A 72,089-nucleotide genomic window follows, 5' to 3' on the forward strand; every position below is an offset into this window, starting at 1 on the left:
TTGACACCTGACATTATCATTTTTTATTTGTTACCAGGTTGGGAATGGTTGCATTGGGATGATAAGGTACCTCTAGATAGATGCTTCAAACCACTTCAGATGTTTATCCAGAATGGTAACAATCCGTTCAAAACTAAACCGCATTAGATAACAATAACAATGAATTATGGGAAGCTTCATTTGGTGTTAGTGAATTCTATAAAACACACACAGAGCCTACTATTATTTGGAGGAATACAGGGGCTCCGCTTCATACAAACTGTGATAAACTAATCAAGATTTATACTAGTATTTTTTTTTTTATAACATTGTTTTAAAACTATTTTCCATAAATCTATACTTTTCATACTGTTTACTGTTATTGTTTGAGGAAATTATTTCTACAACAAAGGACTGTCAAATTTATCACACACATACTGAGGAAACACCTTTGAAATGCAAGTAACCGATAACTATAACACACCATCTGAGGAAACACCTTCTTTGTTTACCATGCAGAGAAATTGATTTTGAGGGTAGAAAGATAGTGTCTTCCTGATACTTAATGCAATAACTTTAAATCTAGCTAGTTTTTGTGATAACAGCCACAACCTGCTAAAATTGGAAAAAAAGGATATTTTTAAAGGGCATATTACTCAAAGACTGGAAGTTTGATTTTCTCCAATTTTCATGGTAGATACAACTAATTAAAAGTGTTGATCAGTTTTGAATTTTACACTTTTCACTTTGCTTCTATATTAATCATAACAGCCAAAAACTCTAAAAATAATAAAAACTTAAATTTCATGGGCAATAACTCCATATGACACCTTCAGATTTGCCAGGTAGATTGCACTTGCCATGCTGATAAATTGTGCAATCCATACCTTTATTTAAACCTAACACATTTTGTTTTTCATTCAAAAACCAAAATAATTAATAATCAACATGTCAGATGTAGGGTTGAAAAAAATTTCTAACATTTTCATGGTAGGTAATGCTTGTTTTGCTGGGCATTATTAACCTCAATTGTTTTTTCTCTAATTACTTTAGGTTTCAAGATGATGATATTAACCAAAAACTAGTTTGACTGACCCCTTTGTTGTAATTTACTACCGAGGCAATGTTGGTTTATTAACCAGGACAAAAATCATAAACTTCATAGCAGAAATTCTTTATATGAGGCAGACAAAATTAAAAAAAAAATAGTTTACAAAATACAGAAGTAAAGTGTTAGCAAAAGCTGACATGGGCTTTTGGCCAGGTGAGCTACGAATTTTACTAACTAAGAAAACACCTTTTACCACAATTATCTGATTACGTGTCCAAATTGTAGTAACTCGAGCAATGTTGCTTGATGGATAAAAGTATTTTGTACAAGGAACACTAGGAAGTTATAACAGCTCATATTGTCACTTTTAAAAATTAACTTGCAATACTATGACTAAATCAAAATAATATGCATTATTTAGTAGATTTTATTTTCATATCATCAAGATGTAAAAAATTAAATAACAAAATAACATGATATCACACCCACATGCAATAACAAACAGATAAATGGGAACATAACCACCTTCTAATGTTTTGAGTATTCACAGTCACTGAAGTCAATGTTATCTGAAAGAGCTTGGGATATTTCTTCTGTAACAGCTGGTGTAATGATCCTCCATTGTGAGAATAAATCCAAGTACCATTTGTAAAATCATATCTTTTTGGACCACTGTAAGTTAAGAATGAAATGTAAATCAGCAGCACTTTTCACAAAAAATCTTAATTTAAAAATTAATCTTACGATAAAAATATTTAGTTGAATTGTTAAGGAATATTTAAGACTTACGATAAAATTTACACTTGAGATTTTTTGTGAAAATGGCAACTGAATATTAGACTTTGATATTGACATTAAAATACCTGGAGTCAATTTCACAAAAAAACTTAAGACTAAAATTGGTCTTAAGTCATGAACAAATCAGTATACTTAAGATAAATCAGTATACTTAAGATAAATCTTAGTCGTAAGTATTTTTCTGAAATCGACTACTGGTCTCCCTGTCATAAAACTTTTGAGCATGATTGTTTTACTCAGACTCAGGAATCAAGCAAATAAAATACTGGAAAATGTGTTTGGAGCACAAAATATGTACATAACTGAGAAAAGTTTTATGACCGAGATCCCAGATCACCTACTGCTGATGATAATGTATGCTAGTTTGAAAATGACTGACAAAGTACAAATTATTGAGTTGACATGGTTTTTAACCTTTGACTTGAAAATCAATAAAAGTCTTCCTTTCCTAAGCTCAAAGCAATTACAAGTAGCAGGTGGACTGATAGTCCCTGAGGGTTATATTCACTCAGTGTAAAGTGCAACTGTACTAGAATCTCTACTTACATGTACTTTTTCATATCTTCAAGAACAGAAACAGTTTTACTGAAACTTATTTCTATGCTTTAAATGGCAATTTTGCATCATTTTCTCACCCCCATCATAAATAATTATCTAAAAAAAATACATTTTTGCGCCTGTCCCAAATCATGAGCCTCTGGCCTTTGTTAGTCTTGTATTATTTTTTATTTTAGTTTCTTGTGTACAATTTGGAGTTTAGTATGGCGTTCTTTATCACTGAACTAGCATATATATTTGTTCGAGGGCCAGCTGAAGGACGCCTCCAGGTGTGGGAATATCTCACTGCATTGAAGACCTGTTGGTGACCTTCTGCTCTTGTTTGTTCTATGGTCGGGTTGTTGTCTCTTTAACACATTCCCCATTTCCATTCTCAATTTTATAAGTATATTTTTGGAATCAGTTTGAATAACCCTATTATATGACAGTGGAAGTGACATTTTTTATACCACATTTAGCCAATTATCCCCCTTATTTCAGACAAAAGTAAAATAAAGATCCCATATATTGCTTGAGTCATTCAATATGAAAAAATCTTATGATTGGATGCAATAGAAACTTTGAGCTACCCAAACTTAAAGAACCTTCTAATCAATTATTTAGAAATTTTTTTTTTTTTTTACAGATTTATTCATTACCTAATAGGAGATGATAACCAGATCTGTTTATTAGGTGACTGTTTGTTGATCACATATGTTCCCCATTTATCACTGATCTTAACTGTTAACACACCATCCTGTATAAAAAAAAAACTGTCATATTGCAAGGAATTCTAATATTTCTCTAAACATACATCACAATATAATTCAAACCATGTGATGTTGTTTCCTAAAGGAGGAGGTTGTTAATAAGCAGATGAAAGACCTGTAATTTGATCATCTGAAAATTATCATTATACCAGAGACATATAAATACATGTATACATGTCTCTGATTATACATATAATAATAATACTTTTGCTGACAATAATTTTTATATGGTGTATTCAATATTTTATTTGTAATAATTGCCATAGGTGAAAAGATATCAGCACCCCCGTGACGGCCCCGTCACCCTAATATTTAAAAACAATCTTGGATTCCTTTGTATAGCTGCATCATATAAATAACATATAGCTAAGGGGATGACAGAGCAGACAGTTACCCCGAGAAAACATTGTCAACTGCGGCGAAGCCAAGGTTGACAATGCTTTTTGAGGAGTATCAAGCTGCTCTATCACCCTCTCAGCTATATGTTAATTAATTTATTATACTGAATGTCCTATCATTATTGTATTTTACAGATGAATTTTTTTAAAAGTATTTTCTATATTTTAAAATGCCCTTACCAAGTCAGGAATATAACAGTTGTTGCCCATTTGTATGACGTGTTTTATCATTTGATTCGGGACTTTCCATTTTTAGTTTTCCATAGGGGTCAGTATTTTTGTGATTTTACTTTTTTCTCTGATGTCAGGTACATAACAAGGTTACGGATATCAGAAAAAATCAACAGAAATGAAGCAAGATGTTTTATTTTATTTTATTTTGACAGTCGAATAATGGAATCTGCGCCAAAACGAAGAACTTAAGCATGTGGGGAATTTGCCCCAAAATTGGTCCTCAGGTACAAAAAGCGTCAATTTTGACCTTTTTTCGTTCTTTTTCTCGACCTGTAAGTCCGAGAGATGCTAATAGATGCATCCATCTGTAGTTTACATGTAGCGTGGACACCAGTGAACACTTTTATCACAACAGTTGTTAGGTCGGAGTGAAACTGATCTGGGTTCATCAGTGTAAAGAAGGTCATTTGCACCAAAATTCACCAAATTTCGGAATTTTTCCAATTTTGAACTTTAACTGGACTTGCAACCGGAAGTAGTCGTTTCCTCGGCGTATTTTGATAATAGACACGACCAGTCGTTATGTGCCTTTAGGTTAACGGTATTTGTCAAGGTTTCAATCCTCTGAACTCCGTGATTCAGACCTTGAAGGTAAGCCCACCCCTCCAAAAAAAACCAATTTTGTCCGATATCAAATTTTGAAGTTCGTATTTGAGCTCAAAATGAATATTTAAAGTGAGAAACATGACATGAATAGTTTCAGATTGAGGAAACGTTCATACACTACGAAATAAATGGTATTACGATGACCTCTAAATGTATGGAGCGCCATTGATGCCAAAATAACGGTATTCTGGGTACGGCCGTAATAATATTACGGCCGTACCCAGAATACCGTTATTTTGGCACGACAAGGGTTAACACTCTCATATTAGTCAATCAAATATTGCATTTTAGCATAAAGTATAATAATATAATTTGAATTACAGTCCACTATTTCTTCTTATATGTTAACATGCTGCTCACTCCGTCCTCCCTTGGTATACATATCAAAGTTCATGGTAATCAGTTATAGATGTAAGAAGATGTGGTATGAGTGCCAATGAAAAAAACCCTCCATTTCACTTGTCTAGAATAATTATAGTCCAGTCATACTAAGTTTGAACCTCAAACTAATTGCAACAGTAAATGTTTTAGTTTTAATCTATAGCATTAAGCCCCAAATATACACAGAAAAAAATCCCAAAAATCTAACCTGAGGAAAACTCAAAATCAGCATTTTTAATTTCTTATGTAAATTAACAAAAATTGTCTTTTTTGTCAGTTTTTGGTTGATTTTCATAAAATTCATGTAAAGTATGACACTTTGATGGGCTTACAAGTTTGTATTTGACTATATATTTTATAATCCTCTGCTCATGAAGTGTACTAAACCAAAGTGTTATGATAATTATTACAAAAAAATGCACATTTTTCATTAAAGAAATTGCAAATTTATGGTTTTGTAACAATTTTAAAAAGATAATAGTAAATATTTGGTATTGTTTATATCTGTTAGTTGTATTTGTTCAGCATCTTCCTCGTTTAAAGAAACTTTAAACCACAAAAAGAAGAATATATGCCTAATTAGTTTTATTAAATTGGAGATTCTTTACCTTCGCATGCTGAAAATTCTAATAAATGGTCAACTAATGAATTATGAAATCTAGGTTGTATAGCTTGATAAAACTTATGAAAGTACCTTTATTGTTTGTTGTACTTTATAAAAGAAGGCTAAAATATCAAGAATTAATACATTCTGGTGAATAGAAGCTGTAAAGTTATAATTTTGTATCAATTTTTATTGATGTTTCTGCCTTTTTTTGCAGAGTTATCTCCCATTTCAATGCAAATCTCCATAGGAATTTTAAAATCATGATTTTTTAGTTTTCCTCAGGTTGAATTTTGTTGGACTTTTTTCTGTGTATATTTGGAGTATAATACTAAATATTAAAACTTAAAAATCTTCTGTTGAAATAACTTCAAGGTTAGGGTCAAATTTATGCTGAAGGACGCCTCCGGGTGCGGGAATTTTCCGCTACATTGAAGACCTGTTGGTGACCTTCTGCTGTTGTTTTTTTCTATGGTCGGGTTGTTGTCTCTTTGGCACATTCCCCATTTCCATTCTCAATTTTACTACATGTGGTGTCTTGCACTTTGAAAATATTTCTTTTTTGAAATATTTTGTCTATATATATCTACATACTTTTTAACTAGATTTTCGACAAAGGCAAAATATTCCATAATACATTTGTAATACATGTAAGCTGATACAATAAAAATATCAAAGAGTCATCAAACAGCCTGGACTAAAAATGTTGGTACTTACTGCATATGCTACATCATATTCAGGATCACAGTCCTTAGTTTCTGCTAACAAGTCAAATTTGTCAGACAATGACTGTAATGTTTCTTCTGATATTTCTTCATACTTATTTACTGATAATTCAGAGTTGTTCACACTGAAAAGAAAATTATTTTTTTCTGTTATATTAATCTTTATTTGCAAAACAAACAAAACCAATTTTGGTTATGGCATAGTCAAAACTGGACAATAATATAATACATGTTGAAACAGTTATTGCTCTGTTTTCCTCAGTTCTAATGACTCTTTAATAAAAGAAACAACTGTTTTTATATCATTTGGTGTTGATGGATTTCAGTATAATCACAAGTTTATCAGTTAAGTAAAGTTTATTAAAATTGACATATAATAATTTAGAAAAAATTCTCTTTTATTTTTATTAAATTAAACAGATGCTGATTCTGATAAAGATACATTATCATTTGACACTAGCATTACCAGGCTTGTGGATAATTTTTAAACAAGAGTGCACACGCTGAAATGTCTCACATTCTTTACTAATCATTGATATTATGTTAATAGTGCTGAATATAAAGCTTTATTACAACTGTCACAAAAAATTAATATTAACCAAAAAATCTAAACATTGACCAATGACCCATGAAAATGAGGTCAAGGTCAGATGAACCATGCCAGGCAGATATGTACAGCTTACAATTTTTCCATACAACAAATATAGTTGACCTTTTGCCTATTGTACATTTTGTATTAGAAAAACAGACCAAAACTCAAAAACTTAACTTTGACCACTGAACCATGAAAATGACGTCAAGGTCAGATGACACCAGCCAGCTAGACATGTACACCTTACAATCATTCTATACACCAAACATAGTAGACCTACGTGTATTGCATACATTATAAGAAAAACAGACCAAAACACAAAAACTTAACTGTAACCACTGAACCATGAAAATGAGGTCAAGGTCAGATGACACCTGATAGTTGGAAGGTAACAATATTCTAGACCTATTGAATCATTGATTATAGTATCTGAGATATGGACTTGACATCCAAAAGTTAAACTTAACCTTGTTCATATCACTGATCCATGAAATAAGGTTGAGGTCAAGTGAAAACTGTCTGACAGGCATGAGAATCTTGCAAGGTAAGCACATACCAAATACATGCAGACTTCTAATACGTTCAGGTATTTCACATCCAATTTTTTATGGAAACATTCTTTATAAAGCACAAAGGTGTCAGTATTCACCTCAGAAACTTACAAAACCTTTGAATAGACTTATTAAGAAGGGATATAATTACGATACTGTCAAGTCATTAAAGATTGCATATTTTGGCGTTAATATTGAGTCACTGATAAGGTCTTTGCATCGGAACTAAACACATTTATTCTAAAAACAGTTGTTGGCATGACACGGGTTATGTTCTTTTCATATATGTTATGATGGTATGATACTAAACCCCTAACGGGAAGGATTGTGCCTGATGCTCATATGATGAAATCATAATCTTTCAGTCAGTTTAATTGAAGTCTGGAGCTGGCATGTCAGTTAACTGCTAGTAGTCTGTTGTTATTTATGTATTATTGTCATTTTGTTTATTTTCTTTGGTTACATCTTCTGACATCAGACTCGGACTTCTCTTGAACTGAATTTTAATATGCGTATTGTTATGCGTTTACTTTTCTACATTGGTTAGAGGTATAGGGGGAGGGTTGAGATCTCACAAACATGTTTAACCCCGCCTACATTGAAGACCTGTTGGTGACCGACCCTCTGCTGTTGTTTTTTATTTGGTCGGGTTGTTGTCTCTTTGACACATTCCACATTTCCATTCTCAATTTTATTATCCTATTACTTATATTATCTAATAAGAGAGAATTAAACATTACAAAAAATCTAACTTTTTTTCAAGTATTCACTGAACCACAAAAATGAGGTCAAAGATGTCTGAAACATGAGGCATCTATATACACAGTATGAAGCATACAGGTCTTCCGCATTCTAAAATATGAAGCTTTTAAGAGGTTAGCTAACGTCACCACCGCTGCCGGATATTTACCCCTATGTTGAGCTTTCTGCGACAAAGGTCGCAGGCTCGAGAAAAATTGTAACCATATTCTTCATATTGATATATGTCTTATATAATACTTTACACCAACTAATGTTTGTGAATTCTTTTTTTGGGGTTCAGCCTTTTTCCATTGTTTGTATAACAAATAATTGCCAAATTAAATCTAACCTGTTAGATGTTGTTGAACTATACAATTGAGTTTGTTTTCTGTATGTCTGCTGTTCTTTCTGTTGTCTTTTAATGTTTTGTACATATGAACCACATGAACAGACTGATGTGGCTGTGGAGGAAGTTCTGGCCTATTAAATAAAACAATAAAATTGAGAATGGAAATGGGGAATGTGTCAAAGAGACAACAACCCGACCAAAGTGCACAAGCCAGCCAAAGGCCACCATTGGGTTTTCAATACAGCGAGACAATCCCACTTATTTCTTATGTTTTATGCTTATTGTTGATATTTTAGTCCATACAAGGAATTCGTTCACCATTGATTCGTTTCAACAGGAAAGGTAAATTTCATCATGTTCATTGTGTTGTATATTTCTCCGCCATATGAAGCCTTTTTAAAGGGGGATTTCCCCCAAATTTCAAATTACATAAATGTTTTTTTTCCAGATTGCAGTATAAAAACCATATTAGTGAATAAAGACAATAATAGTGTATATTGATTTGACATATCAACGATATAAAAAAGATGATGTGGTGTGATTGCCAATGAGACAACTCTCAACAACAGACCAAATTGACAAAAAAATTAGCAACTATAGGTCACCGTACTGCCTTCAACAATGAGCAAAGCCTGTACCACATACATTTGTAGTCAGCTATACATGTAAAAGGCCCCAAAATGACAATGTAAACAATGTAAACAATTCAAACGAGAAAACTAACAGCCTTATTGATATAAGGATTCGGTCCAAAACAGGGAAAAAGACAGGTAGAGCCTGCCATTTCCCTGTTTCTTAGAAAAAGGCTTCATAAGGGAATTTATGAGGCATCACAATCAAATATTCACCCACTCAGAATCCAATAAAAGGGATTATATATCATAACTAGTCCACCATGTCATCTTTCTTTACTGCAGTTTCTCACTGTACATCTATTTTTATTGAATACGAATTTTAATTTCAAACTATAATTATGTGTTTATATGTAAAAAAATGTATGTGATGACAATTATGAATTAAGTTATTAAACTAGAGTGTGTATTGGGCTATTCCATAAATAATCCATACCCCCCCCCCCCCCCCCCTATAGAAGGTTAAGGATTTCCAGAAAAAAAATCTGTTAAAATCTCAGATTTTCCAGAAAATATTCTCTAAGTTGGCAATAATTTCCAGATAATTTCAAAAATTCTAAAAAATATTCCAGGAAAAAAATGAGAATAATACTAAAATTTCCAAGAAAATATCCTGTGGAAATAAATATTTCCAGACAAATTTAATTTCCAACAGAAAAATTCCAGATAAACAATTTTCATGAAACATACAAGTTTTAATATTGTTTTTTTTTGTGTCATACATGTAGATGATTAGATCAAACTGGCATTCATTCAGTGTATGCATATATGGCAGCTGTATGCCTACTTGTTTTTGTTTAAATGTCTTTGTGATCAAGTTCATACATTTCAATCATTCAATTGATACTTTATATTGGGTCTTTTTATATTGTTATCATATGATACATTACGGTCTCCAGTAAGGGTGAAGGTTCGCTCCTGTTATAATGTTTAAAATGCTGCATTTTTTTAATGCACCTTTCCTAAGTCAGATGCCATTGTTCAGTGGTTGCCATTTGTTGGTGTAGTAACTTGTTCATGTTTCTGGTTTCTTTTTTTTCATATAGATTCCACAGTTGGTTTTCTGTTATTTTTGGGGCCCATTATAACTTGTTGTTTGGTGTGAGCCAAGGCTCCATGTTTTTTACTTATAACTGTTAACTTTTTATGCACTGTTATTTCGGTTGAGAGATGTGTATCATTGGTATTCTTACCACATCTTCTTGTTTATACATGTATCAACAAATTTATGCAATGACTTTGTTTTAAAGATACTCAAGGGAAAAAAATGTAGGATGACTTAAAAGATCATTAGGGCTTATGTTTTTGTATGCTTACATGTTCATCATCTCAAACAGTTATTTATGATTAAATATAATCTATAACAGTCAATAAACCTTATTATAATATTGCTATTTTGGAATGCAACACTTGACCTGACAATTTGCAAAATTCAGTGACAAAATGCCCCCCCCCCCCCTTTTTGAGAAAAAATTTGGTTGCTTATATAGTGAATCACTAAAGCATGACTGGAGCAGGCCCCCTCTTGGTGTTATTGTACGCAGATGATACAGTGTTATTTTTCCGATAATGCATCTGATCTACAGTTGCAATTATATATATTGCAGTACCTGGAAATTAAAAGTTGACACAAGTAAAACTAAGATTCTGGTGGTAGATTACCCAAAAATATTAACTTTTTATATGATGGAAATGCATTAGAGATAGTCAACGAATTGACATACCTTGGGTTGAATTTTTCAAGAACAGGTAGCTTTATGAGTGCTAAGAAAATTTTAGTTAGAAAAGTTAATTAAACAATGTATGAAGTATTGAAAAAGGGGAGGTTGCACAACTAGTCTGAAATCACAATATGATCTATTTGATAAAATTGTGATGCCAATCCTCCTGTATGGGTGTGAGATTTGGGATTTCAGTAATACTGATATTATAGAGAAAGTTCACTTAAAATTTTGTAAACTATTATTAAACCTTAAATTTATGATTTATGGTGAACTTGGTATTTATCCCATGTCTTTATACCTGTACAGTTGTATATACAGCTGTGTATAGTTAATTTTTGGTCAAAAATGGTTAATGGGGATGATAACAGGATTGCTTAAATATTATACAAATACATGTTCTTGAAGAATTGTGACAACCAATTTAGGTCAGATTGGTTGAAATACATAAAGATACATAAGATAAATGTGGATATAGCAATATATGGTTGTCACAAGGAAATTTTGATTCTAAGTGGTTGGGTATTAGTTTAAAACGAAAGTTATTTGATCATTCTCAGTTACAGAAATGGAGAGCTGATATATTGACTGTTCATCAAAAAGTTTGGCCTACAAATTGTGAAAACAAAATTTTGAATTTGAGAAATATCTGAATATTTTAAGTGATAAAGATAGAATAGCATATTGTAGATTTCGAACGGGTAACCATAAGTTACCCATCGAAACTGGTAGATGGAATAAAATTGAGCAAACCTTAGATATTGTAACTTATGTCATTGTAATGAGATTGGTGATGAATTTCATTACACTTTGCAGTGTAGTTCTTTGGCAAACTTTCGAGCACAATATTTGGATACTTTTTTCTTGCACAGATGTAGCATACTAAAATTTCAAAAACTATTTCAGTTAAAAATAAAAAATACATGTAAGTTGAAAAAGCTGTGCAAATTTATCACGGTTATAACTTTTCAAGTGAGTCTTCCTGGTTAATCACCACTCTTCGCTACTATACTGTTTATTTTATTTTATTTCATATTTTCATCTCATCTTGAAGATGAGATGAAAATATGAAATAAAATAAAATGAAGATTAGATGAAAATATGAAATAAAATAAAATGAAGATGAGATGAAAATATGAAATAAAATAAAATGAAGATGAGATGAAAATATGAAATAAAATAAAATGAAGATGAGATGAAAATATGAAATAAAATAAAATTAACAGTATAGCTAGTAGGAATGTAGGACAGAAAGTCACAGGACAAAAAGTCACAGACAAAAAGTCACGGACAAAAAGTCACAGGACAAAAAGTCACAATTCATTTTTTCTGATTATTTTCTTTGAATAAATAACGCTTATTTCTACAAAAATATTTTTGTATTTTTCTTAAACTATTGTATATAAACCAACTTTTTAAACAAAATATATAAAAAAAATATCAAAGATTATCAAATAATTGTTAAAAAAACAAAATGTCAAAGTGACTTGGCACTTAAATGGCTTCATGGTGCCAAGAAAAACATCTTTTGCATGATTAAAATTAAATAAATCTTCATTTTTCAAGTATAATGACACATTTCCTAAACTTTAATATGAATATATGTATTTAAAAGTAAATATTTCAAGATATATTCTTATATATTAAAACAATTGTCAATAAATTATTTGTGACTTTTTGTCCTGTGACTTTTTGTCCTACCAAATTTGTGACTTTATGTCCTGTGACTTTTTGTCCTGTGACTTTCTGTCCGTTTACCAGCTAGTAGAGTGGTGTTTAACCAGGAAGACTCACTTGAAATTCTTGTCATGTGTGTTTGTTATGTTATATAACTTTTGACAAACTACTTTGTACCATTGTAACTTTATGGTGTTTGAGAAATAAAGAATCTTGAATCTAGGCAGTCAGTGGGCCCCCACTTATGAAAATTTCTGGATCTGCCACTGCTCAAATGAGATATTTGAAATGCAAATTCGTATAAACTTTACTTCATAAAAGAAAAAGAAAACTTTTCTAAGAATGAAACAAAGCCTTTTTAAAATTGAAAAGGTATTTACAACTCAAAACAGTTACATAATACTATGACCAAATGTTTTCCAGTGGCTTAAAATAAGGAAATATTTTTTTCTTCTTATAGTTTTATTGTGACTTCACTACCATTTATCAATAATGATTCAAATCATAATTGGTGCCTATTATAACATTATTTTCTGATATCTATTGTTTGAACAAAAACCCTATCAGCTCTGATTTTCAAGCTATATACATCAGTTAAACACCAGATTTTGAGTTTCTTCAGCAAAATAGCCAGAACATTAACCAATTAACCATGTTAACAGCTTATTGACAAATCATTAATTTCAAACACTTGTTTATTTGACATCACTGCAGGAAATCTTCTGATTACCATGACATCTTAGATGACTGACCAGAAATGACCACATGTGTACTATATATTGTAAAAGTATTGTTCCACATAAATAGATTGTTATATTGTTATCAAAATCAGCTAGTGGCAAAATAAAAAAAAATCTGAATTTTATAAGCTCCAGACATTCCCCCTTTTTTTTTGGCAAAACAAAATTTGTGTTTAGTATGTATGTTATCTATATATTTATATTATAAAATCTTCAATATAAATTTGCATGAATAAGAAATGACTGATTTTCTAAAAAAAAAATATTGTATACTGGAATGAAATTTGAAAAGTTATCAAATTTAATGTTCTCATACCACAGTCACATTTTGAAAATGTTTTCTCCAAATACAAATGGTGTCAAAAATTCAACATGTTTTAAAAAAATTATAAAGTAGTTCACAATTCATTACATAATAAATGTGTCTCTTATTTCATATAATTTCCTGTACATGCAGTTTTACAATTTGCTATTTTTCGCCTGCAACTAAAGTCGCCAAATCTAGACATCTAACAATCCTTCTTTGGGGAACGATTTATATAATTTCTTATTGTTTTCAAACCCCTGTATTTCTTTACATGTTATAATTTCCTAAAAGAAAATTACAAAACTTTTAAACAATTGTTAAACTCTAAATCTGTATAATATGAATGACATTTTCAATGTATACATGTTTAACATGTTTAAAGTTAAGATAAGTTATGGAACTGAAAGAATGATACATTATGTATATATTCAAAACATATTCATATAATAGATGTAATCATATTAATCCACTTAGACAAAAAGAGTCAATGTATTATAAGGATTGATAAATAAACGAAGAAAAAAAAAACAATTTAAATAATAAAAAAATAAACTTTTCTCTTTTTAAAACTGAGACTAAATATTTATTTTTGCAGAGCAAGGGATTGTGGATACATAGTTCCTAGTTTTTATCTCCTTTGTCTTATAACATGTGGTTCAAGTAATTACATGTAGTATATTATTATGTACATGTAATTAAAGTCCACAGAAATGGCCATGTGTTCACAGTGGGACTTCTTTAAAGCTTTAATTACTGATTGTTTGTCAACTGAATGGCTAGATAAAATAATCTTCAACCTCAACAACTATGAAAAGCAGTAGGTCCTGGTGTGTGGTTTCTCACAAATTTCAATACAAACATACTTGTAGAGAACATAAATAAAACCTTATAAATCCAGATAGTGAACTATGATTTTGTTTTTATTTTAAAACCAAGAAAAACACTGACTTGTGAATAGTTGTAAAAATCTTTTTTTTTTTTTTTTTTTTTATTCAACAATATTTTGCTTGCTGTTAACAATTTACTTCACTAGTCCAGCATTCTAGTGAAGGGTATTTTTATTTTAACAAGAAATCCAGGATTTCTCTCTGTTTAACAATAAAACATTACAATTTATCTAATCTATATTATAAATATTTCATTTTACACCTTAAATAAATAAGTTGTAAAAATCTTGATTTGTTATCAACATCCAGTATATTTACTATGTCATTTCTTTTGAATCTTCATTTCTTAGTATGGATGTTTTGCATTTTTTATCATAAACCTTATAGCTGCATTAAAATATGACTCCTTCACAATAAAAAAAAAACTTGAAACAAAAAGATAACTATGGGTCTACAATCAAGTTTGATTACAAAATCAAGAGTTTAAGTATTATTAGTGGAATTTGGATGTTAGAACCATTTATCATGTTTATAAAGTTTTTTTTATAATTGTTGTCATGAATAAATTATAATATACGCAGTATTCATATCAATTTAATTTCACTTAGTTCTAGAAATGCAAGTTTTGAAATATTTTTTTTAATCACAGGCATTTATTGTCTGAGAATTTCTCCCCTATGCTATGTAATATAATTAACACATGTTTTATGAAAATGCAAAAAAGCAAACAAGTTCTATAATACCAATATACTGATATAAATGCATGTATATGTACATGAAACTTCCATGATAAAAGAAAAGAGGGGGAAATATTATCTCGCTCGATCTCCAATTAGAAGTTGTGAAATGCCCCAATAAGATTAATAGCAAACAAAAAAATTGTCATGTGGTGTTGGAAATAGGCATTTCTTTTGAAGTATTATCACTATCAACATCTACATGTATATCCCCTGAATGTTATGTTAGTAGCTGAGGTACATGAACAAATGTACATATTTCTTTTTTTTTAGGACCTATTGCAAACGATTTCAAATTTACAAATCTCAGACTTAAGTTCAGTACTGACAACTCTGGCTTACAACATGTATGGACACACTTTATACATGCAGTATTGAAATAATGGTATCATTTCCAAATCGCCAATAAGACTACTCTCCAATAGTCCAGATAATCATGCCGTCTGCTGTGGATATTTTTCAATTTTCACTTCTTTTGATCTAACATTGACACTGGAAGGCGTCAAAGCAAAAGCTTAAAATAGCTTTCCTAGACGTCATAATTATTTGGACTCTAACATTGACACTGGAAGGCGTCAAAGCAAAAGCTTAAAATAGCTTTCCTAGACGTCATAATTATTTGGACTAACTCCCAACCAGAGATCAAAAGATACAAAATTAACCACTTAAGAATATCATACAGCCTTCAACAATGAGCAAAAACCTAAACCACTTTCTGGTACATTGTATGTAATGATACATGTACATTGGGCTTTAGAATTTAATACCTAATGAACTACAGACATGACAGATATACATACAAGCTCAAATCTTAAGTTTACTGAAAGCAACTAGAATCCAGATTTTCCATGGAATTTTTAAACTTTTATAGTTGCCTTCTATAGGATGGCTCTGGATTTCCAAAAATTTTCTCATAACAATAGCATAATTTTCCATGGAATATTTTATTGTATCTTTTTGCCTTCTATAGGACCGACATGGAATTCCAGATTTTTTTCTGAACCACATCCCAAATTTTCCATGGATTTTTTTCTGAACCCCATGTACCTTCTATAGGGGGGGTATGGATTATTTCTGGAATAGCCCATTTCACCAAGGATTTGTATCTTACTAATTCTTTCTATACAAAATTCCCTAATTTCACCAGATAAATAGCTGAATTTTTTTTAAACAAATAATTGATAAACGTACTATGTTACTTATAAGAACACGGGGAGGGTTAAAATACTTTAAAACCCCTAGTTTCAACAGCTTTGACATTATTTGTGTACAAATCTGCAAGCACCTGCTAACCGGAAGTTGATGTCTGCTCTATCTTCCTGAACAAAGGATGGATTTTAGTTTACAGACATATAATACACAGTTAACTAAGTTGATCTGTATGAAAATAGATTTCTAAAATGATTTTTATTGTATATAAGACAATAATTTTCTTCATCTTGGATTTATCACTGATAACGAAATAAGTTGTTGAATTTGCAGGACAAATACAATTAAGTCTCCCCAAAAACTAAATTATTACTTCCGGTAAACAGTTCAGGTGACAATGTTGCCAAACAGGACATAGTAAACAGTTAAATTGTATACTGGTAATGTTTACTGACAAAGTTGATATTTATAGTCATTAGCCTAGGACAATTCTTAGTGACACAAATTAATATCCGGTTCCATTCAACATGTTCAACACGATGTAATGTAGGATTTCAGACACATAATTTTCAGTCATTTGTAAATCACATACAGATAAAGTATACACCATATAAAATTATTTGTCCCTGTAAAAAAATACCCAACTCACATGTCCTCACTTGTATTTTCCATAAATTGACACCTTTTGCATATTCTTATTTATTTGTGATAAGTAAAAAAAATGTAAAGGTTCATTTTTTACAGAGACTTGGTCTTAAATTATGACCCAGTATAATTGATCCATATTTACTTGCAACAGTAAAAAGAACAAAGTAATTACAGGAAATAATTAACTTGAATGACTTACTTTGTGCCTTTTTTAGGGGTGCATTTAGTCCAAATAATTATGACGTCTGGCAAGGCTATTTTTAATTTTTTTTCTGGGACGCCTTCCTACTACAAGGAAGGCGTCCTAGAAAAAAATTTAAAATAGCCTTGCCAGACGTCATAATTATTTGGACTAGGGTGCATTTAGTTTCTGGAAAATATGGTACATGTACCGTCTTTAACTGTGTAAACTACATACATGTATATATATTTGATTTATATAGTTTTCAATATATTAAAAAAGTATGTAAACCAAAATTGACAGCAATGTAGACCAGAAGGTTCTATTCAATCACCAATATATACTTTTTCTGATCAACAAAAAGTGTTATCTCATTTTATTTTACAATATTTGTTCATATTTTTATATTTTATTTTTAAAATTAAAGGGCCAATTAAGAGCATAACATTAATTACAACATGACATAAACATTACAGAGTGATTTAAGAAACATAAAATAATAATTTAAATGCATGAGGAAAGTATCAGTGGTCAAGGGGAGATAATTTTGATATCTATTAGAGTATTTAAGTTTACTAATTTTCTGATTTTCTAAGTTACAGGCCTTAATCAAGGTATACACATAAAATAGATAAAAATCTGCTATCTTTATTAATCATGATCCATGAAAAAAATATCTTTTCTGTTTAAATTATCTGAACTGGGGTATTTTTTTTTTTTTTTTTTTTTTTTTTTTTTTTTTTTTTTAAATTATACATACTTTATTGAAAACTTTCACATTTTTTAGTTTGATACAGAAAGTACCGGTACCTTATCCCGGCCTCGTTAAACATTAGATTGTATATTTAGAAAAATTGTTAGTAATTGTTAGTACTCAAAATTATAAAATATATATACAGTATATTATTGTGTATCAATTATTTCAATATTGATCAATAAAGTGAGGATTTTATTTAAGAGAGAATGTGAGAAGAGAAGAGAAAATAATAAATAATTAAAACACAAATGCAAAACAAAAACAAAAAAAAATAAAAACTAGAGAAAAAAAATAAAAATAACAAATAGAAAGTCCTTGAAATTTGGAATTTGGCAGCAGTATTTTTTTCTTAAGATACAACATTAAATAAATTTGGCAAAGTTGGTTTTCCATTGTAAATAATTCATACAAACACAAAACAGATATTAGAGAATGTATATGCATTTAAGGCACAAAACAAGAACAAAAGACAATAAACAATAAACAACATATAACAGTATATTATATAAAAACATATATGTTGGTGTGAGAAGGCTAAAATATAATGCACAATAACATTACATAGGGTAATGCTAATTAAGTTGCTTAAGTGTAAATTATTCTAATAATGGAAGCCAGGGGTCCCAGTAGAGGTTGGCAATGTGAAGAGGCTTTGTTTTAAAAAATATATTCTTTTCTAGTATTAGATTTTCTTTTAGATAGTTTTTTAGCCCTGCAAAATTTACTTGATTTTCACACAGTTTTGTTCTATAGATAAAGAATTTTGATAAAAGTATTATTAAGTTTTTTATTTTATTATTTTCTGTTTTTCCTAAATTTCCGAATAAAATAATATCCATGTTAAATGGAATAATTATTTGTGTTTGGTTATAAATCCAGTCCATGAGTCTTATCCACAGATCTGCTATTTTATGGCATGTCCAAAATATGTGTTCAATATCTTCAGTAACTTCACTGCAGAAAGTACATTTATCGCTTTGTTTTATTTTGATCTTAAATAAAAATTTATTTGTGCCCAATATTCTGTGTATTATTCTATATTGGAACCAGTGGAGTTTTGAGCTTTTTGTGGAGTAAAAAGACATATTATGTACAGTTTTCCAATCAAAATTTTTGTTGAGTGTTAAGGACCATTTTTCTTCACATCTAAGTTTAGTACTGCTTTTTTCAAATAAAACATTATACATATCTTTCGAGCCTTTTCTTGATAAAAAAAATATTCTTATATTATTTGGCATAATTGGTCCTAGTGTTTTATAACAATTGTTTGTGGATATATAGTTTTTTAAAGCCTTTTTATAAGATAAGATAAGATAACTTTATTAGCACTAACACATTGACAATAAATGGTTATGGCAACAAATTAAAGACTAACTACAATAACATATATATACAATGAAGGAGTGACAGTGGATAATTATGAGAGAAATATATAAAAAATAAATGAGAAGCATATACATTATTACAAAAATCAAGTACCTTTTAATAATGAGTTTCTCACCAACAAGCATTCATTCAAATAGTTGACAACAATTTTATATGATTTTATTGATGAAATGACCCCATTATAAGTAAGAAAGTTTGATTTAATTTTATAAATGTTTTGGAATTGTTGAAAAATCATTAGTTTTCCCTCATCATTTAATAAATCATTTATCAAAAAGATCCCTTTATCTATCCAGTCTTTATAGAAAATGGATGTTGTTCCTATTTTTATGTTTTCATTATTCCAGAGAGAATCTGATAAAAACTCCTCTTCATTTTTTGGTATGAATTTATTTTGTAAATCTGTCCAAGCTTTAAAAACTTCTTCCCAAAAAGGGTTTTTACATCTTTTTGTTGGGCCTAAATAAACCAGGTTTTCAATACTAATTTTTTCAGTACTTTCTAATAGCTTATTTAGTTTTGGGTTGTTTTTCAACAACCGTCTTATCCAAGTTAGTTTCAATCCTTTTATATATTTGTCAATATCTATCATTTTCAGCCCTCCTAATTTGTGTTCAGAACATAATATTTCTCTTTTTATCTTGTCAGGTTTGTTTTCCCAAATAAATGAATAAATTTTGTCAGTTAGTTGTTTTAAAGTATTTTTGCATGGTGCTTGTAACGTTAAAAACAGATGGTTCAATTTTGAAATAATTAGTGTCTTAATGATAGTTATTTTTCCAACTGGTGTTAATGTTTGTTTAGACCAAATTTTTATTATATTTTCAATTTCTTTAATTCTTGGACCATAATTCAACAGTTCCATTTCATGCAAATTGACAGAAAAGTTTATTCCTAGTAATGTAAATCTACTGGAACCCCATTCCAATCCCCATTTTACACACATTGTGTCTTGACTATATTTTTTTTTGCCTATCCACACCACCTTTGTTTTGTCCAAGTTCATATGGAGACCAGACATTTCAGCATATTTTTGGAGTAAGCGAAGAGATGCATCTAGAGATTCAGGTGTACCGTCAAGTATTATTGATGTGTCATCTGCATATTGGGAGATAAGATATTCTGTGTCATCAATTTTAATTCCTTTAATTTCTTTGTTCTTTCTGATTAAAATTCCTAGAATTTCAGCACATAAAAGAAAAATATAAGGTGATAAAGGATCCCCTTGTCTACAGCCTCTTTGAATCTGAAAAAAATCTGATAAAAAACAGTTTTGGGATACTGATGAGCTTATATTTGTGTAAAAAGTCTTTATCCAAAGTTTTATAGAGGGTCCAAAATTGAAAAAGTCTAATACTTCATTTATGAATTTCCATGATACCGAATCAAAAGCTTTTTCAAAATCTATGAGAAGGAGAAGACCTGGTAAATCATTTACCTCTGTATAGAATAAAATATCATATATGAGACGAGTGTTTTCTCCAATATATCTTCCAGGAATAAAACCTGTCTGATCATTGCTAATAATAATGGGTAGAACAGATTTGATACGCTCTGCTATACAACTTGATGCTAGTTTATATGTTGTATTCAAAAGACTTATTGGTCGCCAATTTTTCATAAACTGTCTAGGTTTATCACCTTTTGGTAAACAAGTAATAATACCCTGTTTTTGAGTTATTGATAATTCCCCCCTTTTGTAACCATAAATTATAGATCTGAAAACAAATTTTCCTACATTTGTCCAAAAGAATTTAAAGAACTCATTTGTAAAGCCATCTGACCCTGGACTTTTCTCATTTTTCATTCTACGCATAGCTGTTGTCAATTCATTAAAAGTTATCTCCCCCTCTAAAGATTCTTTTAAAGTATCATTTAATTTTTTAATATCAGAATCAGGTATTTCACTATTAAGATTTACTTCACTCAAGCTTTCTGTTTTAGTATACAGTTTTTTATAGTAATTTTTGGCCTCTTCTAATATTTTATCTTGTTTACAAATTGTCTCCCCTTTTTCATTAATTAGTTTGGGGATGGTTTTATTTATAAAATGTTTAGTTTCCATATTAAAAAAAAAACTAGATGGCTTTTCCCCTTCTTCAATCCATTGGGGTATTTTTTTATATAATCAGTCATATCTCTTCTGAGGTTATTGTAAAGAGGGCATTCCAGAAGAAAATGCATTTCATTTTCAATACAATTAGAATTACAATATAAACATATCCTCTCATGTCGAGGTAATATTTCATATTTACCACATACATTGGTAATTCGTTCATGTCTGCCAGTTTCTATTCTTAAACAGTGATTGTTGAGTCTGTATTTTGTTAACAAATGTTGTTTCATAGAATTAAGGAAATCAGTGAGATTTATATATATTTTATTTAACAATATAAATTAACATGTTTATCTGCAAGAAAAGGTTACCGGATGAAATTTTTCAAGAATTTAATGTATTGACATGATGGACCAAAAGTGTTTTTATTCCCCATGAAATTAGGAAATCAGCAAGATTAATAAATATAGTTTAAAACTATATGAAATTTATATTAAAAAACTTGTTTGTCTGCTTAAATTTTTTAAATGCTTCTGTGAATGGATTCTAATTGCCACCTAATTATATTTAAGGTAATTCAATTAAATGTATTTGGTGACTCGGGTGTGAAAACTTATATTACATGTTTATTGGCTTGATTGGTAATTAGGACAAGTGTCAAAATTAGATAATTTAATTGAATGTTTGTTCAATTTGTACATCAAATGCCAACTCAAGCCAATTCTTTTGTATGGATGTGAAGTTTGGGGAGTCGGCTATAATTCTGTTATTGAACATGTTGAAAGGGCCCACCTTAAATTCTGTAAAATTCATGAGTTACATGTATGGTCTGGAGAACTTGGAAGATATCCTTTAAAAATTGATTTCAAATTGTGGATTTTAAATTACTGGTCGAAACTTACTTATAAAACTTATAATTTTAGGAAAGGAAGAAAAACTTCCTGTTGTTTTGTATGAATTATAATTATGCATATAAAAAGTATGGCATAAGTATTCCATAGCTTTAATATAATATCAAATCTATTCTAGATAGTTGTGGATTGTCATGTTTGGAATGCACAGTACTTTGTTAGTAATACATGGTTTAATATATCATAATGTTAAAGTTAGTGTTGTAGACGAATTTAAACAGAATTGGCACTCTATCTTAATAGATTCACCAAAAGCTATTAATTATCGTCTATTCAAAGATAATGCTGAAGGGAAAACTATTTTAAGATCCTGGATGATAAAAATATTATAACTTTTTGTAGATTCAGGATACTTGGGCATTAACTACCTATCAAAATTGGAAGGTGGAAAAATGTACCTAGAGAAAAATCATTATTGTAAACTATATGCAATTCAGGAGATATTGGGGATGAATTTCACTATATTTTTCATTTTTCGAAATTTAATTTTGATTTAAAGAGAATTTTTTTGAAATCTTATAATCTAAATAGGCCAGGCCTAAATTAAAATATTGTTTGTTTCCCCAATCCCGACCCTGCCAAGCCAGGTGTGGGTAGGTAGGTAGGTAGGGAAATAATTTTATTTTTCCAAAAAGCTTGACATTATCAGACAATCCGGCAAGCCTGAAAATACAAAATGAATAAAATAATATTTCACTTAGTTTGACAATAAAATTTTATGAGTAGCACCAATTTTGCAGGGTCGGTCGGGATTGGGGAAACAAACAATATTTTATTTTAGGCCCCAAGCATATTGAAATTTCATGATTTAATGAATACTAGAAATATCAGTATGCTGAGCCATTTGTGCAAATTTATCAGACTGATTAATAAACAGCTGGACTCTTACAATTTCTTACGGGAAACATTGTTTAATAACTTTTATAACATATTTTATACATACATATTACATTTAATGTGTTATTAAATAAGCTGGAATTTATTTTCTAGTTGTAGATCATCACACATTATCATACATTTATATAAATTCTGACTATACATGTTATTAATGTTTATAATATCTCTGTACAATGGATTTTGGTTTTAAATTATGATAATAAAGATATATTTGCACATAAATTCAAATGTTAAATTTTCAATTTTAGACATTATTACAATGGTGGTTTGGAATTCTACAGAAGCAGTGTTTAATACGGAAGATGGAGAACTGATATTACACAGCAGACATCCTTTCACAATAAACAAAAAGATTCCAAAGATTGTTGGTGCTGTATCTATATTGTTGATCCAAGATGGAGATACAGTAGAACCAACATTAGCAGGTTATTATTTTGCCATGGGGAAACGTGCACAGTTCACCATTTCAGAAACTAATGCATTCTGGGTAATATTATCAAAAGCGTACACCAAAATGTTGTGATGGCTTTAAAACATGATAAACAATAGAAATTCAACCAATGACGTAACATTATTTGCATTTTGGTGTAAGAACAATGAGATGACCTATAGTTCTCTAGATTCTGAAAAGGTAAATTGTGCCTATGCATGGACAGTGAAGCATGCTGCTGAAATGAAACTTGAATATGTTTTACCTAGAACATGGTTTAGTTTGTGAAATGGGAGAGCAAAACAATTCTGTATTATAATAAAAATATTTTATGTCATTTTAGAAAAAAATATATAAAAAATTGATGTTCTTTTTATTCAAAAACTGAAGTGTTATGATAAATGTAAATATATTTCTGGTAATTTTGATCTCTAAAAAGGAATAAAGATATTGAGAATACCCACATAAGTTGGGGTATTTTAGATAAAGTTTACTTTGCTGCTAAAATAAAAAAAAAAACTAAATCAAACATAACAAAAATAGCTATCTTAAAAAACAAGAAAGACAAACGATAGATTTTTGAACTATCATAAGAAAAAGTAATAATGATAATTATGGTTAATCAACAAAAATAACCACACAATGGCACACTTTTTTTATAACACTTACTTCAACACCAAACCAAACAATTATCATGATTGTTGTAACAACACTTTGATCATATTTATAGATTATCGTTGATCATCTCACCAAGATTGATTTTCTCGCTTGAGCCAGTACAGCAAAAGTGAGAAAAGCAATTGAGTTGAGGTGACCAATGATAATCTGTTTATTGCTATTTTACCTATGACAATGTTGTCAATTTCATTAGCAATGCCACATGCCCCCTTAGTTTCTAGCGATAATTTTTCATATCTCTCGACTCCGCTGATAAAGGAAATTATCAGTCAGCAAGATCAAAGGAATATTTCGTAAAATAGCGATAATTTATGTTAAATTATGTAAAATTGCTCATTTTTGCTGTTTGACTGGTTTTTTTTTACCCCAAAAGATATTCACAATATTTTATTTCATGTACCGGTATTCATTACTGTTTTGTGATGATAAACACTTAGCACCTGGACTCATTAAAATATTTTGTTTGAATCTTGTAGGTGTTATACCACAGTTTACAAGAGCTGGTGGCTCTGTTATAGATTTAAGTGGTATAGACGATGAAGCAGGATCATCACATAATCCAAAGTTTACAATACCAGCTTCACTATCTCTTGTTCCTATGCCATCTGTATTTGGAGGACAGTTAAAACCAAATATACCTTCTGGTCAGTAATATTAAGTGATTGATTTGAATACTGTGGGTACCAATTTGGCCTCTAGTCATGAAATTCAAGAAAATTGGTATCCAATGACTAATAATGAATATACATTTGTAGATATGCAGATGTGATATGAGTGCCAATGAGACAACTCTCCATCTAAGTCATAATGTATTAAAAGTTTACAATTAAAGGTCAAAGTACAGCCTTCAACATAGAGCCTTGGCTCACACGTGCACTGAACAGCAAGCTATAAAGGGCCCCAAATGACTAGTATAATTTAATTCAAACAGCAAAACCAAGGTTCTAGTCTATATACAAAATGAGAAATAAGAAACACCTATGAACCACACCATTAAACGACAATATATGAATAACAGGCTCCTGACTTCGATAGGATTAAGGCATGAAAAAAATATTGCAGTATATATTTAGATTTAATTGTACAGATGAAACATAATAGAAAGTCAATACCATTTTTAAAGCACAAATACAATTTTGTATGCCCCTCTCAATAAATGGCTGAGCTTATAGTGAAAGTTTGTCCTTCATTATCCCAAAATAAATAAATCTTTACTTATTTGGCATGTATTATTCATATATATGAGGGTGGAGATGGGATACCCATAAGGTGACTAATGATAAAATTATGGTTAAAGTAGCATTAACAATAAATGATGTTTATTCACTTTGACGCTGACAGTACGTAATATAATGTAATGTAATGTAATGTGATAATGCAATACATATTTTAGTCTCTTTGATGAGAAAGCATTAAGACCATTCCTACCCTCATATATATATGTTAATTGTTAACTTTAATTTCTTTGGTTTCTGTACAGATATACAGGAGACATCATCATCTGGTATACCACTACAGAGAACCAATTCAGAGACAGCCGCTGTTCCCAAAATCTCATCTGGCTTATCTAGATCATCTCTACAAGGTTTTGGCTCTGCAAATGAAGCAACTGCTAGCGCTTACTCTTACCAGTTTACAAATCTAAAATTTTCAGAATCTTCAGATAAACATCATACCAATCATGTCTCGAAATTGTCACAAAAAAATCATCATGAAAACCAAAATCAGACTGAAAAATATATAAGACTTGAACCACGAATAGATACAGCTATAAACGAGAACAAGATAGATTCTAGGAGTGACCAGTTAAATAGTTTGATAGCTCCTGTGAATAATGGATTTGATTCAACTTTACCAAGTGCTGTTCGTGATTATGATGTTCAAGATTCCAACAAGTCAGCCATGGAGGGTGTGCCTGCACAAGGTTTTTTGTCAGAATTAGAGGCTGAATATGCTATAGAACAACACAGTAAGTCTTTGCCGCAGAAAGTTCCAGAGAAAATTCATGAACCAGCTCATAAAGTACACGATTTTGTGTCGAAAGTTAGAAACCAACAAAGAAGTCAACAAAATTCTAAAAGTATTCCTAGGTGTTTGACATGCAATGTACGACTTGGTACATACAAGGAACTTATAAACCATAACACTGTTCATGGTAAATCCAGTGTATGTCCTGTTTGTAACAGGTTTTTCACAACAAGAGGTAGTTTTATAAGACATAGCATTGCTCATATGCAGAAACGCAGTTTTCCATGTCCATGTTGCTATGCTTGTTTTACACGGAAAGATAATTTAAAGCGTCACTTCAACGTTACCCATAAGACTACTGATTGGAAACCAGTAGGAACACAGAATTTGGAAGAAAAGGTTCAAAGTGGTTCAAAAGATTTAACTGAACGAGACGAAATATCGGATGTATTTGTAGATAATAACCCATCTAACTTTTCACCTGTTTTCCCAACATTTGAACAACCTACAAAAGTTTCAGCTGTTGCCACAGCAACAAAGTTTGTTGATAAAACTTCTAAGTTAAACTCCATTGTTGATAACCTCCATTGCAAGAAGAAGTTGCCTGTTTTAAGATCTATATTGACCAGTAAACATATAAAAGGACCCATTGGAACACATATATCTGAACAACCTAAAAATGCTGAGCCTTTAAGCGCTGAAATTTTAGAAATTGATTTGGAAGAGAGTAATTTTGAGAAAAATACTGGAGTGAATTACATGTGTAGTGCATGTAATATTGGTTTCCATTCCCTCGCTGAGATGAAAGCTCATATTGTAAGAACACATGGGGAAGATATAGCTAATGACCAAACGTCATCTGAAGAGGATTCTAAAGACCAACTTGATGAATTTGATAACACAGATCACCAGGGCAAATCTTTGAATGAAATAGAACAAGGTATAAGTGACTATAATGCGTGCCCTGAAATCGTGATTCAAGAAAATCAAACATTTGAAGGACAACAAGTGGATGAATTTTTAAATTCCAATGTTTTTGATATTGGAAGAATTGAAAGTGTAAAAAATGACAGTGAAAATTTAAACAAACCATCTGAAGTTCAGGTGTCATCAAATATTAAACAACTTTTGAATCCATCAGAAATCAAACAGGAATCTGAAATAGATTTAGAAAGCTGGATCAAGTGCCAGTCCCTATACGATAGTTCTGAGAAAGAAGAAAATAAAATAAAACCAGAAACTGGGAATTGCGGGACTGAGATATACCAAAATCAGACACAGCCAAGTGCTTTAATCTTGCCAGATACAGATGCTTTATTTGCTAAACATTTATATGAACCAGGGAGTATTCAAAACAAACACAATCGTGTTGTTCAAAGGCCAAAACAAAAAGAGACAGAAAGTAAACCAAAGAAACGTAGGATTGCCCTACATAGTGAATTGACTGTATGTCGACTATGTGGTATGTATCTTGACTCTGGGGCACAAGTTGTCCAACATGGAACACAACAACATCCTGGTCAGTTAGATCCAGCTACATGTGTCGTCTGCTTTACAAAGCTCAGTGGGTATGACTCTCTTTACCGCCATTGCCAGTTGCATTTCGGTGTCATGTTTTCATGTCAGTATTGTAAATCTAAGTTCACAAGAAAAGATAATCTGACAAGACATATAAAGAATACACATCCTGACCAAAGAAATCTCAATGATACAGTTTAAGATTTGTATGTTGAGGGAATAAACCATAGTCATGGGAGATAACTCTAAATCAAAAACTAAATATGTTTGTAAAAGTAAGGCCATTAAGGGCTTAATGAAATCAAATGAAGCATTTATGTGACAGAGAATTAAATATAAATTGTGTTACTTTGAAGCTTAGAATGTAATAAGAAAATTGCTCTGACACAAAGGCCGAGTTCACTTGAAACTCTTGAGTTAACTTTACTTACTCTGGTTTCAACAATACAATTTTACTTGAACCACTCGAGTTAACCAAGCGTACCCTGGTTCCAACCCTCACCGAGCCAGGGTTAAACTCGAGAAACTCTTGAATGACGTCAAACCAATGAGAATATTTTATTTTTTATGCTTGGTCAGAGCCTTACCCTAGAGTTACTTTGAGTAGTTACAAATATCAACTCTTGTGCATTCACGTGATAATCTATTAACTCTGAAGTCGATTGTAGAGTTTCAAGTAAACTCGGCAAAACAGACTTTTGATTTGTTTAATTTGGAGTTGTGACTCTTATTCTACTTTCATAAGTCACAAAATTGCTCATTAGAAAAATTGAAAATTAAATAAAAAGAAAGTACCAAGATCATTGTTTCAGTTTGTAGGTTGAAAAAGTAATATGTGACATTTTTCTATGCATACACCTAGTTATTCATACATTTTACAGCAGAATTTAGCAAATGGAATGATTTGGGTAGATTTCTGCTTTAAAAATTCGACCACACTCTTAGTGTGAGCCCCTCATCCTGTTCAAAACCTACTTTAAGGTGACATGATCATCACCTTTTAGTTGATGTATTGATGCTTACACTGCAATTGTTTTTTAGACTATCACATGACTTTTGCGTGTAAATGAAATTGGGACATGGAAAAAAGTTTTAAAATTGATGATCTCAGAACTAAAGTATGGAATTATTGTGAGACTAAAAGGTTGTTGGACTTCAATAAATCCACTTATCTTTATTCTTTTGAATAGAAAAAAAAATTAACATTTAACATGAAAATTTCTCCTATAATTTTCTGACTTTGTAGTAGTTTTCTTGAAAAAAATAAAATTGTGACAGACAAAAGTTAAGGAATAAGAACTTTTATTTGATTCATTCCAAATACTGTACTTTATTCTAGGTAAAAGACAGATTAACACTGATTATACTATAAAATAACTGTCTATAACTCTTAATTGTTGAAAAAAGTCAAGTTAAATTTCAATTTTTAGTTAGCTGAGTAGTCCTATTGGTAGTGAGGTTAAACTATGTTTGCAGTAGATTTTTTAGGTGATTGGAAGTCATGGAAGAAATATATAAGACACAATGTATCTTTGTGTTCTTTTTTTAACTCTTTTCGGTGACTGGTTTTGGCGGGTTTAATTTTTTATTAAAATAGGTTACATACTGTAGGTCACACACAACCGATTCTTTTGATATAAATATTCAAGGAGATGTGGGAAAACTTATATGCTTTTAAGCTTTTTTTTGTTTTAAATTTGATCAAAATTGTGACCTTTTGTGGTGTGTTTTTTTTTATGTTTGAGGAAAAACCTATTAATACATGTTGTCAAGGATAGATATACATGAATTGATACATGTATATAAGTGTGTGGGTTTGTGTGCAAGGGTGGATCAAAGATTTTGGTTAAGTGGTTGGTGACAAATCTTTTAACAGATAATTTTTGGAAAATATGTTTGTGTCAGCTATATTAGTTTGACCTTGACCTTGACTGGTCAAGGTCAGAGTTATTTTGCTTAATAATTCTAACGGAACAAAGCCATGAAAAGTGAAGGTACACTTAGTTCCAAAACTTATTCTTATTTTTATGTGATTTTCATGTTTTGTTTCCAGTAGCACTGTATTGAGAGAAAAAAATTGTCACAATTTGTTTTATAAAATCAAAAGTTACAAAATCAATTGGATATCAACTATTTAGTATTTTTCTGGGACTTCAAAGGTATGATAAATATTTATTTCTGTTACACAGTCTTATTTTAATTAGGTGAAATTTATCTTCATGTTTTATAGCTTTTTGGGTTGAGTATTTTTTCTTGTGTAATGTTGATGTTGTTGATTACTTGCAATTGCTGATTGATTAATTAATGTCAGAATAAAAACTTTTACATTAGAATTATATGATTACATTCAAATATAACAAACCATGGTTTTTATATGGAAAACATATGATCACTACGTTTTAGAGAACAAAAACAAGTGTCTAAATTACATTTTATTCATGTAGATTTCAAGTCAATGAATCTGATATTCCCCATACTTGATTGATGAAGGTAATATTGTATTTCAAACTTATTAAATGAAAATCTCTAGATTTATTTTGTGATATATAGATCCATTTATTTGGTCAACAAATCTTAAAAAATCCATTGTATATTTTTTATTTTACATGTTTCCATGTTTTTTCTTTGATTTTCCATGATGATTTTTTTGTAATGATTCCATTTGTTATTTATATTTGTAAACATTCCATAATTTTTTTTGTATATTTCTCATATTTATGTTGTGAACTTTTACAATTATATTTAGTATTGTTATATATATATAGATTAAATATGTTGTTATTTGTATTTCCTTTTTCTGTCTTTTTCTGCCACTAATGTCATGAAAGTTTTATGATATACTTAAATGTTGTACATTCATGGTAGATAGGGTCAGTAGCTTATGTTCATTTTATTCTGATAAATACAAAAATAAAGTGATGTGGTATGATTGGGCCATAAAAAAAGAATAGGTTTGTTTGCCCAATCCCTACCTACCCAGAAAAAAGCTGCCTACTCAAATTCTTTTATTGTCCTGATTTGAAGAAGTTTTTTTTTAATGAGATAGGCATGAAGACTAATAAACACCAGATACTTCAATTTCATTTTTTGAAGAAATTTTTTTAAAAAAAAATGCCTACCTACCTACCCACTATCTCAACCTTTGGGTAGGGTTTGGGCAAATCAAAATATTTTTAATTGTGGCCTTGTCAATGAGACAACTTACCACCACAGACCAAATGATGTAGAAGTTATCAATCATAGGTCTTCAAACAATGAGCAAAATCCATACCAAAAGGCAATCTATAAAGGCCCTGACATGATAAATGAAAAACAAATTCAAACTAGAATTTATGTACAAAACAATATGCATATTACTGAAAACATGCACATCCTTTATATTTGTGCTAACATCTTCTTGCATAAAATAAAAGTAAAAGCTTCAAATTTCTACTAGGAGGAGTTAGTCTGACACAATATGTGCCCTGCATGCATAACTTGACCTCAAACGACTAAGTTCAAGATCCTGTCATTTGAGGAAAAATTGAGGTAGATTCAACTTCTGATAATGGAGTAACACCATGCATGATACAAAAGTTCTTGCTATGAAAACTAAAGGTGTTATCCAGACATACCTTGTACCCCACATGCACAAAGTTCATCAAAGAATTACAAAGTTCCAGATCCTATTGTATGTGGAAAATTTAAAAAGTATAATATATGTACTAAAACCTTGCATATTATTCTTTCTTGTAAACTGAAGGAGGAGTTAGCTAGACACAAGCATGTACCCTTACAGACGGACTGACTGGGTAAACAATAAGCCTCCCCACATTTTGCTATTAGGGCATAAAATCAATCTATTTGTTCTTGTTGTTTCTGGACTGTTCTGTCAATATCATTCAAGATATGCAACTATAGGTACAGAATTACAGATACTAATGGTCAACCTCTTATCTAAATTACCAACATTGGCAATTATTACATGTTTTTAAAGAAGTGTGCACACACTGAAACGTAATGCCAATTCTAAGACCGGTGTATAAAACTGAATATTAACCAGTAAACTATAAAAATTAAGTCATGGTCAGATGGATCCTGCCAGATATCATGTAAGCCTTTGCAATCATTCCATACACCAAATATAGTTGACAATTTGCATATAGTTTCTGAGAACCATTATATACCCACAAAAACTCAACAATGGCAAATGAACCATGAAAATGAAGTCAAGGTCAGATGAACTCTGCCAGACATGGACACCTTACAATAATTCCATACACTAAATATATAATATAGTACCTGCTAAATGGACAAATAAAATTAAAACTTAACATTACTATGAACCATGAAAAGAAGGTTAAGGTCCGATGAATCCTACTGGACAAATATGTAGACCTGACAATAATTCGATACACCAAAAAGTACAAAATGTAACACTATTGCTATAGTTTTTGAGAAAAAAAGACCAAACTGGAATTTACATGATCCACTAAACATAACATTAACCAATGAATCATGAAAAGTTCAGGTCAGATGACACCTTTAAGTCGAACGCATTATAATAATTATATACACCAAATATAATTGACCTGCTTATAGTGTTTGAAATACAGACTTGAACTGAAAAACTTAAACCTTGATCACCGATCCTTGAAATGAAGTCAAGGTCATGTGAACCTTTACTGACAGACATGCACTGTGGATTCATTTATTTCCGTGGATAAGAGAAAAGTAGCATTTTCATGGATATTTTATAATTTCGTGCTTTTGCCGAAGTTTGCATAAATACTTATAATAGATTTGTTCAACATGGAGCATTTAATTTTGTGGTAAATCTATACCAATGAAATCCACAAAAAGTGGTTTCCAACTAATAATTATGAATCTACAGTAAACCATGCAAAGATCACAAATACCAACAAGAAAAAAAGCGTGGAAGCGCTTCATACTAAAAATGTGTGCACGGTCAATGCTTTTACAACCCTATAAAGTTACAAAAAAAAAGCATTCAATACTTATAATTACATTTTTACCTATAGGATCATGAAAACACGCCTTTTATCAAGTTTTTTTTCATTTACCTGTGCACTTTATTGTGGGACCTCGTGTCATCATGAATGAAAAGTTTTATTGTGTGATACAACTGCTTAAGGAATAACACGTGATGTACAGTTAGCCAATCAGAATAAAGTATTATAGTGAAACATACATTTAATGTAATTATTGTGCGAAAACCAAGAATAATGCTTATTTGGGCCTTTTTTTGGCCCCTAATTCTTAAACAGTTGGAACCAAAACTGCCAAAATCAATCCCAACCTTCCTTTTGTGGTCATAAACCTTGTGTTTAATTTTCATAGATTTCTATTTACTTAAAGTAAAGTTATAGTGCGAAAACCAAAAGTATTCGGACGACAATGACGCCAACGTGATACCAATATACGACCAAAACATTTTCAATTTTTGCGGTCGTATAAAAACATGTATAGCTATCTTGTTAATTATAATTAGTGAGTTTTTCACATAACAAAGTATGCATGTTTTCAAGTAGTTGCTGAACTTGAGGTCAAGGACAATGGGCATATGTCAAATGTAAACTCTGTAAATTAAGGCATCTGCATACAAGGTAATAAGCATTTAGGTCTTCTTCCCTCTGTCTTTTGTCACAGATCAGAGACCACAATAGTGGTTTAATACTTGAACTTGTTTTTTGTGATTCAGTTTTTTCACCATTTCTATTTTGCATATCAAATTGTCTTCTTTTTTCTGTGTTCTGTCACCTGATATCTCTATATCAATATTTAAAAGTGTATAGCTGAAGGTGTGTTTTCCAGATGTTTTCATATTGAAGTCTTGGTATATATTATTAGAGCATTTTACCTGTGAATTAAAACAGTTTGTCTCTGCTTTGAAACTAAATATTGATATATTTCCTTATACATGTAAATCTATTCCCACTATATGTTTAAAAGCCAGTTTATGACCAGCATAATATTTGATACCTGTACTAAACCAATACATGTATATATATGTAGGACTCAAATCTATGGTGGGTTCCAAATCTATTGCAGATTCCTAATCTATGGTAAATGTGACGTCAGGCCAACCTAAATCTATGTAAGATTTTTTACAATCCTAATCTACGGCAAGTTTTGTAATTTCCTAATCTATGGCGGATTTTTGTTGTTTCAAAATCTATGGCAGATTTTGTGCAAATGTAGAACAGAGCAGTACATATACGATTACTTACTTGACCTAAATAAGTTGACATGTACAACAACGCCGGGAGCATGTCTGAATCATTTGTGAAATAAAAATTCCATAATGGTCAACCGAATCGTGATGCCAAACTTAAAAATTTGTAAAAGTGATATACCATAATAACGAAATTAGGATTAAAATGATCTTTCCTGGAAAAATAAGCATTTCTTAATCTGTGCATTGTACCAGTTTAATCCATTTATTAAAACAACTAGAAAAAGTCCATTAACAATCATTAGAAAAACAAGAAAGCAGTTTTTATATATAAAAAAAACAGTTTGACTATTCACATTATATTTATTTTAGCGTTAATCAATCTTTTTTTACTGGTGACGATTTGAGTCCACTTGGTGTTATCCTGTAATTTCATTTTCTCACTTTAAATACTTTGCTAACCGTAGACGCTGAAATATTTACTATAAATCTATTTCCAAAAACTCCACAACTAAAACAAATATGTGCCTTTCTTCATCGCGAGATTCGGACGGTATATCAAATAATCATTATCCATCCTATAGATTAAAGATTACATCTTTCTTTAAATTATCGGTAAATTGTTCTAGAGAGACATTTTTAAACACAGGACTTCAGGGAAGTTTGCTGAAGTCGGCGACGACTTGTATATGGTGTTATTTTCTTGTGACATTATATTTTACTTTTTTTCCCGGAAAATTACGTAATTCATAAATCTGCCATAGATTAGGAGAAAACAAAAATCTACCATAGATTTGACGTTTGTAACGTCATATTTGCCATAGATTAGGAATCTGCCATAGATTTGGAAACCGCCATAGATTTGAGTCCTGCATATATTCAAACTAGGAAAAAATTCACTTTCTATAGTACCTCTAAGCTAGCATTATTCAACAAGGTGTCTTTTCAGCTGGGTATACATGTAGTAGGTTATATATAAAACGAACGAAGATGTGGTCTGATTGCCAATGAGATAACTTTCCAAAATAAACCAAATGACACAGAAATTACAACTTTAGGTTACCATACGGCCTTCAATAATGAGCAAAGCCAATACCACACCTTGTCAGCTACATGTATAAAATACCCTGAATGACAAATGTAAAACAATTCAAATATCATAGTAGAGTATGTCCATGATGATGGCTTTACCAATAACAACAAGCATTCTGCGAGAATTGCATGGCTATGCATAGTCCCCTACCGGTTAAAAATTCATTGTATTGGACAAAAATTCTAACTTGATCTATAACATGTCATGGTGTAAACTATATACATGTAACAAATATCAAGTCAATATCTTCAAGCATGACGAAAAAAGTGTTGAAAACTGATGTTTTAGTGAATCCAAGGACTATAACTCTGCATAAAATCAATAGACTAGAACAAACTCCGATCTTCATCTGTAACTTGTCATGATAAAACTATTTATCAATTTTGGAATCAATATCTTCAAGCATGACAAAAAAAGTCTGTAAAACTGATTATTTGAGTGCATTTTCTAAGTTAAGGGCAATATATAACTCTGAACAAAATCAATTGTGGTTGAAAATATAGTAGAAAAACTCAAATGCCTTTTTCAGACAAACAGTTTGGCACAGACTGAGAATGACAAAAAAGTGTGGAAAACTGATTAATTTAGTGAATTTTCTAAGTCAAAGGACCATAACTCTTCATAAAATCATCTGACCGGAAGAAAAATTTGAACTTGATCTGTAACTTGTCATGATAAATAAATATGGCAAATATCTAATTAATATCTTCAAGCATGAAGAAAAAAAGTGTGAAAAACTGAACAACTGACTGACTGACTATAGCTAAACACTTATATAGTATTTGAATTTTTATTCCTCAACATAAACTTGAATAAATTAAAGATTTTTTACATAAGTACTGCTAAGCACAAATATGTAGCTTAATGCTTAGTAATTAAAATGTGGTTATAAACTTTCACTACTTTTTAAGTAAAACTTAAAGACTTCCACTATTAGACTATAATCTATAAATCAAATGTTCCAATTTAACAACACATACAAACCATGAGCTGCAGGGTGCAGCTTTATATGAAGGCAGTGGTCGAACCATGAACAGTTGGGGCAAGTTTGGTCACAATATTCAAGCTTGATACTGTCTGAATTTGGATTGTGATCAAATTTTTGACATAGTATAGGTTTTTGTCACAATATAAATGTGGTCAAAGATCTAACAAATCGATTGCACAATACTGTGCAATTGAAGATTTCTTCTTTAAACTTTTGAAAACAAGCAGTGTAAGGGAGGTAATCAAGTAATCAAACATATATATAACAGTATTCTTTAAATTTTAATTGCATAACCTCCCTTGCACTGCGTTTAAATTGTCTAAATTGTCCTTTAACCAAAAAAAACCTTGTTTTCCCCCTTTTTTGCCTCTAATTGCTTAGTGATTGAAGCCAAAACCCCCCAAAACCATCCCTTTGTAGTATGGAAACTTGTGGTATAATTTCAGGGAGATTTATACACTTCAACACAAGTTATTGACTGAAAACTACAAAAATGCTTATTTTGGCCCTTTTTTGATCCCTCACTTATTGAAACCCCCCTTCCACCTTAGAGCAAGAACTTCAAAACTCAATTCCAGACTTTCCTTTGTAGTAAAAAAACCTTGTAGCATAATTTTAGAGAGATCCATTCACTTAAACCCAAGCTATTGCCTATAATCTAGAAAAATGCTTCTTTTTTGGCCCTTTTTGGCCCCTTATTCCTAAATGTTCAGGGAAATGAACCCTTAACTAAATCAAAGCCTTCCCTTAGTTATATTGAACCTTGTGATACAATGTCAGAGAGATCCATACAGTTATACATAAGTAATTGTCCGGAAACTACAAAAATGCTTCATTTTTGCACCTTTTTGGCCCTCAATTCCTAGACTGTTTGCCTCATAACCCTGTAAATAAATTACAACCCTCTACTTTATGGTATGAACATTGTTGTACAATATCAGAGCAATTGAAATACTTATACACAACTTATTGTCCTGGACCAGATAAATACTTGTTTTGGGCCCCTTTGGGCCCCTAATTTTCAAACCGTTGGGACCATAACCCCAAAATCAATCCCAATCTTCCTTTTGAGGTTACAAACATTGAGTTTAAATGTTAATGATTTCTATTTACTTATACTTAAGTTATTATCCGGAAACCATCCGTCTTCAGACGACGACGCATATGTGATACTAATATAAAACCAAATTTTTTTTTATTTTTGCGGTTGTATATAAATGTACTAGACATCATTCTGCACCACGCATTTATATGTATATTAATGTAAAACTATGCATAAAACAAGTGCAAAAGCACACATACATATACAAATGTAATATAAAAACATAATATTCACATACATTTACCATAAAATACTTATATGCATAAAAATGGTTTAAAACTTCTTTCAGAAATCAATCAAAGGTAAGAAAATGTGTATGGTTGGAGGCTGAATTTGTAGCTACAGTACATTAAATTGATTAATTGTGCAATTCTTTATTTTAGTATCTAAACATGCTAAAAGTAAAAGACGTATTTTGAAAGACAATTTTCTAATGAAAATATTTAACATGTTTAACCAATAATGATAATAAATGTTTTTTTCAACTATTTTTGTTCTCAGTCAAATGCATTTAACAATTGTTTATCATATCAAAACTTTAATATGATTTGATTTTCTGTTTTAATATTATAATTTCAATAGCTGTAAAAAAATCGCAGTTATTTTGTGACGACAACATTTTGCAAATTTAGCCATTTAGTAATGTCAAATTCTTGCAAATTTTAACAGAAATTTATGATTTAGGCACAAAATTTCCCAAAAATATCCACAAAAACAATTTCTTTATTTTGTTACTCAAGAAAAATTTCTTTAACAAAAATTGGAGAATGCTCCACTCTCATATTGTGTCTTCAAGGTATTTACATATCTTGCAAATAGTTTTATTTTATGCTATAACTTTTAAACTTTATCTTGCAATAAAAAAAAATGTCTCAAATGATTTTCAAAATCATACATTTCAAATATACTTTATATGATGAAATATTTTAAAATTCTTGTTATATTTTTATTCAGAATCAATATTTTATGCAGTATATGGCTACCGGTATATTCATTCTCCTCAAACATAAAAACATCTCAGATTTTTTAGATGGTATAAAAAAAATAATTTAAAGAAGACTATGAATATTTATATTTCTTACATGGGAGACAACTGTGTCATCCTTAAAACATATTTCCAGTGAAACAAGAAATTCACCATACAATGGGAAGTAACTCTTGTTAAAAATTACTCATTTCTCAACAAATAAATTATTACAATATAACATCTTTTTTTTTCAGCCAGCAGATACTTTTGTAATAAAATGTCTTCATTATAAGATTGATGCTGTCAAAGTTTTAAGAGACACCTGTCACTGAGTGTCAGAAAATTAAAAGCAAAAATCATTAATTGCACAAAAAAAAATACTTTCAGGTTGCCTGCAACAGTTGAGAAAAACTTCAGAAAGTTCTTTAATAGAGCTCTGAAATCATATATGGCTGAGAGTAACAAGGTGATCATGTTTTTTTTATATTCTGTTTCTCCTAAAAACATAGTAAATACATAGTAAAAATATACAGAATGTATTTAAAAACTAAATTCTTAAACAATAAAACCTTAAATGTCAAACATAGGATTTAATGATTTTTGAAAGGCACAATAGGTATAAATATTATAATGGTGAAAACATATACTTATTCTAATTTTTACCTAAATATCACAATCAACGAACAATCAATGTTAACTGAATGACAGAATATAACCAGATGCTCCGCAGGACGTAGCTTTATACGACCGCAGAGGTTGAACCCTGAACGGTTAGGGCAAGTATGGACACAACATTCAAGCTGGATTCAGCTCTAAATTTGGATTGTGATTAAATAGTTGACACAGCATAGGTTTCTGACACAGAATGAATGTGTTCTAATGAACTTAAAATTTTTGTTTCTCTTAGAGCAATTCACTATGCTGTTGAATATTAATCCTCTCAAAAAAATGTTTGAAGAAATTTTCTTTTTTATTAATGAAATTTCAAATGAGAAAAATTGAACCCAATTTTTTTAATAAAAAAATTGCTTGTTATCACTGAATGGTAAAGATTATTTTAATTTATCAGTTGGTAGTAAAAAGTGAATATACATTGTATATTGTATATAACAAAGATTTAAGTTGATTCTGGACAAAGAAAGATAACTCCAATTAAAAAAAAATCTTGCTATTGCACAATATTTTGCAATTAGATATTTCTTGCTTACTATTCTGGACAAAGAAAGATAACTCTAATTAAAAAAAAATTGATATTTCACAATATTGTGCAATTAGATATTTCTTGCCATTGCGCAATACTGTGCAATTGAAAAGACTTGCTATTGCACAATACTTAATATAATAATTTTAGATCCTGATTTGGACCAACTTGAAAACTGGGCCCATAATAAAAAATCTAAGTACATTTTTGGATTCAGCATATCAAAGAACTTCAAGATTTCAATTTTTGTTAAAATCAGACTAAGTTTAATTTTGGACCCTTTGGACTTTAGTGTAGACCAATTTGAAAACAGGACCAAAAATGAAGAATCTACATACACAGTTAGATTTGGTATATCAAAGAACCCCATTTATTCAATTTTTGATGAAATCAAACAAAGTTTAATTTTGGACCCCGATTTGGACCAACTTGAAAACTGGGCCAATAATCAAGAATCTAAGTACATTTTTAGATTCAGCATATCAAAGAACCTAACTGATTCATTTTTTGTCAAAATCAAACTAAGTTTAATTTTGGACCCTTTGGACCTTAATGTAGACCAATTTGAAAACGGGACCAAAAGTTAAGAATCTACATACACAGTCATGACAGTTAGATTCAGCATATCAAAGAACCCCAATTATTCAATTTTGATGAAATCAAACAAAAGTTTAATTTTGGACCCTTTGGGCCCCTTATTATGTTGGGACCAAAACTCCCAAAATCAAACCCAACCTTTCTTTTATGGTCATAAACCTTGTGTTTAAATTTCATAGATTTCTATTTACTTATACTAACGTTATGGTGCGAAAACCAAGAAAAATGCTTATTTGGGTCCCTTTTTGGCCCCTAATTCCTAAACTGTTGGGACCTAAACTCCCAAAATCAATACCAACCTTCCTTTTGTAGTAATTAACATTGTGTTTAAATTTCATTGATTTCTATTCACTTAAACTAATGTTATTGTGCGAAAACCAAGAATAATGCTTATTTGGGCCCTTTTTTGGCCCCTAATTCCTAAACTGTTGAGACCAAAACTCCCAAAATCAATCCCAACCGTTCTTTTGTGGTCATAAACTTTGTGTCAAAATTTCATAGATTTCTATTAACTTAAACTAAAGTTATAGTGCGAAAACCAAGAAAATGCTTATTTGGGCCCTTTTTGGCCCCTAATTCCTAAAATGTTGGGACCAAAACTCCCAAAATCAATACCAACCTTCCTTTTGTGGTCATAAACCTTGTGTTAAAATTTCATAGATTTCCATTCACTTTTACTAAAGTTAGAGTGCGAAAACTAAAAGTATTCGGACGCCGGACGACGACGACGCCAACGTGATAGCAATATACGACGAAAATTTTTTCAAAATTTGCGGTCGTATAAAAAAATAACACAAATAATTCATGTAATTATGTTCTTTTTTCTTTGTACCCAATAATCGTCTTTCAAAAAGATCCACTTCAAATAGGCTAATAAATTTCTTTTTATTTATAGTTACCGGGTATAGTGACTATATAATTAACATTACACCCAAGATTTCCACCATTATTGGCAATTTGACTTATATGCAAAAGTATAACTGAATAGTCTTGAAGGAAATAAGCAGTTAAAAGCTACTGTCTAATATATAAGAATGGTTCTTTTTTAAATCTAAAAATGTTTGGCATTGTAGTTCAATTACAAAATACCTTGGAAATCAGCATTTAGAGAAAAAAATAATTGACGAGTGGGTCTCCTGATAACAATTATGTAAGTTTGAAATTTTTTTTAAGGAACTTACATTCATTTTATTCTGATAGGTTTTTTTAATCCAATCGAAATAAGTGAGGACTTTTTTTAAAAACTTCCATAAATTATCCTGATACATTGTATCTACTGATTGACCAATTATTCAAAGAATGTAAATAATAAGCATAAGATTTATCTCCTTTTAGACTAATTGGTTCAACTAGGACCTATAAGTTATAAATGACCTATAAAAACTAGATGATGAGTATTTGTTTCATGGAGACTCCTAATAATCTTTAATAAAAATTTGTAAAATTTACCAACAGGAATTAGGAATCTCTTGACAATTTTTTCTCTTATTATGTTTTCTCTAATTTATCTTTTATATAACTGTACATTGAATTTTTTATCACTTTTATTTCAAATTAAATTGATTAAATAGATAATAAAAAAGTTAAATATAAAAGTTCACAACTGCATACACTGACAGTTCAGGCCAGGTGAGCTAGCTATAAAAAAGTATTTAAAATCAGGTACAATAAAATTATGATAAATGATACAACATCCTGCAATCTGTAATTATCACAGACATTGTTTTGCGCAATATTAACCATTTCCAAATTGGCCATATTTTTGTTTTACCCATCCATGAGCATTTTTCATGTGAGTGTATAGATTATCCAATCGACTATATTTAGAATGACAATAGGAACAACGATGCTCTTCTCCCATGTGACTTCTTATGTGTCGACGTAAACATTCTCGTGAACTAAGGTCTGTGTTACATATTGTACAACCAAACATACTTGGTATCTCTGCAGGATGATTCATTTTGTGGTCGACTGCTGTCTGTATGTCATTAAACATGAAGCCGCATACTCTACATATTGGCGTCACAGAACCTAAACTAGTGCCAGATCGACCTTTTTTCATTGGTCTATTATTCATCTGTGCATTTCCTTCAGAATGATTGATTGCACTGTTATTTGAACTTGTCAGACTATTTTCATTTGCAGTATAACTGCCTAAGTTTGAATGATATATTGAGTTCTTTTGAGAATGATTTGGACTATTTTCATTGGTAGTATAATGACCCATATTTAAATGTTCAACATGCATGACGTTGTCCTGAACATTTTCAACTAACTGTTTTGCTAAATTGTGTGAAAATTCCCCTAGTTTTCCAATATCTATAATCTGTGAGTCTTGACTTGTATCAATAGTTTCAATTTTTATGTCAGATTCCAGTATAATTGAATTATCTCCCTTATTTTGTGTGTCATTACAAGGATTAAGTTCTTCTGAATGAAAAGATACAATGTGAAGCTTGAGATGGTCGATTTGTTCAAAGTGCAAACTACATGAGCTACAAGTATAGTTCATTATTTGTTTAGGAGGTTCTGATTGTCCTTGTCCTTGAAGATTCTCTGTGTCAGGTGACCTAGAGTCAGGTTTGTTTGACTTGTTTTCAGTAGAAAATTCACTTGCATTCCTTTCCATTCCTTCTACCTCTGAGCGGGGATTGGGTTCTGCTGTTAGAACTGATTTGGTTAGATCGGAAGTTTCTAGTCCAGAGGATAGCTTGTTTACTAGAACATTTTCGACTTCTACAAGATCATCATCAGAGGTTAAATCAATATGACTTTCTGAAAGATTTAACAATGAACAATCTGGAGTTTTTCTGACTTCAAAGCCACTTTTCTCTGCTGTATTTAACTGATAAGGAAATTGATCAGAAGATAAACTAGTAGAAGTTGCCATTGATGAAGTGTGAGTTTGCATGCTCGAAGAATTCAGAATGTGTGGTTTTGGTACTTTAGGCTTAGCAACAGTATTTGTTTTGGATAATTGTGACATGGAACGATGGTAAGAATTTCTCACTTGACACCTCCAACTACTTACACCACTTGTATAATGTTTCTTAATGTGAGTATTTAGATTGTCTTTTCGTTTATAGGCACAGTGACATAGAGAACACTTATAAAGTATACTCTGAACATGGCCGATACAATGACGCCTCATGTTGCAATAGGATCCAAACTTAGCCTCACAAACACAGCACGCAAGATGAAGATTATGTTGGTCTGAATGTACCATAATATCATTACAAGAATCTAACTTCTGCTGACAAAGTTTGCAATAAACATCTTGTTTCTTATCCCTTGTGACAACCAGGGATTTAATTCTCATAAACTTTGGTTTTGTCTTTAACACCCTCCTCTCATGGGGAGCGTCAACAACTTTAGGTATATTCAGAGAACTATGTCTCTGAACATGTTGACCCTCTACAGTATTCAATGTCGGTTCACCTGCAACCATTTGAACAGTTTTAGGAATTTTTCTTGGAATCTGAGTATTATCTTGAAGAACTGAAGACATCATAGGAATAGTTTTTGGAATACTGGTTAATACATTTGGGTTAAGGACACTTCTAACTGCAGCTGAGGTTAATTGATTTAAAGGTCTTTTTTGGGAAATACTCGACACCGTTTTAGTTTGTGATTTGAAGTTGTTTTGATTTTGGTTAACAGGATTCTCTGAAAATGGTTTTGAATGCAACGAAGGTTCAAGTTTCTGTTTGGAGAAATCAATAATACTAACATTATGATTGTTTGTAAATTCTTCGCCAATGCTTCCAGGACTTGCCGGGATTTTGTTTTCATGACTAAGTGCTTCCTTAGATACAAAGTCTGATCTGTATTCAATATGATTGATACCTTTTGGATTATCAAGGTTAGGGTTCCTTTGCTTGTTGCAATCTACAGTTTGTGTAAAAGATCCTGGCAAAGTGATGACAGAAAGTGATGATGATACTTTATCTTCATTCTGCCACTCATACTGTTCATTCTTTCCATCTGTAATGATAAATAATTCATATTTAAGGTTTTTTATACACAAGTTTGAAATCTGAACTATCTGATAAGCAGGGCTGATATCATACATCGATTCTACATTTAACAAACATGAGCATCCTGAACTTGGGTATTTTGGTGTTGTTCTGTAGTGCCTGTCCAAAAACAGGAGCATCACATTTGAATTCAGTAGTTGTTGTTTGTTGTCGTACATAATGTACATGTTTATCTGACTATATCATATTTGTTTTTTAGTGACTTTTTTGTTCTATTAGTTTTTTGGTTGAATTGCTTTACATACATTGTACGTATTTTGCTGCCTTTTACAGCTGACAATACAATACAAGATTTGCTCATTGATAAAGCTGTACAGTCATATAATTCTTTAAATCCACATTACTGTGCCTTCACTATAATTTGTGGAATACTAATTTTCATGGAATTTGCTGTACATACAGACATCAATTGACAGATCTAGATGAACCACATATATCAATGTTCAATCAAGTTCAAATTATCTACAGGCTTTTTTACATATCCATACATATATACATGTACATGTACATGTATGCAGACTTTTCTAAATCCTCAATTTCAAATATCCATGAAAATTGCAATTAATACTCATGTATAATGCCCATGAAAATAAATGAATGCATGAAGTATTTGGACTCTGTTGGATAGATGTCAAATTGGCATTTGAATCATATTTCACATCTCATTATCATGAAATACATGCATATGATATAATTATAAGCTCCATCATGTGATATATAAGCTCGGGAGATTCTCGAAGACTGTGGGAGAAGTAGAATAACGTCTCAGATTTATTTGTTCATGCTGTTTATTTGGTTCTTTTTTATTTTTCCATTATGGAGTATTTTTTTATTTCTGAATATATATACAGATATATAAACACAATAATTATTTTTGGTCAAGAAATTTAGCATATCGTCATTTCTAATATTTTCTACCAAATTTAAAAGTTGAACAAACAAAAATAAATACAAAAAAACAAATATGTTCACATTGATCAGGATAAAACAAACAAACTGAAGAAAAAACCATGACCAAATAACCAAATCTAGACAATATGTATGTTTTTCCACCTAATTTGAAACAAGAATGTGTCCCCAGTACAAGGATGCCCCATCCGCACTTGTGTCCCCCATCCGCACTATCATTTTCTATGTTCAGTGGACCATGAAAATGGCATTAAAATTAGAAAGATCATATCATCTGTAGGGAACATGTGTACTCAGTTTCTTCATCAAAAACTACCTCAACCAAAAACTTTAACCTGAAGCAGGACAGACGGACGGAAGAACAGATCATCTGTCAGATGCAAAGACCAGAAAACATAATGCCCATAAATGGGGCATAAAAATCCAACCATAAATAAAATGCCTACATTTTTTTTTTAATGCGTTATATCTTTTTAATAGCAAAACTTCTATTATCTATTGCATGGATATCCTGCAAGTTTATATGGAACACCACATTCAGTTGTGTATGTGTAATGAGAGGTGTCACACAATTTCAAAACTTATCTAAACTAATATCATGAATATATTTAAAAAAATCCAAGAGGACACTTTAATTTTACAGTATCAACAATAGATGTCAATGACAAATTATGATCAAGAATATATACTTTTTCCAACTTTTGCCACTTTTTGCCTTGTACATGTATGCGAGTCATCCTTTTTATTTAAAGTTGTGTGAGTTTTTCAGAAATACCCTGATACGATTTAGAAAGAGGAACTGTCTTTTTTTATGTCAAGGAGGAGCTAATTTCACATAATTTCTTACCAAGTGGTTGAACAAAAATAACTGAAACAGCCCCAACTATTTTGAGTCCATGTTTGTCAAAAGAATGACGACTTAAAACAGTTAATTCTTGATTATTATTATCATATTCTGTGTGTGCAATGTTCTGGATAACCATTTTGAAGTATAATGCAGTGAAGAAACATCGAAAAATTCCTAAAACTTCCTTCTTGGACTTTCCAAGGGAGACAACTGTAATCCCTAACAATTTGCTTCCGGTTAAGATCTTACTAAAGACTAGAAATAAATGTTTTAAAAGCAATGTACTCAAACGAAAAACTTAAGTTAGATGACGTCAAATAAAATTTACGTAATAAATGACGTCATAGTACTTTCTTGTTGTATTCCACATCAAAAAGTTCGAAGATGTCCTGTTTATTTGGTGAGTGTTCATTCGATTTATAGCAATTTATAGAAAAAAAAGAAGTGTACGTGGTTTTGGATTGACGGAATGCTTAAGGTTTTTTTCTTCTCCTCTAGTTTGAGAGGATGTCATTTTGATTTCGGAAAGTTTGTGACCGGAGTAACTTGCTTCGATCACTGCATATTTATTTCGCACGGTCGTTTTCATTTTCTTTTTCTTACTGTTTATAATAAAAATGAGAGTTATCTCTCTTTATACACGAACTGGACTTCGTTTTTTATGTATATATCATGGTTCTGATGTTCTGCATCAACATAAACAAAGACATGTGAGATTAGGAGTAGAGCAAAACATCATTATACCAGAAATGAGTATTATAGATGTAAAAATGTATTTAACAAACTTGTCTCACTTTAAATAGAAAATGGTAAATGGTCATGGATTTTTCTAATGCATTCGATTAAGTTTCACATTCTTTTCTAACTAATAAGCTTCACCATTTCGGGATACAGGGGGAATTAAATTACTGGATACAAAATTTTCTAAGCAATCGTAAACAGGCAGTAGTTCTAGAGGGGGTAAATCTGAGTATATTGCAGTTGAGTCAGGGGTTCCACATGGGTCAGTTCTTGGACCAAGTCTCTTCTTGTACTATATTAACGCCATTCCAACTGGTCTAACATATGCAGTACGTTTATTTGCAGACGACACAATAGTTTATTTGGCGATAAAATCAAATTCCGATGCATCAACATTGCAAAAAGATCTTGACAAACTGACATCGTGGGAAACTACGTGGAAAATGACATTCCACTCAGATATAAAGTGTAATGTAATTTCAGTCACCAGAAATAAAATAAAAAAACAATCACATTTAACTACACATTACACAATCTTTAGAACATGTAACAACAGCAAAGTATCTAGGGGTCACCATCAGTTCCAACCAATTACCTTAAATGGAATATGCATATAAACAACATGCAAGAAAGCTAATAGCACACTAGGAACCGCGCCATTCACGATTTTGTAACATGTTACCAACGCTTGAGGTGTTTCTGTATTTGTTGGTAACAAAATGTGCAGCCCTCCTTTGAACTTTTTCAATGCTATCTATGTATTGTTGAAGTATGGATCCCAAACAGAGCAAGCATCTCTAGTGGTGGTCTTACTAGGGACTTATATGCTTGATCTGTAATGGATGTTGAACTTATGTTCAGTCTCTCTGACAGAAGAAAAGACTCCAGATTGGTACCTGATGCTTTGCAAAATTGAACACGAAAAGGTTGCAATACATAAAAATAATAAATTAATCCCACAAAAAAGACAAACAAGACATTCTAATTCGAACAGCTTTTAAATTCCATCCTGCAAAACACAGTACAGAAAAGAATCCTATTTTCCAAGAACTATTACCGACTGGAACAAACTACCGGATAACATTGTAAATTGCACTTCAGTAGGCTCTTTCAAATCTTCAATTTCAAAGCATCAATATTAACTCAATTATAACATCTTACTCTATTATACAAAACATTTTTCTTTTTTTCTTTTTCGTATTTTAAAAAAAAATGTACATTTTTCAATCTATATCTTGTTGTAAGTTTCCTCCTGTGACATAATCTTCAATTTGTTGAAGGCGGTCACTATATGGTAGAATAGAATAGAATAGACTAAAGCATCTGGTGACGGTCTAAATTAGATGATGTAGGACCAAACATTTTGAGTATGTGCAGTGATGTCATTGCACTAACTTTAACACATTTATTTATAATCTAAGCATCAAATGTGGTAAATTCCCAAGTATTTTTAAAACTGCAAGAGTTTGCCTATTTTTTAAAAGTGGCCATGCTTGTAATCCTGATAATTATAGATCAATAGCAGTTTTGCCTTGTATCTCCAAAATCACAGAACGACATATCGCTGATAGTTTGCATATATATTTCATTGAAATGGTAATGACCTTCTTAATACTACACAGTTAGGTTTCAGACCTAAACATTCGTGCACTACTGCACTTACAAAATTAGTAGATGAATGGTTAACAAATATAGATAATGGATAAATAAATGGTGTTATTTTTAGATTTCAAGAAAGCTTTTAATCTGGTTAATCATATAATTTTATTGAAAAAACTTGAATACTATAATGTATTGTTCGCTTTTTTTTGCCCTGAAAAATAATTGGATATAGAATATTGTGTTTGCTTTTTTTTATTGTATTTTTGAACCTCAAGATCTTTTTTGAACTGTTGTAATTTGTTTCAGGTAAAGACGATACCAGCAAGTCTGGAAGCGACAATGAGTATATCAAATTCCACACACGGGATGAGTCTGATCAGGTATTGCAATATAATTCGAGGCTTGCTTAGACTTTATACCAAGGACGTGTGAATAAAAGGAAATATGAACTAGATTGGGAAAACGAGAGAAACGGAGAAGGGATCTCTAAATTTGCTTTATTCCTAGTCCTTGTCTTTCTAGACCTCAATCCTTTATAGGGAATATTGTCTTGCCCTAAATAGATATAGGAAGATGTGGTGTGAGTGCCAATGAGACAACTCTCCATACAAATAACAATTTAAAAAGTAAACCATTATAGGTTAAAGTACGGCCTTCAACACGGAGCCTTAGCTCACACCGAACAACAAGCTATAAAGGGCCCCAAAATTACTAGTGTAAAACCATTCAAACGGGAAAACCAACGGTCTAATCTATATAAACAAAACGAGAAACGAGAAACACGTATATATTACATAAACAAACGACAACTACTGTACATCAGATTCCTGACTTAGGACAGGTGCAAACATTTGCAGCGGGATTAAACGTTTTAATGGATCCAAACCTTCTCCCTTTTTCTGAAACAATAGCATAACATCACAACAAAGAAAAACATACGCAAGTCCTGCAACATCTAAAACCTATTTTCCCAAAAACTATATCTTTTGCAGCTGATGACTTTATAATGTTGCTATGATTATATTATAACTAGTATTTAGGATGATAGTCCGTCGGAAGGGGACGATAAATGGCTGACTCGTGTTAAGAGAGAGCCATATCTCTTGCACGTAAAAGACACCCGTGTAGATTTCGAAAAAGAACAGGCTAATGTCGCTACAAGGCAGCACTCGCACCCGCAAAGTAGAAAGAGATTAATATAAGTTGCAAAAACTTGTTTCCCAATCCACTATAAATAAATATGTTTAAACTTACTATAATTTATGTCTGGGTTTTTTTTTTTTTTTTTTTATCAAATAAATTATGAATTTTCTATTTCTATGTAAATGTAGGAACATTCCAGTAACAAGTGAATTTACACGTACACGTACATTTGTAATATATATATATCTTAGTTGGTACGATGTTGCAGGACTTGCGTATTGACTTCTATCGCGATTTACTTTATAGACGGTTACTGCTCACAAAGAAGCTATTGACCATGTAAAGATTATTTATGGCTATGGTAGCTGCGGTGTTTAAATATCTGAAGCTAGATTTTTCTAACATTTTTGTCAAAAAGTGCCGGTTGGATGCGATTCAAAATTTCAATATAAAAATGGGTGGTCACGGACCTTTTTTTTTGTTGTTGTATAAAATACATTGAAATAAAGGAAATCATTTACTTTGGATAAGCTTATTTAGAGGAATCGTAAGATCACCCCTAGTTTTTGGTTGGGTTCGTGTTGTTTATTCTTTAGTTATCTATGTTGTGTCATGTTACATGTATACTATTGTTTGTCTGTTTGTCTTTTTCATTTCTAGCCATGGCGTTGTCAGTTTATTTTCGATTTATGAGTTTGACTGTCCCTCTGGTATCTTTCGTCCCTCTTTTAAATGTTCCTTATTGATGAAACATTTTAACAATAGATTTGGTTAAAATTCAATGAGAGAATAATGTTTTCATTGACTTATTCTTGATAAAATATCTTCAAACCACAAAAGTGTTTTTGAAAACGCCCAGAAAGAATAATCAGAAAAAGACATCGACCCTACCTTAAGGTGGACTCATTTTTCCGAAAGTTTTGTGGGCGCTATAAAATCTGAATCACGTCGTGTTACAGATCACAACGGTCATGTTCCAATTGTCGTTCCAACATTTCCGTTGTTTTGTCCTCGCCAGTATGGCATAACCAAATTAGATTTATCACCAGATTATCATTTGTGATGGGGAACCCGTTGTTTGCCTTCTTCTGCTATTCTTTTTTTGTCTCCTTAGTATCACAGACTTCTTTCAATTTTATTAAGATTGTAATTCCAACCAGCTATATTTAATATTAACTCTTCTTCTTCTACTTCTTTATCTTCTTCCCAAAGCAAATAGAGTTGGCTACTTGAATGAATGTGAATAAATTGCAATCATGATGTTACATATTAAAACTGTCTCACTTGTTTGTTTTTCAGTGCGAAGAACGGCCGATGACATGTCAAATTTATCCAGGACTTTCTGCAACACGTCTCTACCACTACCTGAAGTCAAAATCTGCCTCAACACCATGCATCATTTACTATCTGAGACGACTGCAAACTCTCAATTCAAATTACAAGAGGGAATATTTAGAGAGAAATGGAGTGCCATATCCATACAATGATATATTTCGTCCGAGCTTGAATGTTTCAAGTAATGCTTCAATGGTGTCTACAGACTGGATGTCCATTATATCTCACGATACTTCTATTTCTATGAACGAGAATAGCCTCTATTACAAACTGTACTACGGAAGTCAAGATTTCTAACAAAGTTTTTACTCTTTGCAGCATAGTGCATAGTTCGTGAATTTTGGCACTTTTAAAAAAGTTGTGCAATGAATACATTGAGAGTCTGTGATAAGTTAAATTTTATCTTATTTTATATATATAGTTTTATACATTGTTAATGTTTGTTAGACCTATACTAATTTGTTACTTGAGAATGAGATTAAAAAAGTAAATATGATTTGTTTTCTTTTTGAATCAATTTATTCAAAGCTTGGTATGGAAAGACAAGAAGACGAGTATTACTTATAAGTACATACAAATCTAAGCAGTCTCTATTCTCTTGCAATCGTATTAAATCATTTTTTTAATACACTTTACATTCCCCATTTATATCACTGACTAAAATATAAATTGAGAGAATTTGTCCTGCTTCAAAAGAATTCTTATTCATATGAGGCTGACTTCATAGACTATTTTTTCTAATGAAGAACGAAAAGAAGATACTTACATTAACCTTTCAACTTCACGTTCCGCGGCTATATATATAGAATATGTCCTCTCACTATTTATTTGTACGCATCTATCCAATCGAACATGACATACAGGATACACCAGATACAGTTAAGTCTCCCTTATATATATATCTAGACAAAGAAATTTAAAAATGATGGTCGTTTGAGAATAAAACTTTATGACAAAAGAGAGGATTTCAGTTTCACAATTGTGAACTTTTCATTCCAGCGCCTGCATAGGGAGAAAATATCTCCTATTGATTAAGATCATCTTTTTAGGTCTAGCGTATCCATATAACGATTTCCTCTATAAAGGGTTACTGATGCTCCAAGTGTTGACGTTTAATTCTGCCTCCGAAAATGTTACAGACACCGCCACAAGTTGGTTGACCGTTATGGAATATTTCATATGTTTCACAGATGACGACGGATATTTTCCAATCGTCGTAACCACAATCCCGTCCTTGCTTTCTCGAATGTGACCAACCGAAATAAACGTATCACTTGGTTTGTACTTACATGAGCAATACGAAAGATGCCACATAGGTAGCAGGATCTGATTACGGTACCATTTGGGAGCATCTGAGCCTCGGATCAATCTCGGATTTTGATTTGGTTGTGTTGCTCAGTCTATAGTTTTCTATGCTATTGTTTGTCTTTTGGTCTTCCTATTCTTCCTATTCTCTATTCGCCATGATGTGGTCAGTTTAATTTCGACTAATGAGTTTAAATATCCCTTTGGTATATATGGGAAAATATCCCTAAAGGACCTTGAGATGAGATTTTTGACTCTCATTAAAAAATTTGTCCGCCATGCATATGTGGGAGCTGTGATTTTAAAAATTGACATAAATGAAGTAGAACTGGTGTTTTATAGAGCTGATGTGACGTGGAAAAAAGTATACAAAAATAAACCTGAACAAAAAATTACAAAGGACATATTTTTTAATGATTTTTATGGTCAGAATTTTTGGATTATATCCTGTGGAGAGTGACATTTTTCACTATCTTTCGGGATTGGGCACTTGACGGGAAAACGAATCACACTTGCCACCCCGAAAATCACACCACACATGTGCAAGTGTCTCAGCTTCAAAATGAGCTATCATACATATCCAAGTTTACGATATGGCCTGAGCAACAGAAAAAAAAAAACGTTAACATTACCGCCTATGGAGAATCTATTACGCATATATGGCCTCTCTTTTACTATCAATCTATAGTATACATATCCTTTACATACTGAAAAACCTATCTCATACGAATTAGATGACCTTCGTAATACTACACATTCAGATTTCAGACCTAATCATTCTTGCACGTTACAAAATTAGTAGATGAATGTTTAACAAGTCAAAGAAGCGATTTTCTGATAACTTGACGCGACTCCACTCTCCAGTTGCCTTATCATATGGTCTATGAACGCAAAAAATAATGAGACTTTCCAATACTGTTTTGGCGAGGTTGCAGGGTGATTGGCTCCGGTATAGTCTGTCAACCACATCGCCTCGGCATATTTTCAACGATATCGAAGGGATCTGATAATTCTAATGCCGATTGGTACATCTCATTCCAAACTGATGAACTGTACACTGTAAAATGTGCTCCAAAACTACATATAGACTGAGTATTACAAATTCAAAAGTAAATATCTTGTAAAAGATACAAGTAACCTTCCGATTTTGTCATAATCTCCAAAAAAAAAAATTATTTTGAAACCAAATGTCGTTATTAATGATATTTCATCAATTAAAAAAAGTGACAATATAGGTGTTTCCTTTAACATTCAATTTATAAATTTTTATTTGCCATTTCTTTTTTTGCATGCCGAATCAATGTGCACGCAACTTCGGAGCTACGATCTTTTTCTGAATGAACAGCTTCATCAACACTTGTAACTAGGTTGTCAAACTAATATCCGGGATAGACGGAAAAGACACCAACAGTCTCCGATTCTGATTGACCAACTCATCTCTTTCTCTTTTTTTTTCTTTTTTTTTTTGTGAAAACGACGTGGATGCACGTGCTGTCGTGCCTCCGGGTAGCTACACCCCTGCCAATTGTTTTGAATGCTATGAGGTTTATATCTACATCATCTGGAATCAAAACTTGCAATAATTAATCAAAAGAAAAACTGCATGCAGGCTTCTTCGACTGTGGAAATGTTTCGAAACTGAACTAGCAACATCATGTTGAGATTTTCCGAATTAGCTGGCGATTGTTGCTGGCTATGGCATTCTCCAGATTATCTATCAGTTTCAGTGTATTCAGTCTGTGTCAGATTGACGTGTGACAACGATGCTGTTACTAGAATGTTTGTTACTGTGCAACAGGTTCTGTTGCTGAAACTGGCGAAGATGCCGAAACGAATGACAGTGACCGAAGACTGGTCCCCTGTCTATTGAACATAAATCCATTGGCAGAACTAACTCACAGATTGGTAGGCGGCGAATACAAACGAAGACTTTCAGTATGAATTTTTATTTATACATGTCCTGGACAAGAACTGATAAACATATATTGAAAAGAATTATCTACAGTTGTATGTACGACATTAACGGATTAAAATAATTATGAAATGATATAATTGTGTAACATAAATTAACACATTCCCTTGTTTATTTTTTCTCACAGTTTTAGATTTAAAAAAATGACACACATGAAACATCTTTAAGAATGCAAATCAAAGCACATTGTCTGTTGACATAGATAGAAATCGTCTGAAAGATTAAATAGTAACTCAGTATGAATAATATAAGAAACAAGTCTAAATTTCCGAAATAAGAAATACATAAATTGGTCCGACTTTTTCCACGTTCACAGATTTCTCCCTCCTCGAATGAAACGCGTCCTCGCGTTTCGCAAGTATTGAAAAATTGATAATTATCTATAAAAAGTTCTTTGGTTGTTGAAACGTCCATTTCCGGAACACTGACTTGCATGGGGACATCTGTATTTTTCCAGAAGTTATCAGTCAGAATCACCAACCAGTCAGTGGTTATCAGTCAATCTATTGGTCAGACATATGTTGGTCGCACACATTACAATTGCAGTCACAAGTAGTTCAGCAAAGCAATTCCACACATCAAACAAACACGCCAAGTTACAAGCTCACAGACGCATGAACCAATAACAACACACCACATTATTCTCAACAGCACCCAGACAATTCCGATGTATTAATCCTTTATTGTGATTGCTAATCAATAAACTGATTGCGGTAATACTGCGGTTACGTACACTGTCGTGCTCAGTACTTTTAATGTTGAGTGACGTTTTTTTACCTTTCTTGAAGAAAACAGGCAGAGGTAAATGTAATACGTTTACTGTCTGGAGTGTTTGCATAATATTCTAGCATATTTTTTTTATATTTTGATTTTTTTTTTGGTACGGTTTTCCGTACCTGCAGTAAAAATTGTTACGGTCGGAACCGTACCAACTGAACCGTGTGCTATGACGTTAAGCACGATATTGCGTCTCAAATGGTAACGTCAATTTCTTACGTTTTACGGCGATTAATGATTATTTGGGATACGTTTTTTTATTTCGCTTGTAATTTTTGTTTTGCATATCAATATGGATACTTCTTAATGATTAGATGTACTGAATATGCATGAAATATTTCCCACTGAAAGTAACGTAAGCAACAAACAACAAAATATATCGTATTTGCGTAATGCATAAATCTATATGAAATGAGAAGATATATATGGTATGATGAGTGACAATGACACAACTCTCTACCAGAGACCAATTGACATAAAACGTAATAAAATGCAATGTTTCCCCATTTAGATTCGAAAAGGAGGAAGATATATATTTTGCTTTACTATATAAAAAGTTTGTCGGGAATAACAAGTTAAACGGGTCTGGGTTATGTTCTTCTCATATATGTTATGATGGTATGATACTAAACCCCTAACGGGAAGAATTGTGCCTGATGTTCATATGATGAAATCATAATCTTTTAGTCAGTTTAATTGAAGTCTGGAGCTGGCATGTCAGTTAACTGCTAGTAGTCGGTTGTTATTTATGTAATATTGTCATTTTGTTTATTTTCTTTGGTTACATCTTCTGACATCAGACTCGGGGTTCTCTTGAACTGAATTTTAATGTGCGTATTGTTGTGCGTTTACTTTTCTACATTTGTTAGAGGTATAGGGGGAGGGTTGAGATCTCACAAACATGTTTAACCCCGTCGCATTTTTGCGCCTGTCTCAAGTCAGGAGCCTCTGGCCTTTGTTAGTCTTGTATTATTTTAATTTTAGTTTCTTGTGTACAATTTGGAAATTAGTATGGCGTTCATTATCACTGGACTAGTATATATTTGTTTAGGGGCCAGCTGAAGGACGCCTCTGGGTGCGGGAATTTCTCGCTACATTGAAGACCTGTTGGTGACCCTCTGCTGTTGTTTTTTATTTGGTCGGGTTGTTGTCTCTTTGACACATTCCCCATTTCGATCCATTCTCAATTTTATTGCTTATAAAATTCAATTTACTAATAGCGGTACAATTAGATTAAGAAATGAAACGATTGTCAGAAATAAAAGGTTAATTATAATTCATCTAATATATTTACAAGCTTTGTATGATGTGGAGAGGTATTAAAAAATTTGAAAAAGAGGATTTTTTATCCTCTCATGATATTAACTTTTTCACAACTTAAGAACCTCATCTAAACGAACAACCCCAGAAGATCAAATTTTTTTTTATACTTTGTGGTCTTATTGAGAGTATCTGACCATCAAGAAAATTTTGTCTTCATTCAAGATACAACTGATTATCTAAAGAAAATGGAAAGCCTCAATCATTTACCAAGCAATACTATACTTGCATCCATGGACGTGTCTTCTTTAAATACCAACATTCCACAAGACGAAGGAATAGCAGCGTGTGAAGAGGCATGGAACACTCGTACTGAAATCCTCCTACTGAGTGCCTTGTTACACTTCTGAAACTAGTACTGGAGAATAACAACTTCTCTTTCAATGACAAACACTATCTCCAGATAGACGGTACTAGTATGGACGGTACTAGTATGGACATAAAAATTGCCCCGTCATATTCCAACATATTTATGGACCAACTTGAAAAACGCCTCTTGGCTAGTGCTCCATATCAGCCCTTATCGTGGTTCCGATTCATTGACGACATTGATTTCAAATGGACAGATTCACAAGAACATCTTAATGATTTTCTAGAACACTGTAACTCTTTCCACCATTCAATAAAATTTACATATGAATCATCTATTGAGAAAATAAACTTCCTCGATACTACGAGTTACATCAAGAACGGAACCATTATAACGGACCTTCATACTAAACAAACGGACAAACATTAATTCCTTTTTCCTAAAAGTTGCCATCCTAAACACTGCTCCCGTGGTATCCCATTTAGCCAGGCATTGCGAATCAAGAGAATATGCTCTACTGAAAATACGAAAAATGCTAGACTTGGACAACTTCGTAAACGTCTAGTTGTTCGAGGATACAATAACAACATCATTGATAGCGCTTTAATTCGAAAGAGCAAACAAAACTAGTCGTCGAGTACAAAGATAAGAATAAAGCAGCTAACAGAACACCCCTTGTACTCACTTACCATCCTGATTTTAAAAATGTGTCATCCATTATTCAGAAGCATTGGAAAATTATAGAAAATGATTTAAATCTAAAAAAAAGTTTTTTCATCACCACCAGTCATGGCCTTCAGAAGACCTAAAAACATCCGTGACAAATTAGTGACATCTGTATTAGCAAAGCAGCCTACTCCATCGTCCGGTTGCTACAGACAATGTGGTCGAAGGAACTGTTTGTGTTGTAAAGCTGCTATATACAAGCAGTTCTTTCATCAGCTCCGTTACTAAACAAAATTATACCATCTACTCCAATTCCAACTGTAAAACGGAGAACTCAATTTATATATTAACATGTGACACTTGTGGCATTCAGTATGTGGGAGAAACAATGGAACAATTTAATATTCGGCTCAATAACCATCGTTTATCGTACAAAACCAACAAAAACTGTCCTCTCAACGAAACATCCTTTTGATAATGTCACTTTTCAAAATGAAATTATAAAAGTCAACACCGACTAGTAGTGTGTTAAAAATAGTGTGTTAAAATTACATTGTTAAGCTCTCTCTCTCTCTCTCTCTCTCTCTCTCTCTCTCTCTCTCTCTCTCTCTCTCTCTCTCTCTCTCTCTCTCTCTCTCTCTCTCTCTCTCTCTCTCTCTCTCTCTCTCTCTCTCTCTCTCTCTCTCTCTCTCTCTCTCTCTCTCTCTCTCTCTATAATATAATTTTTTTTTATTTGGTCTACTGATATTTAATGTGATAACATTTACAGATTTGGTCACATATTCACTTTTTAGATAATTCACAAAATGAAAAACAGACGGCAAGATTTTTGGTCTTTGACCTTGATAAATTCGCCTTTATATGTCTTTAAAGTTAATTTGACTCTAATTTATTCACTGTATATTATGAGAGCAAATGAAAGATGATGTTTTTACAACTATTATCAGTTAATTCACAGAATATTTATGAACTGAAACTCTTAAGATTTAATAAGAAGTCGTGTATGAGGAACACTAGTCTTCTTGGTTGGAGTTCTATTTGAGACATCAGGTCAGATGTGGCTCTGTATATCTTTTGTATTTTTGTAATGTCCATTAATACTTGAATTGTCATTTCACATGTGAGATCTTCTTCACGCACATTCCCATTTGTGGTTAGTAGGTTCTTAATTGTTTGTAGTATTGGATCTCGCAGGTAATTCCACGCTTCACATTCTATAAGCAAATGTTCTAATGTCTCTTCTTTACAGTCACAGGCTATACAATGATCTTCAGTTCCTTCTTTGTATATCGGCTTATATCTTAAAAGGTTGTAGCATATAAGTTCCAGTTAATAGTTTGACCTTGGTAGGTACTCTATTGCTGTCTCTTCAGTGGAGATTGGTGCTTGATTCGCAATATTGGATGTATTTTTCCTGGCATGAATATATCACTGTTAAGGTACCGAAGGCCGGTATAGAGCTTAGCTAGAGATGTTATTCGCTCAATCCAGTAGGCACTGATACCTTTTTTTTTAGCTTTATTTAACAGTTCATCCTTTTTCATCTGAATATCTAGCCACTCACTTGCATTTCCTAGATCGTATTTTAGCATGATTGTTTTTACTTCAATAAACCAACTGTTACTATTCATTGACTTGATGCACAATTGCCTCCTTGCTAATTGTTTTTGGGTATAAGTATATTGTTAGTGTGCCGGGAATATTTAGTGCTAATTTTACCGTGACTGTGATTGATATTGTGTATATTATATATATGGTCAAGGAATTGGTCAAGGAATTGTATGATTTAAATATACAATTCCTTGATATGGTGTATATATATAGTGTATATAAATGTGGTGATGGATATTATTGAAAGAAAATTCTACTCAATTGAGGTTGTCCCAACGTGGACGGAAAAAATACCAGAAAAAGAAGATGGATCTGTGAACATATATTTGTTCCGCATAATACTTGTTCCCCCTGGAAAAAACTATGGATAATAAAAGTTCTTGGGAACAAACATTACATAACATTATTTCCACTTTCATAAGGTATTTTCCTGGAACTAAAATATCATATGGTGTCAAAATATTTGTTCCTTTAAAGAAAGAGTGTCATTTGATTTCTTCGGCGTTTTGCATTTGCGCCGATCTGCATTTCATTTGCGCCGATTTTTTCTTTCATTTGCGCCGATTTTTTTTTTCATTTGCGCCGATTTTTTTTACAGGTAAATTACAGGTGAATAGATATTAGAAGAAGTGGTATGAGTGCCAATGAATGAACTCTCAATCCAAGTCATGTTCTTTTTCATTTATCATTATAGACCTCCTCAGTTAGCCACTAGTACAAATTTAATGAATTGTCAATCATAACTTGTATATAACTGTTGTCCCCTGCTCACCACGGGTAGTGGAAGAAGTCCTACAAGATACATCTCCAGACTTTACATTGACTGTACCCGCTGTCTTTCGGACATCTACCACATGGTTATGCTCTTTCTGTGTTTTGACAATAGAATCCGTGGTGACTCTGGCTGTACACGATTTTATGGTACATTAGTAAAATGTGTTTCAGGACACTTATCATCCGATATGTATGGCCCTCGATGATTAAAGAATTGACTCCTCGACTCGTTTCAGTCTGCAATATGTCTATCATGTTACTATGAAGTTTCAGAACAATATGAATCAAAATTAACATAAATGAACAGCATTTATAACCAGACTTTACCAATAGTATAGTACAGTACATAGTACATGTACAAGTATTAACTTACCTGTAAATCTTATAAGGAGCAAATATAAAATCGGCGCAAATGAAAAAATGAAATCGGCGCAAATGAAAGAATGAATATTTTCAAAATCGGCGCAAATGTCATACGCCCGATTTCTTTACACCTGATTAAATCTCAATTAATGTTCACCTCACATGATATTTACCTGTACATGTAGTACATACAAAGATGGAGTCGGAGGAATACAACAAAACTTTTACATGCTCTTATTCTAAGCAAGGTTACTTAGGATATATATTTTTAATATTTTATCACTGCATGCCCCACTGTGACTTAACTAAAGGATCCTTTAGTCTGTACCAATGAAGAAAGATAGGCTAAAACTTTAGTCAAGCATGAAGTTAGCCACCGTGTGGCAAATTTCAGGTGAAAATGTCTACTTTATTATTGGAAATTTAATTCCATACATTTGTAGCTAGAAATAATCATAATAATATTGTAGAATATATTCCTAAAACTTTGATCATACAATAAATATTTCAAGAACTTTCATTGTCTAATAACCATGATAACTATTCCTGGAAAATTCATAATATAGCCAATATTCCAAATATGCCTGGAACTTTTATAATATATCAAATATTCCTAGAACTTTTATAATATAACAAATATTCCCAGAACTTTTATAATTTAACAAATATTCCTGGAACTTTCATTATAACTAGAACACACCCGTGATATCGCGGGTCCGTGACTGATTTAAGTATATAACTATGTGCAAGCCTTATTTTAGTATTATTTTTTATCTGATAGTCATGCCGATTATAAGATACACAGTTTTCTCTGCTTTCAAATCTTTCTGTTTGAACCCGTCGAACTGGAACTTATCAATTATTGGTAATATTAATTATTTGGATAACAAAAGATCCTGGAATGGAGTATTTTTTAATCAACAGCATTGTCCTATGTTAGTTATAAATAAAGTTGAATTCTTTGATTCACTGTTTTATGTCATGCCCGCTAACAAATTGAAAACGGTTCATATATGCACCTTATTTTTAGTCCAGATTTTTAGTATTCGTATTGTTATCTTGGAAAGTCTTACTGATTAAAATACTACAATAGGTAACAATTTAGTAGTGTCAACCCTGTGATTATGATCCGTGTATATAGCATAATCCCAAATACACCGTTTGGTGGTGCACCTGTTAGATGCGGAACGTACAGATAAGGTAATAGGTAACAGGTAAATATACTATTGGTATCGGTATCGGACTCGACCCGGAACTTCTTAATTATTGGCAATATTAATTACGTGGAAAACAAAAGGGCCTGGAGTGGTGTAATTTTTAATCTACACCTTTGTACTATATTAGTTATATATAAAGCTGAATTCTTTGATTCGTCGTTTTTACGTGATGACGGCTGACAAATTGGACCTCATAATTTTAGTATTATAGATATCATGAATATATAAAACATTGTCCATAATATTTATTCTAAGAACTTTTAGCATATAACAAAAGTTCCATTGGGAACTTTCCTTATGTAAAATTCTATCCTTTGTGAAGGAAATTGTCTTATAGCATTGGATAAAATATTATTTAAGTAAAGTTCCCAATTGAACTTTTGTTATATGCTAAAAGTTACAAATATTATAGGGGAACTTATATTCTGTCACTATCTACCCTTAAGTGTCTCATCTTGCACTGATAGCCAATCAAAAAGGCTCCATTCTTTATCAAGTTAAAACGACAAAGAATACAAAATTATAAAAATATAAACTTTTACATTTTCTAAAATTAATCGTAAAATAAAACATTTCTGTAACAGTTTCAACAAAAATTAAGGTAAAATACTTTATTCTTTTAATCGACCAATGAAATCGCTAGCCTTTCGTTAACCCGAATAATCCAGTCGTTATATTCCGACTCACTATCGTTCGCTACATTAACCTCGAGAGGACATAGGCCGCTAGAGGGCGCAGAATTATTCGAGTTAGCCTTTCGTCTGAAGTAATGGCGATACATGCTGTCAACAGATACGAAGATCGACAAGTTTAAACAAAATGCATAACCTTCAGTGGGGAAAAGTAAATTCTAGAACTCGAATTTAGAAAAGAGTGTATATATGTAAGTTTGGCTGTCATTGTCCAAAACTGACAGACAGTAGATGTCTAAAGTGATCCCGAAAAAGTTTCAGATGAAAAAGGACGGGAACTTTCCACAGGCACTTGTTTCTATCCATAGGAAGGTCGACTATCCATATAAATAGTCGACCTTCCTATGGATAGAAACAAGTGCCTGTGGAACTTTCTCAAAATTAAGCAAGTCTCAAAAATCTGAATATTACAATATTCCTCATTTTCTACCCATTTGTTTGTACAAGTTAATAAACAAACACAATTATTAAAACATTTGCAATGACTAGATAAACATAAAAATATGGAAATTCAAAGTATTTTTACAAAATCTTGATGTTTACAATTTATGCAAAAATGAAAACATTCCTGACTTGGAATACTTTATGATAATATCTCTACATAAACAATAAACAAACAGTAAAGTTCTATTATCATAGGAACTTGGCACTCATATAGAATAAATAACATTATCATCAATTTTAAACATATATATATCTTATCTATAAAAAGGAAAAAACATATTTACAGCAAATATAAAATCAAAGTACTGAAGTACTGAACATCAGATGACCGCAGGGTCTTGTGGATGGTCAAAAGCACATGTCACAGAAACAGATCACATGTTATACCTGAAACTGAGGTTAATTCACAGATATTTTTTTCTGATACAAGTTCGTGCTTGGAAGATGAATAAATGACAGGAAATTCATCCTCATGGTAATAACTATCATATTGTAGTGATACAAACCTTGGACTATTATACTAATATAATAATAATAAAGAGAATACACTGGTTTGTTGTTATATATTATATTAATATTATGGTTGTATGTATCATGTATTTATATAATATCAGGCAGGCCTGTGTATGGGGACGAAGTCTGTATGAATTTTTTTTTGTTACTTACATAATTGTTAAAAAAAAAAGGAACAGAAATACGGTAACTTTTCCGATTTTTATTCTGTTGTTAGAGATTTTACTTGGGACGTTGTTTAAGTTATGACGTCATGTTCAATGTTAAAAAAGAAACACAATGCATCAGGTAACATTAATTCAGTATAATCAAAGACAAAGAATTATTTAAAATGAAATATTGGTATTGTGTTCCTTGAGTTCCTATATTTTACTAGACTACTAAAAGTCTCAAAACAACAAGTAGATTTCTGCATTCTGCACAAATGCAAATTTAGGCGATAGCAAGACATTGGAGTGACCTCAGGGTCAACCTCTGTAAAAATATATGCCCTGGGGGTTACTTGTCACAGTATTAAGGGGAGATAATCAATCCAAATGACTTCATAGGGGGTGAACAATAAAGATTTGTTTTATACTATCAATTTGAGGTAACGGTAGGTTATACTTTGCGTATATTGTATTAAAAGGAGATAATCAATCTAAATGACTTTATAGGGAGTGAACAATAAAGATTTGTTTTACACTGTCAGGTTTGAGGTAACGGTAGGTTATATATACTTTGTGTATAATGTATTAAGGGGAGATATTGATAATCAATCCAAATAACTATCTAGGGGGTGAACAATAAAGATTTGTTTTATACTGTCAGGTTTGAGGTATTAACGGTAAGTTATACTTTGTGTATAATGTATTAAGGGGAAATAATCAATTGAAATGACTTCATAGGTGGTGTCACAATAAAGATTTGCTTAGTACTGTCAGGTTTGAGGTACATGTAAACATAGGTTATATATACCTTGTGTATAATGTTTTAAGGGGAGATAATCAATTCAAATGACTTCATAGGGGGTGACAATAAAGATTTGTTTTATACTGTCAGTTTTGAGGTAATGGTAGGTTATACTTTGTGTATAAATTAAGGGGAGATAATCAATCCAAATGACTACATAGGGGGTGACAATAAATATTTGTTTTATACTGTCAGTTTTGAGGTAATGGTAGGTTATTTGTGTATGTATAATGTTTTAAGGGGAGATAATCAATCCAAATGACTTCATAGGGGGTGACAATAAAGATTTGTTTTATACTGTCAGGTTTGAGGTAATGGTAGGTTATACTTTGTGTATGTATAATGTTTTAAGGGGAGATAATCAATCCAAATGAATTCATAGGGGGTGACAATAAAGATTTGTTTTATACTGTCAGTTTTGAGATAATGGTAGGTTATTCTTTGTGTATAATGTTTTAAGGGGAGATAATCAATCCAAATGACTTCACAGGGGGTGACAATAAAGATTTGTTTTATACTGTCAGTTTTGAGGTAATGGAAGGTTATACTTTAATGTATAATGTTTTAAGGGGAGATAATCAATCCAAATGACTTCATAGGGGGTGACAATAAAGATTTGTTTTATACTGTCAGTTTTGAGGTAATGGTAGGTTATTCTTTGTGTATAATGTTTTAAGGGGAGATAATCAATTCAAATGACTTCATAGGGGGTGACAATAAAGATTTGTTTTATACTGTCAGTTTTGAGGTAATGATAGGTTATACTTTGTGTATAATGTTTTAAGGGGAGATAATCAATCCAAATGACTTCATAGGGGGTGACAATAAATATTTGTTTTATACTGTCAGTTTTAAGGTAATGGTAGGTTATTCTTTGTGTATGTATAATGTTTTAAGGGGAGATAATCAATCCAAATGACTTCATAGGGGGTGACGATAAAGATTTGTTTTATACTGTCAGTTTTGAGGTAATGGTAGGTTATACTTTGTGTATAATGTTTTAAGGGGAGATAATCAATCCAAATGACTTCATAGGGGATGTACAATATAGATTCGTTTTATACTGTCAGTTTTAAGGTAATGGTAGGTTATACTTTGTGTATAATGTTTTAACTGGAGATAATCAATCCAAATGACTTCATAGGGGGTGACAATCAAGATTTTTTTTATACTGTCAGGTTTGAGGTAATGGTAGGTTATTCTTTGTGTATGTATAATGTTTTAAGGGGAGATAATCAATCCAAATGACTTCATACGGGGTGACAATAAAGATTTGTTTTATACTGTTAGTTTTGAGGTAATGGAAGGTTATACCTTGTGTATAATGTTTTAAGGGGAGATAATCAATCCATATGACTTCATAGGGGGTGACAATAAAGATTTGTTTTATACTGTCAGTTTTGAGGTAATGGTAGGTTATTCTTTGTGTATGTATAATGTTTTAAGGGGAGATAATCAATCCAAATGACTTCATAGGGGGTGACAATAAAGATTTGTTTTATACTGTCAGTTTTGAGGTAATGGTAGGTTATTCTTTGTGTATAATGTTTTAAGGGGAGATAATCAATCCAAATGACTTCATAGGGGGTGACAATAAAGATTTGTTTTATACTCTTAGTGGAGGTAATGGTAGGTTATTCTTTGTGTATGTATAATGTTCCAAGGGGAGATAATCAATCCAAAATGACTTCACAGGGGGTGACAATAAAGATTTGTTTTATACTGTCAGTTTTGAGGTAATGGTAGGTTATTTATGTATGTATAATGTTTTAAGGGGAGATAATCAATCCAAATGACTTCATAGGGGGTGACAATAAAGATTTGTTTTATACTGTCAGTTTTGAGGTAATGGTAGGTAATACTTTATGTATAATGTTTTAAGGGGAGATAATCAATCCAAATGACTTCATTGGGGGTGACAATAAAGATTTGTTTTATACTGTCAGTTTTGAGGTAATGGTAGGTTATACTTTGTGTATAATGTTTTAAGGGGAGATAATCAATCCAAATGACTTCATAGGGGGTGACAATAAAGATTTGTTTTATACTGTTAGTTTTGAGGTAATGGAAGGTTATACTTTTATGTATAATGTTTTAAGGGGAGATAATCAATCCAAATGACTTCATAGGGGGTGACAATAAAGATTTGTTTTATACTGTCAGTTTTGAGGTAATGGTAGGTTATACTTTGTGTATAATGTTTTAAGGGGAGATAATCAATTCAAATGACTTCATAGGGGGTGACAATAAAGATTTGTTTTATACTGTCAGTTTTGAGGTAATGGTAGGTTATACTTTGTGTATAATGTTTTAAGGGGAGATAATCAATCCAAATGACTTCATAGGGGGTGACAATAAATATTTGTTTTATACTGTCAGTTTTGAGGTAATGGTAGGTTATTCTTTGTGTATAATGTTTTAAGGGGAGATAATCAATCCAAATGACTTCATAGGAGGTGAACAATACAGATTTGTTTTATACTTCAGTTTTGAGGTAATGGTAGGTTATACTTTATGTATAATGTTTTAAGGGGAGATAATCAATCCAAATGACTTCATAGGAGGTGACAATAAAGATTTGTTTTATACTGTCAGTTTTGAGGTAATGGTAGGTTATTCTTTGTGTATGTATAATGTTTTAAGGGGAGATAATCAATCCAAATGACTTCATAGGGGGTGACAATAAAGATTTGTTTTATACTGTCAGTTTTGAGGTAATGGTAGGTTATACTTTGTGTATAATGTTTTAAGGGGAGATAATCAATCCAAATGACTTCATAGGGGGTGAACAATAAATATTCGTTTTATACTGTCAGTTTTGAGGTAATGGTATGTTATACTTTGTGTATAATGTTTTAAGGGGAGATAATCAATCCAAATGACTTCATAGGGGGTGACAATAAAGATTTTTTTTATACTGTCAGTTTTGAGGTAATGGTAGGTTATTCTTTGTGTATGTATAATGTTTTAAGGGGAGATAATCAATCCAAATGACTTCATAGGGGGTGACAATAAAGATTTGTTTTATACTGTTAGTTTTGAGGTAATGGAAGGTTATACCTTGTGTATAATGTTTTAAGGGGAGATAATCAATCCAAATGACTTCATAGGGGGTGACAATAAAGATTTGTTTTATACCGTCAGTTTTGAGGTAATGGTAGGTTATTCTTTGTGTATGTATGTTTTAAGGGGAGATAATCAATCCAAATGACTTCATAGGGGGTGACAATAAAGATTTATTTTATACTGTCAGTTTTGAGGTAATGGTAGGTTATTCTTTGTGTATGTATAATGTTTTCAGGGGAGATAATCAATCCAAATGACTTCATAGGGGGTTACAATAAAGATTTGTTTTATACTGTCAGTTTTGAGATAATGGTAGGTTATTCTTCATGTATAATGTTTTAATGGGAGATAATCAATCCAAATGACTTCATAGGGAGTGACAATACAGATTTGTTTGATACTGTCAGTTTTGAGGTAATGGTAGGTTATTCTTTGTGTATGTATAATGTTTTAAGGGGAGATAATCAATCCAAATGACTTCATAGGGGGTGACAATAAGAAGATTTGTTTGATACTGTCAGTTTTGAGGTAATGGTAGGTTATACTTTGTGTATGTATTATGTTTTAAGGGGAAATAATCAATCCAAATGACTTCATAGGGAGTGACAATAAAGATTTGTTTTATACTGTCAGTTTTGAGGTAATGGTAGGTTACACTTTGTGTATACTGTTTTAAGGAGAGATAATCAATCCAAATGACTTCATAGGGGGTGACAATAAAGATTTGTTTTATACTGTCAGTTTTGAGGTAATGGTAGGTTATACTTTGTGTATGTATAATGTTTTAAGGGGAGATAATCAAATCAAATGACTTCATAGGGAGTGACAATAAAGATTTGTTTTATACTGTCAGTTTTGAGGTAATGGTAGGTTATACTTTGTGTATAATGTTTTAAGGGGAGATAATCAATCCAAATGACTTCATAGGGGGTGACAATAAAGATTTGTTTTATACTGTCAGTTTTGAGGTAATGGTAGGTTATTCTTTGTGTATGTATAATGTTTTAAGGGAAGATAATCAATCCAAATGACTTTATAGGGGGTGACAATAAAGATTTGTTTTATACTGTCAGTTTTGAGGTAATGGTAGGTTATTCTTTGTGTATGTATAATGTTTTAAGGGGAGATAATCAATCCAAATGACTTCATAAGGGGTGACAATAAAGAATTGTTTTATACTGTCAGTTTTGAGGTAATGGTAGGTTATACTTTGTGTATAATGTTTTAAGGGGAGATAATCAATCCAAATGACTTCATAGGGGGTGACAATAAAGATTTGTTTTATACTGTCAGTTTTGAGGTAATGGTAGGTTATTGTTTGTGTATGTATTATGTTTTAAGGGGAGATAATCAATCCAAATGATTTCATAGGGGGTGACAATAAAGATTTGTTTTATACTGTCAGTTTTGAGGTAATGGTAGGTTATACTTTATGTATAATGTGTTAAGGGGAGATAATCAATCCAAATGACTTCATAGGGGGTGACAATAAAGATTTGTTTTATACTGTCAGTTTTGAGGTAATGGTAGGTTATACTTTGTGTATACTGTTTTAAGGAGAGATAATCAATCCAAATGACTTCATAGGGGTGACAATAAAGATTTGTTTTATACTGTCAGTTTTGAGGTAATGATAGGTTATACATTGTGTATGTATAATGTTTTAAGGGGAGATAATCAAATCAAATGACTTCATAGGGAGTGACAATAAAGATTTGTTTTATACTGTCAGTTTTGAGGTAATGGTAGGTTATACTTTGTGTATAATGTTTTAAGGGGAGATAATCAATTCAAATGACTTCATAGGGGGTGACAATAAAGATTTGTTTTATACTGTCAGTTTTGAGGTACAAAAGTAGGTTATTCTTTGTGTATGTATAATGTTTTGAGGGGAGATAATCAATCCAAATGACTTCATAGGGGGTGACAATAAAGATTTGTTTTATACTGTCAGTTTTGAGGTAATGGTAGGTTATTCTTTGTGTATGTATAATGTTTTAAGGGGAGATAATCAATCCAAATGACTTCATATAAGGGGTGACAATAAAGAATTGTTTTATACTGTCAGTTTTGAGGTAATGGTAGGTTATACTTTGTGTATAATGTTTTAAGGGGAGATAATCAATCCAAATGACTTTATAGGGGGTGACCATAAAGATTTGTTTTATACTGTCAGTTTTGAGGTAATGGTAGGTTATTCTTTGTGTATGTATTATGTTTTAAGGGGAGATAATCAATCAAAATGACTTCATAGGGGGTGCCAATAAAGATTTGTTTTATATTGTCAGTTTTGAGGTAATGGTAGGTTATTCTTTGTGTATGTATAATGTCTTAAGGGGAGATAATCAATCCAAATGACTTCATAGGGGGTGACAATAAAGATTTGTTTTATACTGTCAGTTTTGAGGTAATGGTAGGTTATACTTTGTGTATAATGTTTTAAGGGGAGATAATCAATTCAAATGACTTCATAGGGAGTGACAGTAAAGATTTGTTTTATACTGTCAGTTTTGAGGTAATGGTAGGTTATTCTTTGTATATGTATAATGTTTTGAGGGGAGATTATCAATCCAAATGACTTCATAGGGGGTGACAATAAAGATTTGTTTTATACTGTCAGTTTTGAGGTAATGGTAGGTTATTCTTTGTGTATGTATAATGTTTTAAGGGGAGATAATCAATCCAAATGACTTCATTAGGGGTGACAATAAAGAATTGTTTTATACTGTCAGTTTTGAGGTAATGGTAGGTTATACTTTGTGTATAATGTTTTAAGGGGAGATAATCAATCCAAATGACTTTATAGGGGGTGACAATAAAGATTTGTTTTATACTGTCAGTTTTGAGGTAATGGTAGGTTATTCTTTGTGTATGTATAATGTTTTAAGGGGAGATAATCAATCAAAATGACTTCATAGGGGGTGACAATAAAGATTTGTTTTATATTGTCAGTTTGAGGTAATGGTAGGTTATTCTTTGTGTATGTATAATGTCTTAAGGGGAGATAATCAATCCAAATGACTTCATAGGGGGTGACAATAAAGATTTGTTTTATACTGTCAGTTTTGAGGTAATGGTAGGTTATACTTTGTGTATAATGTTTTAAGGGGAGATAATCAATTCAAATGACTTCATAGGGAGTGACAGTAAAGATTTGTTTTATACTGTCAGTTTTGAGGTAATGGTAGGTTATTCTTTGTATATGTATAATGTTTTGAGGGGAGATTATCAATCCAAATGACTTCATAGGGGGTGACAATAAAGATTTGTTTTATACTGTCAGTTTTGAGGTAATGGTAGGTTATTCTTTGTGTATGTATAATGTTTTAAGGGGAGATAATCAATCCAAATGACTTCATTAGGGGTGACAATAAAGAATTGTTTTATACTGTCAGTTTTGAGGTAATGGTAGGTTATACTTTGTGTATAATGTTTTAAGGGGAGATAATCAATCCAAATGACTTTATAGGGGGTGACAATAAAGATTTGTTTTATACTGTCAGTTTTGAGGTAATGGTAGGTTATTCTTTGTGTATGTATAATGTTTTAAGGGGAGATAATCAATCCAAATGACTTCATAGGGGGTGGCAATAAAGATTTGTTTTATACTGTCAGTTTTGAGGTAATGAGAGGTCATACTTTATGTATAATGTTTTAAGGGGAGATAATCAATCCAAATGACTTCATAGGGGGTGACAATAAAGATTTGTTTTATACTGTCAGTTTTGAGGTAATGGTAGGTTATACTTTGTTTATAATGTGTTAAGGGGAGATAATCAATCCAAATGACTTCATAGGGGGTGACAATAAAGATTTGTTTGATACTGTCAGTTTTGAGGTTATGGTAGCTTATTCTTTGTGTATGTATAATGTTTTAAGGGGGAGATAATCAATCCAAATGACTTCATAGGGAGTGACAATAAAGATTTGTTTTATACTGTCAGTTTTGAGGTAATGGTAGGTTATTCTTTGTGTATAATGTTTTAAGGGGAGATAATCAATCCAAATGACTTCATAGGGGTGAACAATAAAGATTTGTTTTATACTGTCAGTTTTGAGGTAATGGTAGGTTATTCTTTGTGTATGTATAATGTTTTAAGGGGAGATAATCAATCCAAATGACTTCATAGGGGGTGACAATAAAGATTTGTTTTATACTGTAAGTTTTGAGGTAATGGTAGGTTATACTTTGTGTATAATGTTTTAAGGGGAGATAATCAATCCAAATGACTTCATAGGGGGTGAACAATAAAGATTTGTTTTTTACTGTAATATGTTATACAGTCGATTCCACTTAATTGCATACCGCTTAATAGCATAATTCGGTTAATTGCATAGTTTTCTCCTGCACAAAACCATTTCCCATTCATCTAATGTTAAATTGTCCGGTTATATGCATAGCTCTACAAGTGGCCTTTCGGTTTATTGCATAGAAAATTATTGCCGTCTAGATATGCTTAGTTAAACTGACGAGATTTTTGACCGGAAACGGTCATTTGGTAAGTATATTTTTCTTGAATGCATCCTTATTTTCGTTATTATTTCATATTTACTTTTGTGTTATTGAAATAAAGTTTTAAAACAATTTCTTTTGTGTTTATATTATGAAATTTGATTTAAAAATAAACCTCGATGTCTACACAGGTAAAGTTTCCCATGTTCTATTTTAAGCCTTGAGGTCATAAAAATGTCAAACAGATAATTGTTGTAAAAACACTGACCATTCTACTTCAAAGGGTGTTAATAATTGATTGGATTTAAACAATTGTCCATAGATTACATTTGGGGTTAATTTTTAAAACAAAAACTCCTGCTAATTATCGATCATAACCAATGTGAACTCTATTGGGCTTGGGGTGATCTGTATTAATGTTAATATTATAGGGCATTTACATATGGTTAAAGAATTTTATACATCAATCATTTGTTTTTAATATTTTATGAAAAGAGCATTTACTTTTAATTATTATATTTTCTCACTTTCAACACTTTTGTCAAGCAATTAACCCGTACAGGGCCCCACCTTTACTGCTTTGCATATACGAAACTAACAAGTTGTTACTTCAGTGCCCAACTGCATATCAACAGCAATTCTTTACACATCTATTGTTAAAATAATTATAAACTGTGAAGTATTGTTTAAAAGTTTATTTTAATCAAAGCCTAACAATGTACATTGTACATATGGGTCATAGAAACAAATCTATTTTTAGAACAGTTTATTTTCGTATCCCAGGTAAAGGAAAGTCTGAATGCAAATAAACTAAAACTAAATGTGTTTATAATCTTTATTTAAAGAAACAAAATAAAATAACACATATGACACTAGAGTAGACATAAAAATTTTATTAGAATAAATCAACATTCAGTATATTGTATGTGGATTACAGACGTTCATCTTTCTTCAGGGATTTCTTTTACTGATCTGTTCTATCAATGTTATTTGACTCTGTCATTTGGCATTTCGGATATAAGCATACTCCGCTTTATTGCATAATTTTGTCTGACAAATAGGCTATGCAAATAACCGGAATCTACTGTACTGTGTGTATAATGTTTTAACGGGAGATAATCAATCCAAATGACTTCATAGGGGGTGACAATAAAGATTTGTTTTATACTGTCAGTTTTGAGGTTATGGTAGGCTATTTTTTGTGTATGTATAATGTTTTAAGGGGAGATAATCAATCCAAATGACTTCATAGGCGGTGAACATTAAAGATTTGTTTTATACTGTAATATGTTATACTGTGTGTATAATGTTTTAAGGGGAGA

At 31.6% G+C, this 72,089-nt stretch overlaps 4 protein-coding genes across 4 annotated transcripts; 2 read left to right on the plus strand and 2 right to left on the minus strand.

The window, feature by feature from the left end:
- Positions 1-1,441: 1,441 nt before the first annotated feature.
- Positions 1,442-16,356, minus strand: LOC139520177 (frataxin, mitochondrial-like). The gene is given in 6 exon segments (XM_071312651.1): positions 1,442-1,626; positions 1,629-1,702; positions 3,025-3,122; positions 6,076-6,208; positions 8,317-8,447; positions 16,209-16,356. Coding segments are annotated over 6 exon segments (573 nt in total). The 5' UTR covers positions 16,278-16,356; the 3' UTR covers positions 1,442-1,558.
- A 175-nt stretch (positions 16,357-16,531) lies between these two features.
- Positions 16,532-30,383, plus strand: LOC139520179 (zinc finger protein 236-like). Its single transcript, XM_071312653.1, has 4 exons — positions 16,532-16,606; positions 23,251-23,427; positions 24,587-24,754; positions 25,591-30,383. Exons 2-4 carry the CDS (start codon positions 23,262-23,264, stop codon positions 27,795-27,797), a joined length of 2,541 nt encoding a protein of 846 aa, XP_071168754.1. The 5' UTR covers positions 16,532-16,606; positions 23,251-23,261; the 3' UTR covers positions 27,798-30,383.
- A 10,214-nt stretch (positions 30,384-40,597) lies between these two features.
- Positions 40,598-45,765, minus strand: LOC139520180 (zinc finger protein 836-like). Its single transcript, XM_071312654.1, has 2 exons — positions 45,513-45,765; positions 40,598-43,703 (listed from the first exon to the last, which is right to left on the minus strand). The coding sequence occupies exons 1-2, from the start codon at positions 45,646-45,648 to the stop codon at positions 41,455-41,457; spliced, it is 2,385 nt and encodes a 794-aa protein (XP_071168755.1). The 5' UTR covers positions 45,649-45,765; the 3' UTR covers positions 40,598-41,454.
- A 37-nt stretch (positions 45,766-45,802) lies between these two features.
- LOC139520181 (uncharacterized) lies at positions 45,803-50,829 on the plus strand. The gene is made up of 3 exons (XM_071312655.1): positions 45,803-45,912; positions 48,162-48,235; positions 50,298-50,829. The coding sequence occupies exons 1-3, from the start codon at positions 45,897-45,899 to the stop codon at positions 50,628-50,630; spliced, it is 423 nt and encodes a 140-aa protein (XP_071168756.1). The 5' UTR covers positions 45,803-45,896; the 3' UTR covers positions 50,631-50,829.
- Positions 50,830-72,089: the final 21,260 nt, after the last annotated feature.

The sequence above is a fragment of the Mytilus edulis genome, chromosome 4 (assembly GCF_963676685.1).
Source record: "Mytilus edulis chromosome 4, xbMytEdul2.2, whole genome shotgun sequence".
NCBI lineage: Eukaryota > Metazoa > Mollusca > Bivalvia > Mytilida > Mytilidae > Mytilus > Mytilus edulis.

Bases quoted from the DNA above. Each gene is read 5' to 3' on its own strand.
- LOC139520179 (XM_071312653.1), top strand. From the start codon at position 23,262: ATGGTGGTTTGGAATTCTACAGAAGCAGTGTTTAATACGGAAGATGGA. The intron at 23,428-24,586 runs GTTATTATTTTG...TGAATCTTGTAG, and splicing joins AGTAGAACCAACATTAGCAG to GTGTTATACCACAGTTTACA. The intron at 24,755-25,590 runs GTCAGTAATATT...GTTTCTGTACAG, and splicing joins AAAACCAAATATACCTTCTG to ATATACAGGAGACATCATCA.
- LOC139520180 (XM_071312654.1), bottom strand. From the start codon at position 45,648: ATGGTTATCCAGAACATTGCACACACAGAATATGATAATAATAATCAA. The intron at 43,704-45,512 runs GTAAGAAATTAT...TTATCATTACAG, and splicing joins TATTTTTGTTCAACCACTTG to ATGGAAAGAATGAACAGTAT.
- LOC139520181 (XM_071312655.1), top strand. The intron at 48,236-50,297 runs GTATTGCAATAT...TTTGTTTTTCAG, and splicing joins CACGGGATGAGTCTGATCAG to TGCGAAGAACGGCCGATGAC.